This window comes from Gallinula chloropus (genome assembly GCF_964237585.1).
Source record: "Gallinula chloropus genome assembly, chromosome: 11".
Lineage (NCBI taxonomy): Eukaryota > Metazoa > Chordata > Aves > Gruiformes > Rallidae > Gallinula > Gallinula chloropus.
The window spans coordinates 16303354-16375442 of NC_140096.1; positions in this window are offsets into that span (position 1 = coordinate 16303354).

Here is a 72089-nt window from a genome sequence, read left to right on the forward strand (position 1 = left end):
TGGGGTGGTGATAAAGTTCATGCTGTTTCTCTGGAAGGCACTGATGTTTCTACTGTATCAGAAAAGATAAATTTCACAATGTTTGTGAAGTGCTTTGAAGGTGAAATGTGCTATAGAAATGATACATGATCATTATTTATAATGTTACTACAGTGTGCCTCAAGAGATAATGATGGGACTTAATAAGAAATTAATTTTCCCTATTTTTTTTAAATACCATAAAAGTTAATAGAAAATTACAATCCTGCTCTCAAGTCTATCATAATGGTTCAGAAGACCTATAGGAAGAATATATTTTTTCTTTTGGAGAATCTTAAGTGAAACTTTCCTAGAGAATCTTGCAAGTTTAATTTCTGTTAAATTCTGCAGGATTTTTTTTTAATTTTTCCGTATATAGAATGAGAGCTTCAGAATCCAGGAATCTGTTTGTTGCAGTATTTGTGAAATTGTCAATCAATCAAAAAAAAGGCTTCTTATACTCTACAAAAGAAAGATTGGGATCTGCAGTCAGATTTCTAAAAAGAAAAATTAAATTTCATTTTACCTGTGGGCTCTGGCCCATCGAGACCTGTTGCTCTGTGTGTTAAATACATTTATGTGGGCCAGTTAACATAACTTCAGTGAAAAACCTTTGACACCAGTGGACCTGAATGGATTTTTAGTAGTCAGAATTTTAGTTAGCCTCATATGTTTCCTCAACGCAGCTATGCCATGCTCTTCATTTTCCTCTGCCTTCTCCTTTTGTATCACTATCTCTGTTTTTCAATTCCTTGCCTGTATGTTTTCCACTGCTTCTACTTGTTAATAGGAAAATATTTTACTGACAGGCTGTAATATTGCAGCAATATTTTGTTACTTCTGGAAGAAACATTCAGGGAAGTAAAATAACATGTGGAAGTTACTGCAATGAGAACATTGTTTTAGGAAAGTTCCATCTTCAGAACTGATGGCTGATTTTTCTCTGCCAGTCCTCGCTGCTTTAACCAAAACAGCCCCAAATGACATTTGAAATTCAAGGAGCTGGCTGAGTAGAATTAGGAGGAACTATTTTACATTTCTTATGAAGTTAAGAGGGAGTGGTAAGGAGTACTTCATTAATTTCAGTCCTTTGTGAGAAGTCATCAGCCTTGAGACTAGTGGTGCAGCAAAGAGCTGGAGAAGTACAAATACTTGGGGTGCTCTGCGGAGAGTTTCACTGCATATTACTGTCTTGTTTTATGGATTTATGGAGGTCTATTGACACTTTTTTTTTTGCCTCGCTTCAAATTAATTGAACTTTACCCCCTGCTAACTAGCTCCCCAGAGCTGTGGTGCTAGCAGTCAGCTCCCAAAGGCCCGAGATTCAAGGAAAGAAACAAAAATACTCAAAGCAGCTTTCACTTAGATAAGAATAAGCTTTCAGAAATGAGGAATGTATTGTGGAATTTGCAGATTAACTAATCCCAGGATTTGCCAGTCAGTACAAAGAACACTGTCTCAAGAAGGGAAGAGCGAGGGTGTCATGCTGCGTTTCAGAAGGCAGCTTAGCAGGAGCAGGGTCTGAAAACGAAGGGATGTGATGGGAGGAGGCAGAGATCTGGCTGGACTGGGAAAAGTGTGGCTTGTGCCCAGTTTCTTACACAAAACAACTTGACTTGTGATAGAAGGAGACAGTATGATTACAACTTCTAACACCTTCCCCTGAGTTCCGAATGGTGCTTGGGACATGAAGGTGAAGTGCAATGATGGAGTTGAAGTAGTGACTGAGCTGGTGGCAGTTGTGCCTGTGAGCCATATAAAGCAGAGGAGCACTGGATCTGTATGTGTTGAAAAGGATGCTGCATGCCAGAAGGGGCTCATGGCTAGAGATCAGCAAGGGGCTGGAAGCGGTGTGATGAAGGTTTGGAAGGAACTTTGTGCCATGGAGCTCCACACACAGGAGCAGCCTGTGGGGAAGGACCCTCATATGGGGCATACCTTTGCCTCCTTTCTGTGTGTGTGGCAGTTGGAGGAAAGAGCTCCAAATGCGGAGTGAAGCCAGAATATGAAGTATGTTTATTTAAAAATCCCACTAATGTAGGCCTAAATGCAACACATTGGTATGGGTTCTTTATTCTCCAGCATGGGGTCAGTTTTCAGCTGGGACATGCTGAATGAGGAGCTCAGGCTGCAGAGGGGAAGAGTGTGCCCGTAGGACAAGGGCAGACCTGTCATTTCCTAGCCAAGAGACCTTCAGTGGCATTTGCAGAGTGGAAATATTTGGCTTTCAGCAGTAATGCCTTTTCCTATATATGTCCATTTATTTTTTGTTTATTTTGCCAAGTAATCAAGAAGTGCTGGGGGAAGTTCCAACAAAAAATGTTTTCCTAATTTTTGTCAAAAATCTTTCCTCAACAGTCCATTCCTGACCTGTAAAAGCTATTATGTTCCCTCGTCTTTCCGTTCTTTGGACCAGCAGGCAGCCAAGATTGCTGTATATGATTTAAATTCAAGGAATGAAAAACATTTTTTAGAGAAACAGCTTTTTGTTCTGGGCTTGCTTTATTTTTTTACTTGAAGTTATTATTTTGTTTGTAGCATATTCGTACAATTCCATCAGTCTTATTTAATCTCTCATCTGGGTAATTTCTGAAAGTCTCTCACATGCAAATAATGTAACAAGTGCAAGACAAAACTTGACTTGTGCCATTGTTGAAAGGGCTTGTCAGTCAAGAATTCTTGTGCCTTTTTCTGAAAAAGCTGCACTACAACAACAATTTTGTAATTTTCAACAGGGAGAGATTTGTCTTCACAGAAGCAGCTGGGAAACCAGATGGAAAGTCTGCATTTCTTCTTGGTTTTGAATTTATTTTTTCTTTCTTGCTTTAGTTTCTCTGCCATCAGAACTGGTTCCTTTTCTCAGGAAATAGATGTGGCTTATACTTCCTGAGCATGAGGTTTGAATATTTTCCTCTTTCTTATAAATTCCTGTTGCGTTGCAGAGTTGCCAGGTCAGTGTTGAGTTGTTCACCTTTTGGAACAAGTACATCCAATGTATGCTGCGATAGCCAGGTGGTCACAGAGGTTTCATGTGAAAAACAAGTACAAGTCAAATGCTAACTCAAGACTACTGCCTCAGAATTGACCTTGAATCTCCCATTAAAAACAGCGTGTCCCAGACATTTACCTGAAGTAAACTGATTTCTCTTGTCTAACCACTTCGTAGCACAGAAGATGTAATCAGACTAGCTCCATTTACTTCCTTAAGCTCCCTAAAAAAACAGAGGGAACTTGACTTTAAGGGTATCTTCTCTTTTGAGTAGTTTCCACATGGCGTTTTGCAGCTGCCCAACTAGCACACTGTTCTAGATCTCAGCTTGTGATTTAAAGTTTCTTCTTTCTGTTGGTACCAGTTGAGTCCTCAGCATTTCATCTTCTCCCCTTGGACATGTGACAATCTGGAAAACAAAAATGTGTGTGTGTGCTTACCCTTTCTGACAAAGCTAAATGGTACCAGAGTGTGCAACACCAACTGTTAGTGTCTTCCTTGTAGCTTTGGATATTTCTGGCTCTGATATTTCTGGCTTGGATTTTCAGCTTTAGCAAGCTACACATGTAAACGTGCCGTTTCCTGATATGTCTGAGTACCTCTGTGGTCTCTAGCTGACTCCATAGTTGCTCTGTAGGCAAAACAGAGCAATTCTAGCTTCAGAATTTTAAAAGTCAATAGAAGTGTAGAAAATCTAATAGGCTATCGAGTAAATAATTTTAACTCTGCTCTTCCATTCGTGCAATACTGCAAGAACCTGTTATTTTCTTTATTTTAGTGGGCATGTGATGTTTCTGGTTGTCTTTTGTATAAGATGTTTTCCTTGTGGAGATCTTATCATGCAAGTTGTTGTGATTATATAATTTTTCTGATTTCAGTCCAGCATGTGGTTAATTTGAGTGAAGTGTATCGTGTCCTTTGTTCTTCATAGTGTGTGTGGGATAGCTCCTGTAACTTTTAAGATTTAATATTAAGAGCATCCTCACTTCACATTTTGCAGTTCTATTCAGGAGGGATTGTCTTTCAGAAGCTATTCACTCTTCTTTGCCTGAGGTATCAATCTTAGAAGTAAATTAATAAACTTTAATATTTATTGTGTTTCAATAATTAATTACCATAATTTCAATTATCATAACCATACAAAACCACATGTATCTTGGCAAGAAATGCTATCAACTTCTCTGGGCTTTTAATTTGTACTGTTAGGTTGTATCTCGACCCGTATAAATTACTTCAAGAGCTCTTTTTTTTACAAATTGTTCTTTTGACATCATCATGACACTGACACACAATTCACAGATGTGAATTCAACTGTGATCATCAGCAGATGGAGCAGATGTGGTCAGATTGTTGGCTGACTTTTGTCTTCAAAAGGGATTTGAAAGCCAGCTCCACCATTTTTTTGAGCAGTTTCTAATTCCATCAAAAAAACATGCTGTTTGAGTGATTAACGTAGGGTAGAGATACAGACTGGCAAGGCTGTGCTGGGTACTTTGTAAAACTTGTGGTTGTGATAAGCAATGATCACTCTTAGTGGAGATCTTGTGTTTCTGTAGGACACTGTCACCGGTGAACATTTGGTAAGTCTCCAATGGGCAGGTGAGTGGGAGGATGCTTAGACCCATGTGTGGGGCTGTCCTGTAGCTTTTGAGAAACCCCACAGCTGGTTCCTGTTAGACTCTACCCTTAAGGGACCATTAATCTTGGGCATTAACTCCTCACAAGAAAATAAGAGAACTCATGTAAACGCCTTCATGGACACTGCTGTACTGTGAGTCAAGAGTGTGATGGTCTTTTCTTGAAACAGTCTTGGTTGGAAGGGACCCTTTAGATCATCAAGTCCAACCATCACGCTAACCTTCCATCCATCACTAAAACCATGTCCCCTCAGCACTACATCTAACTGTCTTTTAAATATCTCCAGGGATGGAGACTCCACCACTTCCCTGGGCAGCCTTTTCCCAATGCCTAACAATCCTCTCTGTGGAGAAGTTTCTCTTGACATTCAATCTAACCCTGCCTTAGCACAACTTCATGTTGTTTCCTCTTGTCCTGTCACTTGTCACTAGGGAGGTTAGCCTCCTTTCAGGTAGTTATAGAGAGCCATGAGGTCTTTCCTCAGCCTTCTCTTCTCCAGACTAAACAATGCCACTTGCCTCAGTCGCATCTTAAATACCATCTTACCACCAAATAAAGAACTGCTCATCTGCTGCTCGTCGGTCCTGCAGCCTTGCCCACCAAAGCCTGTACCCTCTTCTCTCTCTGAGGCTATTGGTCTTTCAGCTGGATGGCAATATGTCAGGCTGGAAGGGGACTGTGTTGTATTATTTTTCTTTTTTATTTTCCTGTGGAAGATGCTGATGTCTGAACATTTATTTACCCTGACTGATTTAAGAGGATGCAGGGTGTGACATAGGACTTAAGGCTTTCAGTTCCTCTGCTTCAAAGCCAGAGAGTGAAACAGCGGCGATGCTGTTCTGCTAGTCAAGGCGACTTACCAAATCCAGTCTGAAGCTGAAGGGATCGCTGACATGTCTGAGCAGAACAATATGTCTTGGCATTGCTCCTTGACCCTTGTTTAAGAGCCAGATGGTAAATGTTCTCTTGCCAGGGTTCTATGTAGGAAGCAGGCGAGTTCTTTTGCGAAGGAAATGGCAGGCATGTCAGAATCAATAGGCTTGGAAAGCTCACAGTATGTGCCGCCTCCTGACAGCTCGAGGTGAGCTGTAACAAGGCAGTCACAGCGAGAGGTGATTCTGTTCGGCAAGCAGGGCAATTTCTTAATCACATATTACAGGCTTCTGCCTTCTGTTTAATGCTTTCAGGAGCCGCTGAAAAGCAGATTACAGTACTGCCGATTGCTCACCTTCAAATGCCTACAGATAGTCTGCAGGGTCCCATGGCAAAACCACTCCAGCACGGCTTGTCTCTGGCTGTGAGGATACAGCACAGGCTGTGACATGGAGCTGTGACTTCCTGCAAACCTGCTGGCTGCCTCTATTGTTTGTGTGGGTATTGTGGTCAGCGACACAGACAGATGCTTGTCCGTGCCTGCCTGAGCGTGATGACTTCCACATGCGGCCAGTGGCTCTGCTGTGTCAGGAAGTCCGACGGGCAGCATGGCTTACAGGGACTTCCCTCTTGTCTTGTACAAATGGAAGCATGGGAGAGGAGAAATAAAGCAAAGCGTGGAGGCAGGGCTGACATTTAACGTAGCTGGAGGGTGTCTGTGTTGGGAGTTTTCCGTGCTTTCCCTGCTAATATAAACACAATGGATTTATGTTGGCTCCAATTTGATATCCAACCAGCTTCTTGAAAGCAAAGTGCAGAGGCCCATAAAGCAGAAGAATAATGGATGGAAATGGTTTACGTGTTTGAAGAGAAATGGGAGAGTACTTAAATGTGATGAAACATTGTGGAATGATTTACGGGATTGTTTTGGGATGGGAATGCTTTAAATCACTTGGATTCTTACAGGATAATTAAACAGCTTACCAGACGTGGTCTTTTCAAAGCAACTAATATGACTGCAAACCTCTATTACTGGATTTGGAAATATATTTAAACTCAATTTTTACCCATGAAGAAAATTTTTATCAGCTTATTTAAATATGGAAGCAAATGAGGAGATACACTGGGTGCCAGGCTCTTGGCCACACTCACCAGGTTTAGAAGTAGAACACAATCTTGCAAATGGGACTGTGGAATTAATTTTAAAATATGTTCCAACTCATGAAACTAGGCAAAGGGATTTAATTACAGTCAGAGGAGATGAGAGGTGGCTAGATAAATCTTGGAGTCTGGATTAGCGCTTTTGTCTGTTCTTAGTTCATATTAATTTCTGGTGCTGTATTCACTTTAAATAGCTATACACCATGTATTTTAAAGAATTCCCACTGCTTTGCATCATTTCAGCTTCTTTGTTTTGTGATGTATTCTCTTAATGGTTTATGATCGACATCTAAGGCACAAAATAACCCCAGCCATCTCACAGAATTGCTTTACCTTAGATGACTCTGACTTCAAAACAAAACGTTTATAAAAGCATCCACCAAATGGAGAATGCCAAGCATGGAGTATAAAAGACTGTAATACAAAAAAAAAAAGAAAAAAATTCAAAAAGATAAAAATCAATTAATAAACCACTCAATCACAAAAATACATAAAAGAAAATTCTGACATCTTAACATTAAGAGTGCGATAAATGTAGAAACTAAAAACACGGGTGGGTTTAACAGTTGTTTGGAATCTAAGCAAATCTGCATGAATCCAGAAACAAGTTTCCTTGAAACAAGCTCTGGATATACCAAATTTATGTAATATTTCTCATGGAGTCAGATGTCATTGTATGCACTTGACAATGCAACTTCATTTTCAGGGTAAGGTGAAGATCTGTCCCTATTTCTTTCAGAAATCATTATGATGAACTATGTGTGGCCAGCAACAGAAGCACTATCTAGATAAAAGTTCTTTTGTAGTAGCATGAATAAATTTTTTTAAAGTTCAGACTTGCTTGTAAGGTAGGAAGCACACTGATTGAAAAGATTTCTAGTGAATATATTCTTAAAAAATCCCAAGTTTCTTAAGCCCAACAGGTTGTTCATTGATAGCTCATAACCTTAATTTAAACCTACCTCTCTCACACTTTGGCTTTTGCCCCTCTAAATCTGTTGTCCTCACAGGACAAGCAGGCTTTTGGTCCTGTTTTCAAGGTAGTCTTTCTGAAATTTTTCAAAACTGTGTTGCTAAAAGTGCCATTTCCATATTTTCCCAGCTTTCAGCTACTGTAAAACTTTTCCAAAGCAAACACATGAAACAGATGTTTTGATATCAACATCCATAAATCCACTAATTTTTAAAGGTTTGGGGAGATTATTGGAGGGGATTAGTGTTTGTAGCTTGCTGGGAAGGGTAGGTTGTTTGAGCATGCATTTTATTCAGTCCCTGTTTGATATCCTGAAAGATGAGGCATATTCGCATCAACATGGACCTCTGCCAATAACATAATAGCTAGTGTGAGCAACCTTGGTCATATTTAGAAATGATTTTTGCTCCCTTTTTGCATTTTTATCTAAAATGTAAACGCAAAGGCATTATTCTGTAACATCTTTAAAGAAAATACCTAGGAGCCATAGGTTCTTTTATTTATCAGACTGTCTGTCCATGCTGAATGTATTTCAGTTCTGGAGCAGGATGTGGAGAACTGAACAAAATTCTGATGAACATAAGAACTGGATTGGAGTTCTGTAAAACAGTGCAGTCCTTCCCTTGTTCTCTTACAGGAACTCCTACTTTGCTTTTTCTTGTTCTGTGTGTCTACTTAGGACAGTGTGTAACTGGTGTGTTGGCTGGGGTGGGAGTTAATACATAGGTGAAGTTCAGAAGTAATCATGAAAACAGCAAGAGACAGAGAGCAGGGGATAATTCAAGTATTAAGTTGCTTACTACCTAAAGAAATGCTTTGTTAGAACCATGTTTATACCATGGACAGAAATTTAGACTAACCAGCAATTTATATGAATTACTCTATTTTTGTCATAGTAGATATACTGTGCTTTAACTTTTTTCTGAATATGCTCTGTTTGCTTAATGTTGTATGTTTTAATTAATACTTTCATGGCTTGCTAAGGACTTAGGATTCAAGAACGTGCTTGGGTTGTTTTTTAATGGGATATTTCCTGATGGTGCTGTAAATTTGCACATTTTTATGTTGTCACAGTTAAGCAGAAGGCAAGTACAGTATGTTGGGACTAGTGTGTTAATTTTTCAATATTGCTAGTTATATTTCAAACACAGTTACACATCCATAAGCTTATGCTAACATGTATATGCAGACTAATGATGATAATTTCTCCAAGTCAGGAGGAGCTCATGTCCATTTGGTTCCCAGTCTTCTGCCATCTCTTTAACAGAAGGACAAGGTTCTGTTAAAACTAATCCGCCCCATTGGTGTGTAATTACATACATTGGAATACGTTAGAAATCGACCTTCCCTAATAATTCTAAATTTCACAGCATGTCTAAGACTGTGTCATCAAACTTCTTTGCAGTTACTGGTAACACTGGTAACATAGCCCTAGCAGTTTTCAAGGCCAGGTTGGATGGCGTTTTGGGCAACCTGGCCTAGTGAAGATGTCCCTGCCCATGGCAGGGAGGTTGATCTAGATGATCTTTGGGGTCCCTCCCAACCCAAAGCATTCTGTGATTGTATGAACACTGAAACGTAATGAACAGGAATAAGAATGTTATTCTCCGTGTCATATGTTCCTTTTTATTTTCTTCTTTTAGTGCATAAGCTTTAGGTTTAGCATTGCTCATCCAAGGTTTTAAAGCTGGTTGGCTTTAGTGCAGTATTAGTAAAGCGTTAGGATGAGTAATGGGTTTTATATGATAACCTCTAGCCTGGCATTACAGTGTGGTTACAGTGAACAGGTTTTTCAGCTGGGACACAGGTTGTAGTCTTAAATCTTCTCTGCTTCAGTAGCTACTAAAGCTTCTGCCATTTTCTCAAATGATCTGTTTTCAGTGGGCATGTGAAGAACTACTTAGCAAGATAGCCCGCAGTCTGTGACTTCCATTTCATGCTTCAGCGTTCTGCTCTTGCGTGTAACACTGAAAGAGCAGAGAATGCAGCTCGTTACTGCTCGGGTGGGGACAGAGTGTAAGAGTCTCTGTTAAGATTCCATTTAAATTCTATGTGTTCTTAACTAGTTAAGAACATTGCACATGCCAATTGATTGTAAGTGATAAGATGTGCAACGTCGGCGTTATAATTCCATTTTACCTTCTCGTGCTAAAAGGAGTTTAGACAGCAGTACTGTGGTATTTGGGTTTAGAGTCTCTCTGCAACTGTGCATTTGTTGTACGTGTCCCTCTGTTCCTTGTTGCTTATTTGGGCCCTCAAATTTCAAAGCAGTCAGACCAACCGCTCTTGAGCATCTCCATGGGGCGAGTAAATGGTGCTCCCTTCTCCAGCAGTGCTGGTGTATGTTTAATGCACAAGTGTATGTGACAGGCAAGACTCATAGGTACCAGGAAAAAAGGTTTTGTTAGAGTAAATTATGTGGCTGGGAAAAATTATCATTTCTCCCCCAGACACCCACTCTTTATTTCATGTGTCAGATAGAAGCATCAGCCTTCAAAGCAAAGGACAGGTTAAGGACAGTTCTTTGAAGCTTGACTGGATTTGTGTTTCTGGACTTGGGTAACTATCCAGATAAGTACTTTGTGATTTTGAACTTGTAAATCTTTCAAACTGTACTCTGTCTGGGACATGAAGCCAGTTCTCTTGTCTGCCTTTAAATCTCTCTGCTCCTATTACTGTGGCACCAGAAATTATGTTTAATTGCCAGCCATGAAGTATGACTAGCATCATTTTACTTTTCATAGAGTGAATGTTTCTGCTTCATTTTATTCTAAAAATTGCTTTTTCTTAGCCATTCTGCTTAACATTAGAGAATGAGATGATAAAAAGTGATATTAAACATCCTTTGAAATCCTTAAGACTGAGGTATAAGAGACTGTGATGGGAAAACTGGTGTAAATGAATATAGTCATAGTGAATTCACCGCAGTCTCTTCTGTCTGTACTAGAAGTTTACGGCTTTAATGGTAACGAATTACACTTGCAGAAATCTATGTTCTAAGGAGGAAGTAGCAATTTTATTCATATAATAACTTAAAAAGCTCAGTGAGCCACTGTATCTACCCAGTGATACATATTAAACTTGAATATAAGGCACAGGAAGAAAAAAATATGCTACTGTGTCTTTTTCTGTTCTCTGGCTCTGAAACAGTCTCCACTAACTCCATTAAAGGGCAGAAAGGAAAAGAAAACAGCCTTGAGAATGAATGGAATAAAACCAATACTGTTTTAAATGATGCATTTAACAGCAAGACCATTTTATTTTTCCTGTGCTGCAAAACTATGTTACACCTGCTGTCTCTCATCTTGGGACTTTGTTTGAATTCTGTGTTTTTGGTGGTGGACTGAAGAGGCTGTGACATAAAAGACTAATTTGTGAATTTGAGCCTAAGCATCCAGCAGAAATATCATCAAAGTTGGGCATCAAGCAAATACTGAATATTACAACTAACACTGAAAGTGTTTTACAGTACATTAATTTGGTCCGGGAAGTCTTGAGAACTGAGGCCAGGAGCTTCCCAGGGTGCCAGATAGAGAACAGAATATTTTCCATTTCCAACTTACTGAATATTAATCAGTGTAGTAGTAGTAGTAGTACTATACTCTTCACTTAGTTACTTGTGGATCTCGTTTTCTATGGCCTTACACCAAATGGGATGTGGGCTGCACAGAATCCATTACTGATATTTACCATGGATATTGCTAATGTGCTCTTTGAATATTATATATATGATAATGCATCCATCCACCTGCTATGTACAGTTTTGAATCCTCTAGTGGATTTAGGAGCACAGAGGAAGCATGTCCTTGCTATCTCATAAGGTATGATAACTATAATGAGATTATCTCTTTGATATCTATTGTTCTGCATCCATAAATTGAGACTCACACCTAATGCAGAAATGTTTTGTTCCATAAAGCTATTAAACATTACACTGTCTACACCCATGCTAGTAAGAATACCTCTGGTCATAATAAAGGCAGTAGTTCTAATTCTAGGCAGGTGTTTCACAGGATTGTTTAAATATTCATTATGTGTATGCCTAAAATGTCAGTACATACCCTTAAAATTTCACTACTCAGGTTTTCAGGGTCCTAATTAAAGTAACCATATGCGGTAGCTGATATCTTGTCTTCCTATAGTTAGCATATTCCCACATTATAGCTGCAGTAATGTGAATCAGGCAGTAAGAAAGGTGAATGAGTTTTATCGCTATCTGGCAGCGCTTTGTAAACCCTGCGTTATTGCTGGGTGACGCATATGTAGCAGTGCCAGTGTTCTTTCCTTCCTTCCTTCAGTAATTGGTTATTGCTATTAGCTTTTAAGGCCTCTTAAGCTTGGAAAAAAAATATGTATGTAAAATTTAGTTGAAAACAATGCAAAGGAGGGCAAAAAGTATTTTGTTACTGTTAACCATGCACTCTCTCTGCATTGATGCAGAAGGAGACAGAGGTGGTAATAACAGAATGTGTGTGTATGAAGTGTCTCATCTCTGCTAAGCAAAGCACAGGGCTTTGTAGCATCACAAAGGACTGTCACTGTCCTGACTGCAATTTGAAGATATTCCTCTGGGATGACTACATTTCAAAATAAACTCACAGCATTGTAAACTTCAAAAAGAGCCTCAGGGACTTGGTCTGTGACAGAATGAGTCCCATTTGGCAGCCATGAGCAACGTCTGTGGTATTTGAAGACCTGCCATGCCATCTTAAGGGAGCAGTAAAGGCACCAGGGCTTGCATAGGAAAGGGGGGTGAGGTAACGCCTGTAGAACAGTACTGCCATGTTAACAAGCTACTTCAGTAAAACAAACAAACAATATTGCCCAAAAGTCTTCTTGGGAACTCTTAGAAAATATTTGTCTTTTGACTACCTCAGAATGAATTATTCTTCAGCAGTATCTCAGGCAGTCTGTCATGGAGGCAGCTCCCAGGCTATTTGGAGCACGTGGGGCACTGTGCAGTTGTACCTTGCTTAGCTCGGAGGAAGCTACCCCCAAGTCTGGGCAGTTACGTTCAGGTCCTGGGCTAATTCAGCCTTCAGGTAGCTGGCTGCTCTCCTGCAAGGGCTGTTTTCTATAACAGTGAATGGTGGCAACCTTTCTGGGGGGTCTCTAACTTAGTATGAGTCTGGAGTACTTGCACATTGGGGGCTGCTTTGGTCATAGCTAAAACCTGTAAGTCTGCACGGGGACTGGTTGGTGCCATCTGTATTAAACCAATGCCTTTTTATCCTGCTCAGTAAAGAAACGTGTGTTTTCCACATTGACTTACATCTCTGGGTGCTTTCAAATAATAGCCAGACATGCTCTTTCTAAATTTTTAAAATATACAAGAATAAGGTAGCTGAACAAGGATTTCATATCATCTGAAAGGTGTTTAATACTCATCTTCTCAAACTGCTGCTCCTTACTGAGTCCATCCAGTAGATGATCTTTTCTGCATTTGCAGCACCCCTCTATCTTACCTAAATTTCACCCTGAGGAAAAGAGAGCAGAGCAATGTGATTTACCACAGAATGTGTTCAAGCTGGTATACTGTGGCATAGTTCTCTATCTATGGCCATCTAGGTAATTTTCTATGCTGTGCATTAGTATAACTCCAGACATTGCCTACAGCACACCCTTGGTGGTGTACTGGTCATTAATGGTGAGGTTTGTATGTCAGTGGACATAAGTGGCCGCTAGTCTCCTGTGATTTGTTTCTGTGTAGTGTGGATGACATGATGGTGTTTAATAGTCCATCTGGGAGATCTTGGGCAAAAGCAAAAAACCTACTTGTAGCTTAAAAAGGACAATTCTGGAGCTAGCCAAGCTTTGGGAATCTAATCCCGCTGTTGCAGTGTGCTGCAGCATTCCAGCAGGCAGCAGCGTTGGTCCCCGGTGCTGGGAGGGCTGCTAATGGAAGTGTGTGATTCTGATAAGCTGTTCCAGTCCGTTAAGAATCATTCTTGCTATTTAAAGGACTAAATCACATTTTTGGCCCCATCGTGATGTTTCTATTTTTTTTCCCCCATACTTGGCTTCTGATTATTTTGCTCTGAATCCTCCATTGTTTTGTCTGAAAGAATTTTTATACTGTTCACATTCATAGTCAGATAACAGCAAGGCATAGTTAGCTTCTATTAAAGAATAATTATGAAACCTGAGTGAGGCGCACAGCCAATTAAGTGACAGTCTCTCCAGCTGATGACTAGCAAAAAATACCCAGTGGCTTGGGAGGTGTGAACTGCCCATTCATCTCAGTGGAGAAGTCTGTTTGGGAGCACTGATTTAATGTGTTTGTGCCCTTCTCCTTAACCACATTGCTTTTATCATCCCAAGGAATCCTTTGTTTTCTGTGTCTCTGTCTCAGCAGTCCCAGTAACTCTAAGAGCCATCATGTCCCCCATGATCTGTCTGCTATAAATGTTATTAGACAATGAAATCCAAACACATGATAGAGTCATGTATTGGGGTAGATACTGAAAAATAAAAGTAACCCAGCTGACGGATCAACATATTCTGTGATTTCTTGCCAGAATATTTATTCAGTTTTAAGGGAAACATGCAGAATTTCCAGCGCCATATTAGTGTAGCACAGCATCTGATGTCTGTGTGACTTAGTCATTGAATCCCCTTCTATTTACTTTTCCTTTTTGAATGTTTCCCTCTAACCCATAACACTTATGCAACTTTCATGGGCTTTTACTGGTTGTGAGATGTTTTCCCCCTTGTTCAACGTGCCCACATTTGTCTTTTTTTTTACCTAGGGTGTATTTATCTACCAGAGGAACCCTGTTGCAAATGCAAATCAAATCTTGACTTATTCCAGCCACAGGGCTCATGACCTTGTAACTTCCCCAGTGTGTCCAGATAATACACTGATAGTCTGTTGTCAGATGTGATTAATATTACCCTTAAAAACTGCAGTATGAACCCTGCCATGTAATTTACATCCAGCAGATTATATATATATAGAATGTTACCTTATTTTTGGCCAGTCTCCCCACCAAAACCAGCATACTCAGAACAGCTTGTGACCACCACTATACACATAGCAGTCTACACGTATTTCCACTGTACTGTGACTTAGCTGTTAGTGGGGTGGTGATTTGCAGTTGCCCAGTATTTGGGTCTGATTCCATTGTTAGTAAATGGGGAGAAAAGGGCTCCTGATCCTGGCCTTACACATAACACCACGTGATAGCATCTGATCCTGACCTTAAACATGACACCAAATGGGCGTTTCAGAATTTAACCATGGAAAAAAAGCTCACTTCAACAGAGGAAAACAACATGAACAATGAGCAGATCTAATTGAGAAGCCAGAAGACGTCATCAGAAATCCTGTACCAATTGCTATTCCCAGAAGTCAGCAGAGTCACACAGAGAAGTTGTGCCTTTGGAGAGGTGAATCAGTCTCTCCATATGAGTGCTGTTACTTACCCAGGGAGATGACTATTAGGCATCAGAGATGTGGGTAATGCATTTATTAATCATTCATTTAAATATTAGTGCAATTACATATTTTAAGAAGCCGTTTCAGGTAGAATTATCTTGACTTGTCAATGGTAATTTTGCTGTTAAGGCAGGCTGTCATATAAAAGGAGTGATTCCCTCATGCTGCCTGAGGAATTTGCTGTCAGAGCACCCCATGGCTGCCAGCTTTTTTGAACAAGCCACGTCCCAGAAGGGTCAGTCCTGTGGTAATGTGAGCAAAAGGGGATGAGCTTGAGTGTCTCTTCCTGGGGGAGGTCAAAAGACGGAAGAAACCACCTTCTTCCCCATGTTCACAGGATGGCAGGCAGAGGTAGGTGTGTGTGAGTGACACAGAAGCACAAACCTGATTCTTTACCAGAAGAACTCTGAGCAGCGGAATTGCTTGACACTTGGTGATGGCTGATTTATTAACTGGGTTTGACCTGCGTTTATTGAGTTAGCACCAGCAAAATCACATCTGCCAGCTTCTGCCACTGTGGATGAAAGGTAATGCTTTAGTGTGGGTACCTTATCCACAAACATCCTGAATCTTTCAGTTCTGAGATCTGCACGTTCCTCTGTGAACAGCATTATTCCTTATTATAGATGGATTGGTTTTGCCTAATGTTATTTAAATCTATTTATTCATAAATGCAGTATCTAGTTCTATATATAGTGTCTTTTTAAAATACATTTTATATATATGCAGCCTGGTGTAGAATCGCAAAGCTGTTGATAGCAAGCAGTACAAATATTTACAATCCAAATGAGCAGGCAAAACATGTTGTGCTGCTATGCTGACTTACTGTTGGAAGCGTGTCATGCATGGCTGCACAGCAGAGTATTAAAAGCTGAAAAAATGCTAAATGGTGCTGATAAACAAAGAGGTCCCTGAAGGCCAAAGACTCAAACAGATTTAGTCCATAAAAAATACGGTCTGTGTGCAGACCCTCGTACAACTGCAGCTTTAATCTGTTCATCAGCAAGACTGAAATAAATGTTTTCATTTGTGATCCCCCCCCCCCCCCCCAACCCGCAAAATTTTTAGGCTGTGTTCAGCCATATGGAGGCATCTTATTTAAACACATCATTGGCTTCATAGATTCCACATGGGAAGGAAGATGGTACAAAGAAAAGCAGCCAAACTCTGGAACATGTGAGCAGGGTACCCTTTGTGCGCTCCCACGTTAAGCTAACCGCTCACAGGAAGAGCTGCGGCTGGAAAACACGGAGGACTGTGAGGCAGCGGGTCTGCATTTTCGTTCCCTTCTCTCCTAGCAGTAGAACTTGAGCTGTCTTGTTTTCTGTGACTTGCTTTTTTCCTAGCTGCTCTTTGTTTTGTAAGTGTTCCGTAGCAAGGCCTGTTTCGCTCCCTGTGTGTGCATTTGCGCTTTCCCAAGTCACACTGAAAACAGATTTCCACTGGGGCTGCTGGTGCTGCTGGGAGAACTTCTACTGGGAGAAGTGCCTGCACCAACAGCATGTCTTGCAGAAAAACTGCCTTCTGCTGAGGTCCCACTGTCCTGTGGTTCCCAGGCAGAAGGAAAACTCTGCCAGCTGCTACTTGGTGACTACCAGTTGTGACTGAAGTGGAAAATTTAGTTTAGTTTGGAGTACTGCAGACAAAACTACTTATAACAACACCCCACAGAGAAATAGAAACACAGACAATTTGCTAAATGTTCCCAACTTAAGGTGGCCTGTCTGCAAACCAGAGCTGGGAATGTGTGGTTGAGATTTTCCTGCTGCCCCAAGTAAGTGATACAAGTCACCTGTGTGTGTTTACACTAAATCACTGCTTTGCAAACCTCAGAATGGTTCCTTGAGTATTAGCCCTCATCCCCCTGAAGCACTGTAGGATGTAAGGTTAAACATGAAAAGGCAACTAAGTTTCTCTTCATGTTTTGGTGAATGAAAGGGAGAGGCAGCTGGGACTCTTGCCTATTTCATAGCTAGAAAAAAATAAAACCCAAGCAAAACCAAACCTCGTAACTAAGGATGGAATGTTTTGTTGTTGTTGTTGTTGTTCTTTCCCTCAATAATATTAGAAAACTTTTCTAGAACAAGGGAACAAAACTGAAACAAACCAGTCATGTACTGTTACTGAAAATTGAAAACCTCTTTCCTTTGGTCTGGCTGAGGTTGCTGGAGATAGGACAAATGAAAAGCTTTCATCTCAAGACCAAAACACTTTCTGAGCTGTAGTAAGATTTTTTTGTTTGTTTTAGTTTAAAAGAGAACTTGTTGGATGTCATTCCACATTTAGGTATTGAAAAATCAAGTCCACCTCTATTTTCTTGTCTTTATTAGATGATTAATATGTTGTTGCAAAGTACTGAGTGTTCAACTTTCTCATCACCATGGCATTAGGTCTCTGTTGTTTCTAGATGCCAGGAGGCTGTGGTTCTTTGAGCGTAGCTGAGGCTTCCTGGCATCCAGTGTTTTTCATGTGATAACTCTTACATTTTTGCATTATGACCGAGTAACTTTCCTGTATCTCATTTCAAGTGTTTAAATGTTTTATTCAAACTCTAATGTGAAGGCATTTATGTTAAATGAAAATAGATTCCTAGGGTAAAAGGTAAAGAAGAAAAACACAAGCATGGTAGGAGGTGAAATGCTGCATAGCCAGAATGAAATATGGGAGAACAGAGCTCAGAAAGGTCAAGGTAAACACCTTCACCATTAGACGTTGCACATGCTTTTCCTTTCTACCAGAATGTTTTAACTAGAAAAACCTGTATGTTTAAAACAAATCCCTTTAGAAAATACAAGATCCCAATCACTAGAGATAAGTATTAATTAGTGCTTTGTAATAAAAGTTAGAGGTGGGTTGGTTTGTTGTTTTTTTTTTTAAAATGACAACCCCTGGCAGGGTCACCAGGAATCCACCCACTAGTGCTGGAGGTGACTGTCTCATGGGGACAGTGAACCTCAGAGGAGGAGACCACAGAGAAAAGCCAGACTTGGCCAGGATCTTAAAAACCACCTCTGAGTCACCAGGCCAAACTGGCGACCAAAAGTTCACACAAAGGCTGAGAAACTTTCTCAGACTGTCTCTTTATAGCTGAAGATACATTTTTACTTTTATTTCAATATTTTTAGGTGGGGTTGGTGCTTTTTTTGGCAGCATTGCACAAATAGGTGCTTCCTGTTAAGATGTTTATCAGGTTTAATTGCTGCTGGGCCATACAATGATTTAATTAGCAAGTATATTACATGTATTCCAGCTAGTGTCAATGAACCCCGAGCCTATTATTATTGTGTTTATGACTACTAACACATTATGTTGTAATTAGCAATAAACTGTCTTTTACAGAAGGTACAGGTGTGCTGTGCCCGACTTTGCATGAGAAAACCTGAAGTTATATTGCTGGCTAAAGTAATTTGAAGTTCCATATGTTGAACAGGGGAGATGTGTTGTGTTATCAAGCTGTCAGAACTGGTAGGTGGTTTCATTTATTTTCTTTGTGGCAGCTGAAAGTCATGTCTGCGCTGGCTATTACGACTCAGTTTCTGCATCACTCTCATCAACAGCAAGAAAAATTAATACACGAGCCAGTGGAATATATAATGCCTACCTGCAGAATGATGACTCATTGTATTGAAATGAAGGTTGGGCGATGCTTGTCCAAGGTAGGTGGTGAGAGTAGGGTAGCAGTGGGGGAGAATGGAAGTGTTTGTGGTTAAATAAGTGTAACCCTCAGGGTTACTAAGGTTTCACATAAATTTTGTGATAAAACTATGCTCATCTGAGGAATTTGGGTGTATTTAGGGCATTATGCATGGAAAGCCTGTTTGACTAAACTGAAACGTGTATGTGAGAGCCTGATAAATTTGAGTCCCATGTGGCTGGAGGGAAGGAGAAAGCACAGTCCCAGGAAAGTACAGTATACTTTTTTTATAACGCCAAGGTGGATAAATACTGTGATGAATAACATAGTGCCTTGAAGAAGCCAAGAAAATGAGAAAAGTAAGTGAAAGGAGTCCCAAAAGTGGATGGTGATGTTGTGTTTCTTTCAAGATGAAGAAGGAAAAACAGGGTTTGAAATGGCATCAGGTTCAGCAAACGTTTGTTGGAAAGTTGGAATATTTATGTAAAACCAGCTATGATGGTTAAATATTTTCAACAAACATTTCAATAAACCCCTCCATGACCTGTTTGGATGGGGAAACAGAGTCACAGAATAAGTATGAAACTTGTCCATGACTACCAGGGATAGAACCTGAGGGAACAGCATGAGGCTGCGGCAGGGGAGGTTTAGGTTGGATGTTAGGAAGAGGCTCTTTCTTGAGAGTGGTAGTGCACTGGAACAGACTCCCCAGGGAAGTGGTCACAGCTCCGAGCTGGGCTGAGGTCAGGAAGCATCTGGATGATGCCCTCAGTGCCATGCTCTGACCTGGCTGCACCTGTGTGGAGCTAGGAGTTGGAGTGCATGGTCCTTATGGGGCCCTTCTAGCTCAGGTGAGTCTGGGATTCTGTGACTCCCAAAAATCTAAGTGAAAGGGTAGAGAGAGCACAGGTACCATCACTTGCCTTGGGCTTTGTTTTTGAGAGTTTGCTAGCTCCTGGACATCTGTGAACAAAACAATCCAGACTGATAAAAGAGCATGTGAGGCTTTTTTACACATCCCTGCTTATTAGAGATCTTGAAAATCTCATTATCTTTATGACAGAGGAGGGTTTCTTTTATCTTCTTCAGGGGTATGTACTGATGGCCTCAGTTGATGACATGTTAAAATAATGGGATTAAAAAGATGAATTCTCCTGTTCCATTGAACACATATTTCCAAAGCCTGCCCAAGATACTGCTCCATCTGGTTCCACCTGGCATTTGAGACATGTTTCATTTAATGTGGTTAGCATAGATTTACAATTGTCAGGCCAAAAGCAGAAGTGAGACTAAACTGGTGCATAATTCACACCTCTTTCTGTCGTGTGGGCTTTGCCCTTCGGCTCAGTGCTGATTCTGGTGTGGAGAATTTCAACTGTGTATGTGCTATAGATGTGTTGCAGTGTGTTGAGAAATCCAAGCGTTGCTAGAAAGACGTACATAAATCAAAGCAAACTGGAAATTACCTAAGACCACCAAGTAAGCACTGAGGTTATTTTAAATTTCGTGCTTATTTGAAACTCAACATGACTCACTGTATTCAAATAGATTTGCCTCAAAGCCTGCGGTCAGGAATAATATGTTTCTGAGTAAACAAAATTTTAGGATGGCTTAATGATTTCATGGCTCTCCAACTTGGTTTATTTGCTAAAAATAGGTAAAAATTATTAGCTTCTGAGCTCAAGTAGTTTAAACTGCATTCTATGGCCTATCTCCCTTTAATATTAAATTAGAACTGTGTATGTATTCACGCACATATACATATATACATAAAATATTTATTATGTTTACATAGCACTTTGCAGTCAGAAAGATCCAGAAGTACTTAATAATCTTGAGAAATTATGATCCAAACTACATTAAGGCATAATTCCATCAAAATGCAGGCAGGATGCTGGAGTTGATAGGGCAATCATTTGCTCTGACATGGTGCGTCCTGCAGTCTTGTGTTGTAGGCTGCTCTGGGGAGTACACACATAGAATTGGAAATTATGAATTATACTCTGTATGGACCAGTTACATAGGATGCTGACCTTCACCTGGCAATTCCCTCCTTCAGCCACCAGCAAACGCCTGTGGAGTGTAAAGAGATTAATGAGAACTGTCTGTCACCTCTCTCTGAACTACCCAAGAGTTGTTTTATAGAGAGAAACTCTCCTACAGGTTGCATTACTGGCTTTCGATGAAACATCCCCTCATTTTGGTGACTGCCAGAATTAGACCTCTGCTGTGAGTTGGAAGTATTCTGATTAACACAGGTTGCAGTGATGCAGTGAATGTCCTATTGCAGTAGTTCCTGTACAAATTCAGTATGGGAGTTTGTCCGTGTCCTGAAAAGGTTATAGTCCAAGTAGGTTAGATGAGTAAATAAATCAGTGTTTAGAAGGGTTGCATACAGATGATACATTAAATAACTGTTCTTGATACTTACTAGTGGTTTATTTTTGTTTGTTTCTTCCTCCTCCTCCTGTTGCCATCACCTCTCTGTGATTGCAGACTTAACTTTCCCCATGCTTGCTCCAAGAAGTAATGCAAGAGAAATTCAAACTGTTAAGACAGGCATCAGTTACAGTCAGTGTCAACTTGTTCTTTCAGATAATAATCATCTGTTCCAAGTGCTGCAAGTACTTTTGGGTGAGTAGTTTAGCTTCCTCCTTTTCCATGGTGTTTCCTTTGGGTAACAAAAAAAACCAGGGCAGGAATAGCAGAGTACAGATGGACACTTGCACCCTTCCTGAAGGCTTGACCTACCTCCTTGGAGAATGACCTCTCTGTGGTATAACTGAGCCATAGGGGTTTATGCATGACAAGAAACAAATCTAAAAATGAATGGAAACTCTGTCTGTGCTCTGAGGCGCTCTACATTTTCCTGGGGGCAGTTAGATAGCAGGAGCAGTGTTTTATTGCAATTGCTCCCGGTGGGAGTTTTGCAGGAAGGGCTGCATGCTTGATATTCTCAGCATGTCTTGGTTTATCCAACTGTCTGTTGCTTCATTTAGGGAAGGATATTTCTAAATTCAGTTTCATGTACCTTCAGTTTCACTAATGGTGCTAGAGATGACTTGGGAGACCAAGGAAGTGGTCTGGGACTCCCAGTTTTGGATTCAGTTCTTTGTTCTGCCGAATGACCCCTTCTGTCTCTGGGCAAGTCTTCTAACCTCTCTGGCTTGGATTTATCCCACCTAACTTCTGATGAGACATGAAGTAGTCATGCTGTTGCCTAAGGCTTCCTGAATAGTTAATAGGCATTGCGTGGCATTTCCACATAGCCATACCAATCTCTTCCCCCTGAATAAACAAAAAGCTTCCAGTTTCTGTGTTCTTAATGAAGGCATTTCAATTAGTTTGGCTGGTTTTAGGTGGTATGAAACCATTGAACTCCTGGCCTTTTCTACTGTCTATAAAATGAAGAATGCTTCCTTTTTCTTTTCTCTTTTTCCTCCCTCTTCCTTTTCCTCCTTTTTCCTCGTATTCACTCAGGCAAGTATTGTCTGCAACAATACAGGTCTGTACAAATGCAGCCTTGATTTGTGTTCTCTAAGTACAGTAGTGGGTACCTTTAATTGCTGTAATCATGCAAATAATAACAGAAGTGCTCACTGTTTGTTTTACATCAGTTGGATTACATTTCTTCCTTGAAACTAGTGGGCAATCTAGTTTGTTTTTAAAACAAGGGAGGCTGTTAATTATGATTTTGGAACTAAATGCAGTACCTTATTTCCAGACTAAAATGAATGTGTACCTCTGGCAGAACTTCAACTGATACGTCCAACAGAATGATTGGCACAGAAACGTGGTCCTATTCTATGGGTATTGTGTCCTTCCCTGTTTAAGTACTGTCCACTCTCTGTTCAAACTAACCACCTGTTCCTGCTCCAGACTTATTCTTGTAACTGGGTTTAATAAGCACTTCCAAAAGACCTAAGTGCCCAAGAACACGTTGCTTGCCACTCAATGTGTAGAATCATAGGATGCTTTGGGTTGGGAGGGAACTGAAAGATTATCTAGTTCCAACCCCCCTTGCCATGGGCAGGGACATCTTCACTAGCCCAGGTTGCTCAAAGCCTCATCCGACTGGGCCTTGAACCCTGCCAGGGATCCTGGGGCTTCCAGAGCCTCTCTGGGCACCCTATGCCAAGGCCTCAGCATCCTCAGAGTAAAGAATTTCTTCCTAACACCTAACCGAACCCTGCCCTCTGTCAGCTTGAAGTCATTGCCCCTTGCCCTGTGCCTGCACTTTCTGGGTAACAGTCCCCCTCCAATTTTCCTGTAGGAAATGCTTTGCTCTCATGGGAATGCATCAAGCAGGTGAAGCAGGCATCCTGTAGAGATCATAAATTTGCTGGATTTCAAGCCGTTTGGTATTTTCAGGGTGATTCTCAACATGCAAATTAAGAGTTACATCAACTGGAATTGTTCTTCACAGCCCAATTCTGTGCCTGCCCCCACCATTCTAGCTAGAGTTAGTTGAGCTACTCTTGCTTTGTTTTTCAGAGTTCACTTTCTGAAATATCCTGATTTTTTTTTTTTAATTTAACTCCATTTTCTTAGATTTTTCGGTATCAATTTAAGTATTTCTCTAAGAACTCAAAAAACACAATAGAAATTTACAGCACTTAGGTTGACACAAAAAAATATTTCCCTTTCAAACATCAATTTCTCTACACGAAATTATCCCAACTCTGTGATTCTAAGTAATTTGTTATTGCCACCAGATCTTCTCTCCTGGTTTTTGTGGGGAAAATGTAGTGCCATGGCGCTCTGTGGATGCAAGATGCAGAAAATAACTGTTGTACCTGCAGCTTTTGTCTTCAGACAAGGCTGACTTCTAGACTCGCTTGTCAGGAATAAAAATGGTGGCACTTTTTTGTAGACTGAGCCAGAAAGATTCTCTTATTTTAAGACAAAGGAGAATGACAGCTCCTGCTCTCAGAAGGAAAGCTTAATCAAAGCTTAATTCCCACTTATAATTAAGTCTTCAAAATTGATACATGACACATTCAAGCATGGCATTTTTAATTTAATTAATTTTCTGAGGACTAAAAGAGTAACTCTGATTAAAAAAGTACAGTATGCCAAGCAAAACTTCCAGAACCGTACTGAGAACGCTACGGGGATGGTTTATGATGCTGCAAGAGCCATGCAGTGCCTGGAAGGTATGGCAGCCCTATGATAAGAACAAAATACAACCTTATGGATGCAAGGCTGGTTCCCCTCTCTGCATTTTCTGGCAAAGGGAGTTAAGTTGCAGGGCTGAAGGTTGCATGGAGGAGGTCTTCAGTTATTGCATCATGATGAATTATCCCTGCCTGAAAAGAGGTTCAGACTAATGCTGTGTTAGATATCCTCCTTATATAAGGGAGAATGGAACTTGGTGAAAACAATTCCCTATGATGAATTTGTCTGTATTTTCTCACTAACACAGTAAAACATTTTATCCATACAGTTCTTACGCTTGATGCCCTCATCCTACTGTCAGTTACAAAGCAAGTATAGAGTCAATCAAAGGTAGAAATGATATGGCACAAATTACATGCTAGTGTGGACTGCTCAGAGGAGGTGTTGCCTGGATATTTGTCTCCAGAAGTTCTTGTTTGCTCTTAAGCACTTCATGTCCTGTCCCACAGAGAGGTGTGGGTGTTTTGTCAAATCATGAGGGCAGTGCCCAGGGAAGGAGGTGGTGCATTAAAACAGGTTGTAGTTTTGCATTCCTTGTGATGAGCTTTATAAAACTGAGTCCTTGTAAAACAAAAAAGCCAGTCTTTTGAGTTGGAGAACATTGTATGGGGTCATGGTGAAAATATACACATAAAGAATAATCTTTAGCTCACCTATCCTCAGCAAGTTAATTACTAAACTAGACAAGGACCAGGCCTTAGTGTTGCTCTACTGAATTCAATAGAACTAATTCTGTCTTGTCATAAATTAAGTGTACAGAGAAGCTGTTGGGGATCATACAGTTACCAGTTCTACGTGAGTCACCAGCAGCAAATAAATTACTGCATTGGAAAATTGGAAAGAACAGCTAACAGCTTGCTGAGCTAATTCCTTTCTTCTAGATTCTGGCGAAGTTAAAATGCAATTGTGTTTCTTTTGAGAACACTTGCAATGTTTGCGTTTCCTTGAACCATAAGGTTTTCTGTATTATTTAGATGTAGAGACAGTATGTAATATTTATATTTGTTTTCATACTACATTCCAGGAAATGAAGGTACTGTGCCTAGAGCTCAGTAAGAATAATAATTCTTTGATGAAGAGGTATCAGGTACATATTCTCACCAGAATTGTTTCAGGGATGTCTTCTGTGTGCCCCACACGCTGCTTTGAACTGCTTTAGAACTGGGCTGTAGAGATGGATGACAATGCTGATACCAACCAGAATGCTTTCCCAAAGTTTCTCGAAGGTGATTCATGCAGTAAGAAGTATAGTTTGTTCTTAATTAAGATAAATAAGAGCATGTGGATCTCAGTTCATTGGAAAGGAGTGAAGAATTAAGAATTAGAAATAGAATTAACAATTAGAAATCGGTTGCTTCTTGTTCTTGACAAGCCCACGCATCTGTTCCCACACTTGTCTCAGTTTTTCTGATGCCTGGACTTCCACTTCTTGGCTTACAGACAATTGAGCACCTCCAACTTCATCAGCTCCTTTCTGCAAAGGTAATTTGTGTTTTGGTACTACACCCAGTAAACAGCAGCAGAATCTGTTGAACTGCCAGGAAAGAAAAAGCCTTTTCCCTAAGGGCTATTTTCCAGTTGTAGTAGTCCCTTTCAGTTTAAGCCAACCTTTGTATTTTTGGGATCTGTGTGATAAAATAGCTCTCAAGTAAAGCTGGGTGCTGTTTGGGTTCTTGAAACGCTAGAATTGCTTTCAGATGATAATCAGAGAAGAACTGATGAGTTTTACAGAAAAGAATACTTCATCTGGAGTCATACCTTCACGTGACTGTACTCTGATTGAAGCATGTTACTGCTGTCCTTCCCAGCCAAACATTGGTTATAGGGTTGCAAAGTGCCGGATTGTAAGAGCAGCAGTTGATGTCAACTGATGGCCAGAGTTAGGCAGTATCATTGCCAGGGTGGATGCCGCACTGTGCTTGAAGGTTCTGCCATGCTGGTGAGTAAGAGGAGCTGCAGAGACCTGTGGTCAGTCTCTGGCACCACTGTATGTTCTGTAGGGCCATCTGGTAGTACTATGATGGTATTGATATTGTCAGTGATGATTTTTTGGGGGTGGGGGGATATCTCTAATTTCTGTTGCAGGCACTCCTGAGTTGGCTAACTCTTATCTCAGTAAATGTCTCAGGACATCTTTTTTAATCTTATTTTTGAGACATGTGAGCCTAAGGCTTTTACCATCAGAGGCAAACACTTGTTATAACTACTTGAATTTTTGAAAACCGAATGCTGGCTTGGGATCTTTATTCTTGGTTTTGTTCACCTAAATCCTGAATAGCTCATTAGCTTTGTTGATGTTACTGAAATAAAACTGGAGTGATATTTAAACTCTGAACTTTAGTGCTAATCCAAGTGCATGTTTTCATACCTCTGGATTCAGAAACAAGTGCCAGCAGATTTAATTTCTTTTATCACCTGGACCTGAGATTCTTCACTTAGCGGGCCGAGTAGGTAAATACGTTGTCTATAGGGTTTTTTCCCTTACTTTCTAACCATTTTGAACATTGCAGGAAGCTAAGATACTGACCAGACATTGCTCCATTCCGTCTCACCTACTTGGGGTCTCTTCACACGGGACATCTTTTCTTTTCCCATCCTACAGTAATTCTGATTCTTGCTGATGGGATGCATCCGTTTTTCTCCTGTGCAGTAGCTCTGGGCCAAATCAGTTCACGGCTGCATGGAGCATGTTCTCTTGCTGAATGGCTGGAAATGCTCCATGTAGCAGAAAGCAAATTCAGTCTGGATCTAATATCCACGCTACCAGCACAGTGCAGACTTCAAGTATTGTTTAGCCATTCTGAGATTGTAATGAAGACATGGAATGAAAACAGACTGCGTTTCAGTGCTAGTACACTTCAGCAATAGTAGCTTCATTGCATGACATGTGTAGCCCTCATAAAATTGCTCAGACCTTCACAAAAGTTTTGTGCAGATGTCCAGAGGAATTTTGTAAACTCCCAAGGGCTTTAGTTTGGAAGAAGTTTGAAAGGAATGAAGAAATATTTTTCCAAATTTTCTCCTGAAATGTGACCCCTTTTCTTAACTAAAAAATTAACACTAGAACAATGAATAGAGGTTAAAATCAAGTACAATAACAATTAAGTAAAGCCCCATCAAAGAGAAGATAAAATATTAGCTATTAACTGGGATTTGCTATGACAAAATGTATTTGGACAACAAAGATCATGAACTGCTTCTGGCATCTCTAGAAATTACACTGAATGAATCAGCTGCTAATCCAGCGTTTGAGGCTATCTGGTTGTACAGATGACATTTTGAATAAGTGACATTCATGTTTGAGCCACATGGACTGCAGTGGACTCTCCTATGTAATCTTTTTCTAAATATATTGCTCACCTTGCTGTTACCCGCTGTCATTCTGAGTATAGCTCCATTTCACCAAGTTCCAGACAAACAAAATGGTTGTTAAATGTTTTTTTAATTATTATTTCTAAGCGTTTCTGATGACTCTTGAGATTGTGAAAGAAAGGCTTCTGGAATTGCGTTTATGTAACACCACTGGGTCCTAATGCTGGGCAGCTCCATCTTTCTGGTACATAACTGCAGTTATTTGAAATAATATTGTACTTCAACATCTAGAAGGTCAAGGGTGGAGAAGAGGAAATAATTCCATAACAGTAATAACAGCTGAAAACAATAGACTTCATAATGAAGTTTCTATAAGTACCAGTTTAACAGCAGATGCCCTTTCAGTTCACCTCAGTTATGATCTGCTAAATAAAAAGATCATCTGAATATTCTGGATGTTCTAGAAAGTGGAAGATCTTTTTTTTTTTTTTAAATAAAAGGAGCCTACAGAGATAGTGCTGAAATCTCATGGGGAAAATGCTCATTGCAGATTTCCCAGTTTCTGACAAGCAAATCAATTGAAAAAATTCTCTATGCAGTATTTACAAAAATATATGTAAGCAGTAGCAAAGCTACCAATGAAAGACTTCACCCTGCAAGTAGTCGAGGAGGTCAAGGGAGCTACTGCTAGGAATACACACATGTCTAATTCTGATGGTCATCTGGGTCATTGCTCGGTTGTATTTGTGGAAGATTTGTTACTGTCTGCTGTTTTATGTTTTTAGACTTATTTCCTTTGTTTAATCCCTGTCAGGTAGTGAAGAACCTAAACAATGGGACATCTGTTCTCTTCCACTAACTCTTCTATATGGAAGTATGCAAGATAATTACTGGGGTCTAATTATCATTCCTTGTTACAGATTAAAACTATACAGAGGCTAACTATTAATATGTGTACAAATATGCCTTCATCCACGGAAAAAACTCCTTTTCATATCAGCCTCAACCCAAAGTCAACTAGAGCCTTTCTGGCATCTTTAAATAGCAGGTTAACTTAAGTGTTTTAGGACCAGATTTCTGAATAGCTGTTTATATTAAAACAATCTGGTTATATTTTAATCCATGGCAAACTGTTCGTAAGTTCAAATGGGGAAATGGCTTTCAGTGTGCCTTTTGTATGTTTGAGAGGACTGAAGGTTGTGTCTTTGGTTTGAGGAGCAATCGATTCCTAAGTCAAAAAAGCATGCTTCCTGGCAAGCAGTTTCCATAATGCAGCAAAAAACTAGAGAAACTTGTGATGTGGTTAATTATTAATAATGTTGCATAGTAATAATATTTCTTTCATACATATTTTATTAGTATTTTTGTTGAATTATAATGTTTTTCAATAAGCCACTTCTGGTACTTTTTGAATCAAAGTTAAAACCTAAAAGAACATGTTTACTTGAAGTTGTTAAGGTTTATAGAAGGGTTTCTGATCCTTCGAACTTCTGAAACAGAACTTCAGTGAGAAAACCTTAAAGTAGGCTTGAAATATCTTTTAAATTAAATGTCTCTAAGTCACTTGTGTGCTTACTGAACAGCATTTTTATGGATAAAAGATTAGGCAATTAAGGAAAATACCCTGCTTTGTAAATATTGAATTCTTTCATATTCCTAAATTACTGTGCCTCCATTTGTTCCATCTCAAAGAATACATTTGTTTACATAGACAAAAATAAATCTAATATAAACAGATTATAAAAATGAATTTAAATATAATTCAATAGACTATCATTAATACAGTATATAATATGATAACAAATATAAATTTGTTTTGTACAAATGCAGATTAAGTATCAAACTTGTGTGCCCCCCCCTTGACATAGCAGAATAGACTTTGCTTCTATGCTTTCAGTGCTGAAGAAGACTCCTTCCTTTTTAAAACCAGCTGCTATCTCAGTGATTGCCAGGCTTTTCTGGTTCTAACTTGGCTAAATGCGACACCAAACAGCAGAGCAGAGAAACGATTGCAAAGCAGTGTCTGTAAATGCTTTTTTTCCACTGGCCAGGCAGGGCTGTCTCATTTCATACATCATTCACAACTTGCCGCAGTGATTCCACAAAGTCACCCATGGGGGTTAAAACAGTTAATGGAAAAGACAAACTTCCTTTTGGTTTGGGATAATTTTTTCCTCTCCGTTTAGCTCTGTGGTTTGGTCTGCTCTGGGCCTGTCTCTGTTTGCAGAACAGGTGGAGCTTCAGGAGCGTGTTTATGGCAGTTGTACTTGCTGGAAATCTCAGGCTTCTCAGTAGCAAGTGGTTACAGCAAGAGCATCAGCAAGTAGGAGTAGCTTGCTTTCTGCAAAGGGAAAAGAGCCCAGCCGAGGTTTTGGTGAATCTTGTAGGTGACTGGTTTGGACAACTAACTTGCTGTCTGCCTCCACAGCCCCAGACAGCAAATTTCCCATCACAGAACAAGGGGCTGCCTTGGATAGTGGTTTGGCTTTACAGAGTTGCTAAACAGCAGCATCAAGTTACATAGAACATGCCTCCTCATAAAAAACAATGAAACTGTTGTAAACTAAACTCATTATACATCTTACAGGAGGTGCAGCTTTAAATCCACAAATTGCACCCTGCATTCTGGTATGTCTTTCACTCCCTGATCCATAGTCCTACTTCAGCTTTACTAAAAAATTCATTTAGCACTTTCTAGACTGTAGCAGCTTTTAGGATGTATTTTTATTTCACTAATATAAATTAGTTATGAACAAGGACCTGAGTATCTGTCTTACGCCAGAAATGATATACAGCTTTAGGAATTCCAGGTAAGATAATTAATAGATTTCTTACCACCCAGATCTGTGAAAATGCTGTGTACAGCAGGGACTAAAGCAGAATTTTGCTGGATGTAAAGGAAAGTTAAACTCCTTCAAGTTGGAGTGTAAAAGTTAGTGATTCAGAATTTGACCTAAATGATGTCAGCATAAAAGTGAAATAATTTCACTGAAGCTAATGGGCTTTTCTGGAATGTATAGGAATGATCCTCTGATATAGATGAAGTTCATTTACATTTACAGTTATAAAATTGTAAATGAATTCAGTGTTTTTAGGTAGGCAGTTAACTCTGAGGCTTGATTCTGTACTGCAGTGCTACCTTTTTTTTCCAAGGCCTAGTATAAAGTGGCATTATACCTTTGCAGCCTCTGTTCGCTGACGGAACATTGAAAACAATGCCGTTATTAGCATGGAACACCCATGGTCTCTTCAGTTCACTCATTGCAGAACTTTGAACACATCCCTTGTAGCTACTGATAGTAGTTGAGGTGTTGATTGAACTTCATTTATATCAGAGGATCATTCCTAGACGTTCCTGTGAACCCATGGTATCTCTGTGTACTATAGACCGTCCAGTGAAGCAGTCGTGCAGCAGCTAGCACTTGGGTACCAGCAGTGTTTGTTTTACAGTCCCTGTTTCTCAGGCTGGGCCACTACTGTAGATAGTAAATGGCTGATAAATTGTTATAGATTGCTGTAAGGGCTAATGGGATGCTGACAAACATGGACTGTCTTTAACATCCTCTGATTGCGTATTTATAATGGTCAAAACTACACAGCACTCAAATTCTGCATGGTGTGTTGTCGGCTACTAATCCATTAAATCACCTAATGTCATTGCTTTGAATAAGAGATGTTACCATGTGCTGCATGATGTACAGAGAAGGCAAGATTATTTTTTTCCCCTATCAGTTTGACATACTAATATTGGGATTGCTTTTAGTCTTATTTTGGTTGGTCTGGAGAATCTTAGCTGGTTGTAACTTGAAATTCTTGAAATCAAATGTTTAAAATAGTTGATAAGTAATCAGCTTCTCTGGTGAGACCCCACCTGGAGTACTGTGTTCAGCTCTGGGGTCCCCAGTACATGAAAGACATGGAACTGTTGGAAAGGGTCCAGAGGAGGGCCATCAAACTGTCCAGAGGGCTGGAGCACCTCTGCTATGAAGAGAAGACTGAGAGAGTTGGGGTGGTTCAGACTGGAGAAGAGAAGGCTCAGGGGAGACCTTATAGCAGCCTTCCAGTACATGAGGAGTGGCTACAGGAAAGCTGGAGAGGGACTCTTGATCAGAGTGTAGTGATAGGACAAGGTGTAATGGGTTCAAAGTAATAGTTATATCTAGATTAGACATAAGGAAGAAATTATTTCTTGTGAGGGTGGTGAAGCATTGGAACACGTTGCCCACAGGAGCTGTGGATGCCCCCTCCCTGGAATTGTTCAAGTCCAGGTTGGATGGGGCTCTGAGCAACTTTTGTGTAGTGGAGGTTTTGGAACTAGATGATCTTTGAGGTCCGTCCCTTCCAACCCAAACCATTCTTTCAGTCTATGATTCTATGAATGTTGACATCCAACATTCTTTACTTATTTTTCCTTTACCCTGTTAGAAGTTCAAGTAGTGCATCACCCTGATGTTTAGCACTGCAAAGTTAGTCTCTCATTGTTCTGATTTGACAGATACTTATTTGTAAGCCAATAAGATACCAGTGCTAAATTCAGGAGTACTGATGCTAATGTGTCCTTACACAATCCACTGTATATAACATATGTATATATCATAGGATGAAATCTATCTGTTTTGCAGAACAGTCATATTTGTGACTGTATCATTTTATGATTTATGTACATGTGTAAGCCAGGCATAGGATGCTCAAAGTCTGTATGCTGCAGGAATTTTCCAGAAATAGAGGGGGAAAAAAAAATTACTGTAAATTTATGAATTTATTTTGGCAACATATTTTACAGCATTTGATTATTCATATAAATGAGGGAGAATTATTGGGAAAAATCCAATAAAAAAGCTCAATTAAAAACCTAAATTATAAGTTTAATCAGAGTCTTCAGCAGCACAAAACCTGATTTGCATATAGTCTCATTGAAAAATGCTTTGTGTAAGATGAGCATTGCGTTTTTGTGCAGTCTCATCTCTACCACTTATTTCTGCTGCATAAATGATCATCTATCATTTTATCGATGGCCGTTTTTTCCTACAGCTGCAGTTCCTTTAAAAAAAAAAAATCAGTAGCTCTCCATCTTCATCCCGAGCATTCAGTAGATCCCTCTCTCTTTCTATATGAGCAGTATCTGAATCAACAAAAATGAGGAAGTCTGGGGAGTGTTCTAAAGGAAAGCTGTCCCTACGCAGCTATTACCCATTTAGTTCTACTGAATTGCTGGCCTGCTGTCATAAAAACCACATTACTGCATTAATAGTAAGCTTCAGAAAAGCTTTCTTGTTTTGAATAGAAACACATAAATCTCAAAGAACATCAGCTGTAATGCAGACACATTGAGGAGGCACGTTTCCTCAGGCCTAGAAGTGAGACATTCTGAGAAAATGGATGTTATTCACTATGGAGGAAAATTACATTGAAAAACTTGACCTCGCTTGCAAACCAGGATTCAAACCCAAAACTGGCGTTGGCTACGGTCTGCAAATGAACCAGCTTTTAGCACTACAGGAACTTCTCAATGACCAATGAATGCAACCTGCTCCCCTTATAGAATACGTTTGTTTTGAAGATTTACATCCTCTAATTTAGATGTTAGTGGGGTTGTATATGTTGCCTCATGCATTATCCTCAGGCCTCATGTTTAGATCTCAGTTGTGTAAGTGGAAGCTTCTCGAGAAAGAGCTGATGGAGAACCTGTTACACAGATGGCTGTAGATGACCTTTTGGCTATAATTGTGATAGGATAGAATTATTTCTATTTAAGAAAAGCATTTGCCTAATACTAATTTTTAAACAGAACAAGCGTAATGCAATAAGTGAATAAGACATCTGTGTATCGGTGCTTATGTGAGAAGTTGTTTATTTCAGGATGAAAAACTGTTTGCTCCACAGTCCTGGTGCTTTTGTGTGGCAGAACTCACCGTGTTCGTTCTCCAAGGCAAAGTCGTTAAGGAATAGCGATCGCTAACGGCCCCGTTTCTTGTGCAGCCCTATATCCCATCATGCAAACAATTCTGCAACTTCCCCAGGTAAATTTCTGAGCAGGAGAAAATCACTCTCATCTCTTTTCATCTGGCAGCGATGCAGAAGGCTTGGTTGATCAACGCCTGTAATGAGGGCTATAGGAGTGCACAGATATTTGGATCAAAGGGTAATCTCTCTCTTTTATGTAACTGCGGAGCCTCACATATCACTAGATTATTCTCTGCACTTGCTGTAAATAATTCTTCCCATCAGAGCTAAGCAGTTTGCAACCATTGCCTCTAAATTATGAGATGATCTATACCACCTCTGTGCAGTTCCCTGACCTGAAGTTGCTTATTTTCACTCAGCTCCAGCTGCGGATTTATGGCCACTGTATTCCATTTCCTCTCGAGGGGACAACGCATTTTTCATAGCAAACAGAATTTGTTTTTAATGCAACATTTCATCATCACCTGTTATTATTCTACTTAGGGAAGTGTAGTGCCCAGCTGAAAATATGAAGCTATCTCTGTTTATTCATTCAATAGCTTAGAGCTGTAGCATGTGTGGGAGCAGGTGCAGTTTCCTCAGAAGGGGTTTTAAATAGAACCATCATGTCCGTGTTGTGTGTGTGCTCAGTTGTCTCTTTGGGTGGCCTCTGATAGGCACATAAGGCAGAGGATGAAAGCTCAACCTTTTTCTTTAGGCTATAAAGGAACCTACCCAGATGCCATGATACAGCATCTGTAGTCATTTAAAGATGTCTGAAAAGCCCTCATCACCTTAGTATCTGAAGAAGTACTCAAGGTTGTGCCTTACTCTGTGGCCCTGAGATAGAGCTTGCCCCTGTAGCTGCATATCTGTGGAATATAATATCAACACTGTGCTTCAGTTCTGCATCATTGTGATATTACCCCACAAAGGAAAATAATGTCTAGAAATATGGATATAGCAAAGGATTCTGGAAAAGGGGGTTTACTGAAGGCCCATGTGGTGGTGACAGGAAAGCTAGAAATCTGATTTAACCTACCCAAGCAGCAGTATTACAAATCCTTTCAAAACAGCATGAAATGCATAAGGAAAAATAAAGCCCAAAGCTGCTATTGGTGTATGACCTATGGTGTCATACACCAAAAATGATAATATCTGTCCAAGATAACAGGGCTACTATTGTTCTTCAAGGCTGAGCATTCATCAGGGATGAACGAGATGCTTTTCACAGCTAATGTTTCACTTAGCTCATTTAATAGGAGCAGCCTCCTCATTTTATAGGAGCAGATACCCAAGAGAAGATGAGTTCTGGCTATATCAGGTGACTGGGAGAGACAAGGCCTTTTCCAAAGTACCAGAGTACTTTAAAGTTTTCAAGAGCAATAGCACAATCAGAGAGTCATATTCAAGGTTAACGACATGTTCTGCTTGATTCATATGTACCTTTGAAAAGAACTAAAGCGTGAGTAATATAACATGAACTGCTTGCTTGCCAAACATGATTTAAAAAATAAAAAATAGAATAGTAAATGTATTTCTTTTTTAGTTGCAATGCTCAAAAACAAGGCAAAATTGGATTTTTTTAAAGAACTGTTTTCTTGTCTCTCTCACACCTGTACCAGCTTGCTCCTTTACAGGTCATATTATTTAAAACAGTGATGCCAGAATGGGATTTCCTACTGCTTTTATAGTTCTCACTTTCCCACTTCCCTTCACATCCCCATCTCTGTTTGGAGGAAGGTTCCATCCAGTGTTTCATGTAGAGTGGGCAGTTTGATCTCATGAATATCCTTTCCCACAGCATATTACTTTTTCCCAGGATTTAACTACACTGATCTGTTACCACGTTGTTTCTGCTGCCTGTTACACCTGACTCCTGGTGTGTCAGCATCACCCTGCTTCTTACAGGAGGGGGATGTGAGTTGGCCTGGGTGTGTTTTTAGTGGTTTTATTCCCAGACTGTAAAAACTCATGAACGTTACTGCATCTATAAATCCCTCACCAGACAAAACACCTGAACACAGTGTGTGCTCCGTGCAGAAAACTGTGTCCTGCTGATGCCACATTGGGGATGTTGACAACTGATCATTTGTGTGTGTCCTTGTCCTTAGGTGCTGAGAAGTGCTGGGAGCTGCTTGCCTGTGTGTCAGTCAGCTGTCACGGAGACAATGTGAAAGGTAAGCACGCAGAGCACACTGCATTTAACACCTTGGTGATGACACCTTTGTAATGTGCTTTTTCAGAGCCAGTGGTGGCTATGAGAATGAAGACAGCAGCACGGAGCCCTGTGGCTGCCTTGCCTTTGGTTATATTATCTTCTTTTAGTGGTACTTAACAAACACACGTGGCATCGCTTCCATCTCTGCCATGCCCTGGACATCATGCCAGTTTTCAATCGGGTACATTATGATAGTCGCCTGCTGTGGGGAATCACCTCCAAATATGCCTTTCTGCATCAGGTTTTGCTTTGTGGTTTCAGGTGTCATCAGCCTCTTGTGATAGGCACTGTCATAATGAGACAGATAAAGGGCAGAGTGGAGCATTCAAAGGTAATGAAAGGAGTGAAACGGAGAGCACACGCTTTGTGAAAGGAGTACGGCAGTTGCCGTTATGATATAAGGAGCATACTGACAGGCAAAATAGAGATGGATCTCTTAGTGCTTCAGCTGTAGTGGAGCTGAATGCTCATGATTGCTGGCGTTCTGTTAACTTACCTCTTAGTGAGAGTAGAAGCACTTAGTATTCCCGCTCGTGTCTGTTCACAGAAGTGTCAGTGTGTGTATGGAGAGGGGGCTTCTGGAAAACACATACCCAAAAGGTGCAACGTCTCTTCTATGATAATCTGGGTACCGGAATATCGCCAGGATGTGTTTACCACAAAGATACTGAGACAAATACGTGACAGAATTTAAATAGAGGAATAAATTCAGGAGAAATATAAAGACTTGAAAGTGCATTGAAACTAGTGAAATGTTTGAGTTGTAAAGAAAATTAGCATTTGGAAAGTGAGGGGAAGTTTAGCTGAAGTGAAGTGAAACTAGAGATGCTCTTCTCATTCAGTTGGTTAAGGATAAGCAAGAAATGAGCATAAGAGCGTACTCAGCAATGTGCTACTTAGATGAAAAAGGGATAGATAAAATTCTATGGAGAGAGACTGCGTAGCTACTTAAGATATCTTACTCAGTGTTTCAAATCAAGCTTCTGGATGGAATATAAGCTTTTAACTGTGGTCCATGGAATCCTAAATTAAATGCCTGATGTGGACTACTGTCTGCACAAATACTAGACATACAGATTAAACAACTTGGTAAATCATTTCAAATTCAGTATGGCAAATCAATCTAACAGAGCACTGTAGGGTGGTGTACAATTTATACCAGACTCATGAACATCTGACAAGTTTTCAGCCAACCAAGAAAATGCACACACTTCAAGCTTTAATTCTATGTCGCCTCCAAGTGAATTTCAAGTCTTTTGGCTGGAAACCCAGCAGAGTTGAGGCAACGGAGAAAGCAGAAACCAGAGAAAATGGTCAATTGTGAAAGTTAGGAAAAGGATTAAACTCCAAATTGCTCTTTTCTGAAGAGCTACTACCAAGCAGCTGTGAACCTCTCAAAGTCCAGGCTATCAAACTGAAACATATCTGTAGGAAAATACAGGTTTAATGTTGGAGTTCTGGATGTTCTTCCGGTGTAACCAGCTTCCTGATTGGCCAAGGGACCTCTTTAGTCATTCTGAGGCTGTGCTGCTGCATTGACAGCAAAAGGTTTGTACTAATCTTTGCAGTGCAAAACTGTAGGTACTGCCCAAAGGCTTGAAAATTTACTATGATGTTCCTACAACTTCATTCTCAAACATTGTAAGGGATGTAAAGATCACTGAACTCAGGTTGACTTGGTTCTCACTGGAGATACTCAGGAGTCATTGTTGATAAAGGACACCATCCTGGCAGAAGCTGTGCAATACCATTGGGCACAGAAATAGCAGGATCAGGCCATTCTGTATTAGTTTGGAGTTGTGTGAAGTTACACAATCTTGAGGGAAAATTATTAAGGAAAATAGTTGAGATTTGAGGGATGCTATGATGCTGCCATGTGCAATGAAATTTTTAGTTTATTGTATGAAGGATTCCTTGACACTTTGAATCTAAAAAGGTTACCTGTGCACATAGCTGGTAGTAATGCCAGCAGCCACACTGGCCTTTCCTGAAAGCAAGTACAGCTGATAGTAGAGTGTGCAAGCTATCAGTGCACTGGTGGACTCTGCTGAAATCTTCAAATTTTTTTCTTTCTTTAATCTTTGAGCTTCAACTGTGTAATGATAAAAATCAGAAAGTATAAACAGGATTAAACTGTAGCTTGTTATTGTCCAGTTTTGAAAATTAAATTCCTTTTTTATCAGAACATCTAAAAAAAAGTAATTCAGAAATTCTGATGCTGGAATAATTTTGAAAATTTCCTGGGTCAAATAATGGAAAAACTTGGGACAGCTGCTTTTTCCTTTTAGGTCGGTCTCCTTTCTAGCCTCTTTGTATCTTTTCTTTTTTCAGTAGTTTTTTTACTCTAATTAAGGGATTTTGATATACCACGTTTGTTGTTGTGAAGTGATTTCTTTAATAACAGCTGTTGCTGCTGTGGTGTTGTATACCTTATCATATCTTTTCTTTCCATCAGTATGGAATGACGAACCAAACATAATTATGTGTTCAGAATCAAAAGCTCTGGTGAGACAGATTGGAGTCATAGCTTTTGAAGTTAAGTAAAGCTAACAACATTCATGTACGAAGTTCAAATGGCAAATGAAAAACACCCACAGTGAAGCGAAAGGAAGAGACCCATCTTTCATATATAATTGGAATACCTGAATGTGTTAACGCCCAGGCAAGAGGAAATGAAACAAAATACCAAATGTGAGGAATATTACTGATGTCTTCACCCTACCAGATGAACTGATGTGGTCAGGAGGGAAAACTAAGTTGCAGGCAAATTCAATTCACTGTTTCCACATGTATAATTGATGCTGAATCTTGCTGATTGAAGTGGTGGTGTCATGTTTATTTTTTTATGTTCTTTAATAGAATGGCAACTCTGTGGCACAGCATACGTCTGTGAAGTTTGGAGCTAGCAGAGTATGGTAAGCATATGTTGTGGTTTTGCCCCAGCTGAGACTTGAGCACCACACAGTCGCTTGTTTTTTAAAAGGGTGTGTGTGGGGGGGAAGTTGAGGGGAGTGGGGGGAGAGAGGGAAGGGAAAGGGAAAAAAGAAAAGCAAAACCAAGGAACCAAAACCTGGCAGGTTGGGATAAGGATAGTTTACTAGAATGACAGAGAGATAACAATGATAACAGGACTTTATAGCAAAAACCATATGAAACTGGTGATACACAATGCAGTTTCTGGCTAAACTGCACAGCTCAGGCCATACATCCCAGATCCATCCCAAGAAAATGGACTGTCCTCAAAACCATGTGTCCTGGAGCCACCTGCTCCTCCTCCTCCCCCCAGCCCCCTTTTATGCTGAGCATGACATGATTGGCATGGAATACCCCCTTTGGCCACTTCAGGTCACCTATCCTGGCTGTGTCCTCTCCCTTCTCATTAGTAGGAAAATATGAACAACTGAGGAAGTCCTTGACTGCTTGGCAACAACTAGAAACATCAGGGTGCTATCAGCCCTGCTCTCATCCTGACTCCCAGACATGGCATTCCATCCACTACTAGAAAAGAAATTCACTCCATCCCATCTGAAAGCAGGAGAGCATACGTGTAACATTATATACAGACTTCAGAGCTTACTGAGAAACACTGTGCTGTAACTGACTGCAAAGCAATGTGTTTGTTTCTGGATTTGGTGCCTTTATTCCCACACCCTTATAATTTCTATCCCTTCCCAACCTCCATAAAATGGGAATGAGCCTGTGAGGCTTCCTGTCTTACAGAGAGTCATGAGCCACCAAGGCCTATAATTCCAGGAAAACAGTTTTCATCTCCGTGTTTTCAAGTGCCTGGTATTGGCCTTTGGGGAGCTGCCCATTAGACTTGTTGAACCCGCTGCACTGGGTAGCACAAGAGTACAGAGCTGCTCTTTAGGGGAGAGCTTAGACTAAGCCTAACCAATCCAGAGCAGTGAAGGAGAGTGGGAAGGTGCAAGTGAGCCTCCCACAGTGTTTTCCAGCTGGTGTGCTGATGTTGCTGTGCTGAGTACTGGGGATTGTGGGGTTTGCACAAACATGGGGCAGCTCCCCATGCAATTGAGGAAGATTGCACAGGCTGATTTGAAAAGGGCCTCTCCGTGCAGCTGAGAATTTAAATACAAAAGCCAGTTCCTGTTGTCATTGCAGATCTTGCAAGTTTTTCATGGAAACATAAAGGAAGAAGTTCAGTGTCTGCCCAAGAAGTACATTTTTGGGACTGCTCGTGCTACTGCTATTGCCCAGTGTATGATGCCACCTGATTCAAAGCATCTGAAAGGTTTAAACTATACAGAAATTGCAAGAACAAAATGCTAGACAAGACAGTGGCTCTCTAAACGAAGTGGTGAATGTAGTATTTCAATATTCTCAAATATTAATAAAGATTGGAAAGAAAAAGGATAAAAGGGCAAAGAAAACATTCAGTCTGGATAAAACTCACCCCAGAACAGGTAAATAATAGAATACCCATGAGCCATATGAGCTATAAAAACAGGAGACAGGCCAACTGCCTCCTGGGACAAGAGTCTTATATCTTGTCACTCAAAAAGAAAGGAGATTGTCTTTGCCTTTCACTATATTCAGAATACATGCACATGTGATTAGCTGGTGGAGGACATAGATGTGTGGAAGGTCTACCTGAATGTCTCCTTTCTTGTCAGCACAGAATCAGGTTGGAGAATATTTAAAGTCTTTCTTTCTTCATTGAGTTAATGCAAGGAAATTTGTGTCTTACAAGTTGCTTCTGAAGACATGATTTGAGCTTAGACATGTTTAAATTACTTACAACCAAACTGATTTTATCTGTCAATCAGGAATACTTTATAATTGGTAGCTGGTTCATATTTTTTAGCAAATATCAAGTAGAATCAGAACTCTTTCCCTTCAGAGATTAGTTCAATCTGTCTTTGATATTTCTGATTGTGGAACTTTCTGTTAATCAGTATGCAAATTCACACTTTGGCACTCAGTAGCCTGCCACTGAATTTTAATGGGGTCCATCTAAGGCTTCACGATCAAGTACTAAATGAATAAATGTATACAAATATAGAGGAAGATTTTTCCTACGCTGTCATAAGTGCCTGGATTTTACTTAGCCTGTATCCTAGAGTTTCTATGTATTGTGAGTTGTACACAGGTGATGTGGCTGGTTTTACTGCTCCTTGTCCTCTAGAGGAGATGCATATGCTTTACCAACACAGCAGTCATAATATATCATAGCAGCCATCAGCTGCAGACTCTCCCCCATCAAAACACCGTGTCTATCAGTCTGGGCATTGACATTGCATCCTGAATGACCAGACAGGGTCAGCCAGCCTTCCGTGCTTGTTCAAGCCTAAATACAGGATTATTATAAATGCTTGAGAATCATCATGTCTCACATGTATTTTTTCTGCTAGAAAAAGTAATTTCCATCTGATGAGATGGGCAGAGGTTAATCCTTGCAAAGAAGATTCTGGGTAATGTATAAATCTGTCAAAAAAACACATAGGGATATATTTTGTGGGGGGTTCTTTTGTTTAATTTTCGTAATTTAAACCAGATTTTAGACACCAAAGAGTATGTACATGTAGGTGTCCATTTCAAAACAAAAATGATACATGCTTATGTATAGTAACTTCTGAAGATTGGATGTGTACAGACTGCAAAAGTTACATGCTAAACTTGAGCAAGTTAATACTTGGCTTGGCTGAAAAGCTGGTGCTAGGTTATTCAGAATAATTATAGTAAGGGAGAGGCTATATAAGGTGGATTTCAGTCACTTGTGAACAGAAGATGGAAATAGCTGGAGTTGTCTTTAGTTCCTGTAAAGATGGCAATTAATCATTGCTATGATATGATGATACTTTGTTACAGTTGTCAGTAATGAGAAGTGAAATTAAGTTTGTGTTTTCACTCTTTATGATCTGTGATAAGTCCTTAACAAGTGGTCTTGATAGAGAGGGTCCTGAGAATTTTCAGAAATTTTTTCTCCTCCTGAGCAGAGGAAGCCTGCAGCCTCCTTAACTTCCTGGGGTTTTTCTAAGTTTCACAATAAATTGCAGTCAAATTCTTAAGGGTACTGCAATTGTGAATTTATTATTCTGCTCTCAACTGCTGTCCTCCAAAAATGATGATAGCTCCAAATTTTTGTGGTAGACTTAACTAGATTTGAGGGTAGATATTTGTAAGAATCAAACATTTTTTTTGTTAAAGTCAAAATTCTTGCACAGTGCTCATGACTCCCCAAAAGACATTATTCAAGAGAAAAAGCAGTGTGTTTTGAAGATTTGTGATAAAAATGTTGGCTGTATATTTTTGTCTAGTACAATGGGATTATAATTGGAGCCACCTGGTCCTTTCCCCTGACTCCCTAAGACAGAAAGACAGAGTGTTTGTACTTTCCAGATACTCTTCTCATATTTTCCTTCCTGCTGGTCTCTTTCTGGATATGTGCATTTTAAAGAATGAAACTTTGTGTGTGTGGGGGAATGAATGAATTGTCTGGAAGCTATTTGCTCCTTTTTGGATTTATTGTTATGGCCAAAGCACTGAAAATGAGGAGGGAGCAGTTACTAGTATTTACTTCTCTACTGCATTAAAACAGACATGTTATTTAAACAAGCCCAGTGCAGTGGGGATATTCTGGCTTGGTCTGCAGACAGTGTACTAGTCTGCATACCAGAAGACTTTAGAGCTATTTTAGCATGCCTTCAGCTGTGCTGAGTTACCCACTAGTGACCTAGTACTAGGCATTACTTCCAATAGCCAGCCTTGACTTTAGGATGAGCATGTCATAGAATCACAGACTGGTTTGGGTTGGAAGGGACCTTAAAGATCATCCAGTTCCAATCCTGCTCCTATGGGCAGGGACACCTTCACTAGGCCAGGCTTCTGAAGGCCCCATCCACCTTGAGGCCTTGAACTCCTCCAGGGCTTCCCTGGGCAACCTGTGTCAGGAGCTCACCACCCTCATGTTCTATGTATGTACAGAGAGAGAACCACTGTGGGTATTTCTCTCAAATTGTGTCATGAGTCACAGAATTGTAGCAGTTGGAAGAGACCTCCAGAGACCATCAGGTCCAACCCCCAAATAGTAGTTTGGCTGGTGTATGATAAAAAAAGCTCAATAACTCTTGCTCTTGGATATGAGGAAGATTATGGGTTCATTTCCCTTGCTCCTCAATGTCACCCACCTATCATTGGTGGCATTAAAGAGTGACAGCTAGGTCTTCCCAGTTCATTCCTTCCTGTCCACCCATGTTTTGCTACCATAACAGGATTTGTTCCCCACCTTGGCCCAGTCCTGGAGCCTTAAAATTCCCTCCGCCCAAGAGCTGGCGGAATGTAATTTTATTACTAGTTTTTGCAGTCCTTTTTAATGAAACTCATTACGATTATGTGAGATTGAAGGAAAAAAGGAGTTATGGCTTTCTCTTGGAGTTTTACCATTCCTGGCCAGCATAGGGAAGTTTTAAACCATCTGATGATAAAGCCTACAGCATGCCCAGTCACTTGGGAATATGCACAGATCACAGACCACGGATATAATATTCTTTCAATGAGAAGCACCATTAAGTAAGTGGGCTGCTTTATTACCCACTGAAGCTTTAACACTCTGCTTGCTAAGGCTAACAGCAACATTCCCAGTACATTCGGCAGTACAGACCTCTGCAAAGTGACTTTAGGTCCTTGGAAAGGCACATAAAGTAATTCTGGTCTGGGTATTTTTTATTGTACCTGCAGTGATGTAACTTCAAAGTTAGAAAGGAACTGGGGAATGATGGCTGACTGTGCACAATAATAGTTTTAAATTTTTGAGATTTCCTGCTTCTGTTTGAAATGCTGTGAGAAACCCTAAGATGCTGCTTACAGAGTAAGATATTAGTCCCTTTTGTTCATCCTTTGTTCTCTCAAATGCTTTTTTTTATTATTCATTAACCTGTGTGTTCACCCTTTATTTCTTAGTTTTTCTGCAGGGACAGAGCCTTTCACAACAAGATCTTTTTTAGGGAGCAACACAATTTACTCATAGAGAACTAAGTGAAATCTGCTTTTCACATTTTCATATTCAACTTACGGTTGGACTGAATTAGGACTACAGAGGAGAAGGAATACATTTTAATGTTTGTTTTCATTCACAGTAGTCTGATGGGGTAGGTGAAAGTGTCTGAGGTTTGATACCCATAACAGGGTAATGTGCAGAGTACTTGTGGCTGAGACCCCCGTGTTTCAATCCGTGGTTGTTTGGGGAATATCATTTATTTTTGTTTTCTGCTCTGTGGTAGAGTCAGTGTATTGTTATTTGGCTTAATAATAATGCTCAGAATTTTGAACTACCAAAATGTTTGTGTGCATTGTGAGCTACCTAACCATCTTTGTTTACTGAGTGGTGGGTTTACAGTATGTCAGATGTTGCCTGCAGCTTACATATAATTTCTTTCTCTTTAAGTTGGACTCTTCAGAACCACAAAGATCTTTTAGCAGAGCTTCCCTGAGAGCTGTTTGGCCATGGGGATTCTTTCACTGCTCCATATTACATCCTTCAACAGAATTAAAACCCTGTCATTGCAATTTGTCCTACATATATTTGTGTATCTCCTGTATCAGTGTAGACTGGGAGTGGAACACCTTCCTTGTGAGGACAAGCCGAGGGAGCTGAGCCTCTTTAGCTTGGAGGAGACAGAGGGGTGACCTCATTACTGTTTAAAAATATGGAAAGGGTGAGAGTCATGAGGGTGGTTCCAGGCTCTTCTCAGTGATGTCCAGTGACAGGACAAGGGGTAATGGGTGCAAGCTGCAGCAGAGGAAGTTCCATGTGAACATAAGGAGAAACTCAGTCACTGTGAGGGTGACAGAGCCCTGCGACAGGCTGCCCGGAGAGGTGGTGGTCTCCTCCTCTGGAGACATTCAAACCCACCTGGACATGTTATGTGTGATTTAGTCTGGGTGACCTTGCTCTGTCAGGGGGGTTGCACTAGATGATATTTTGAGGTCCCTTCCAACCCCTACCATTCTGTGATTCTTTGATACCTCTTTGCCTCATTATGCTTTGAAATGAGCATTCATTTCCTCCTAAGACTGTGGAAACAAAAGCATGTTTGGCTTTAAGACCAACTGTGGGTTCAGAAGCCAAGTGTATGACAGATTTGGACAAGACCGGAAAAATACAGAGTGCTTTCCTTAGGTGTTTGATCAATTGACACATTAAATTTCTAACCTGTCTCTCCCTGTCCTACAAAATGCCACATTTGAAAGTGTTTGATAAAAAGCAAGCTACTGACTTAGAAACTGGAAGATTCATGTCATTATGCTTGAGTTGCCTTCAAGTTAGTCTCTGCTGGCTGTCTTCAGCTACCTGTTTTACTGTGAATATCCCGTCCTTCGATTGGCTCTCAGAGAAGTGAAATGAGCTGCCCCTGCAACCTGGTTTTGATGTGAACAAAGTAAGAGTCAAATACACTTGCTGGGAGTATTTCCTGTACTCAGGAATATAAGTTAATGTTCCCCACCCCACCAGTTTACCAACTCGACTCCACTTTGATGTCTGTTCCTGTGCATCACATTGTTTACATTATTTGCTGGCAGGTAATGGGATTATTTAGATAAAACAAGCAAATGTGTTTTATGCAAGTTTCCTGCCAGTGTGGCTGTGTATGTATGACAGGTACTAGACATATGATTTCCTTTGGTTGAGATGAAAGGAAAAGCTGTACAAATAGTTTCTCTCACCCTGCAGAAATGGCAACTTTTGTTGAAATAGCTGGGAGGTGAAAATCCGGGTTAGTGTCTGGTTGCTCCTGCAGGTTGCTGTAGACCAAATGTCACCTGGAAGGTTGTTCCTGAGAGGGATCAAGTAGATAGCCTGGAAGTTTAAAAGGCAGAGAGATCCAGCAGGCAGTTTAAGAGCCACCATTTGAGAAATCAGTGGCAAGGCTGTCAGAGGCCCAGAAGATAATGTGTCCCTTATTTGGGAGTAACTTTTTAAAATCCAAAGTTTAAGATGGAAAAATGGAGGAAAGAGATAGGGAGTACTACAGGGGATATACTCAAAGGTCTTGGAGAGGAAAGGAGAAGGCAAGCATGTGGTGATGATTTGTTTTAGATAAGCACTTTGTGCCTAAAGAGTATGTGACTGAACAGTCTGCGATTGGTGACATGAGGAGGGATGGAAGATCCGTTCTACAGGGGTTTATGCTCATTTTTTATATACTTAAAAAGTAATTTCAGGAAAAGGAAACAATGAATCCATTAAAGAGGGGTGAGGTAGAGGGGAAAAATGTGATGCCAAAGCAACAGGTTTTTGCAATATCTTTTGTGTAGGTAAGCCTGTGTCAGCAAAACCTGAAGGTGCTGTGACAGCACTCAGGGCAGTGATACATGAGAGAAGCAGGCCTGACTATTCAGAAATACTTTTTTTTTTTTGTCTAATTCTAATATCATTCACATCAGCATATGTCAGAAACTGCTCCCCAGGAGTGAGAGGAATCTCACAGCTTAAAACCGGTGTGTAATGTGGGATTTTGTCTCCTGGTTGAAAAGAAATGTCCTGACCCAAATCTAAATCCCTGGAAGTGAATTTAAACAAGAAGTACGGCTCACATTTAGCAGTACTACCATGGACGCTGCAGGGGTGTTGACTCCTGGATATACAGTATCCTTTCCATGTTATTGTTGTGATGACCTAAAAGCTGCCACAAAATCGTTACGTGTGGTAGTGGTACTTACTCAGATTATGCCTTATGCAAAGTTTACTGGTATTATTATATGATATGCAGTGAGAACGCAGCCAGAGCGGGAAGGGGGTGTAATAACTGAAGCTGCTGTTCTTCACAATATCATCTCTGACATTCTTAGGGCAGTGGGATTGCATTCATTGGATATGAATGCCAGTGAAAGAGGAAATTACCCCAGACAGATCTGTAGGTTATGGGACAACAGTACATCTGGGAATTAGAGATATTCATAATTTCTAATGCCATCATTATTACCGTGCTATCCTCCCTAATTTCTGCTGCAGGGACTAGTAACAGTTCTTATACTAAGGCTGCCTGCCACTTATTATTATAGAGGGTTCTTGTAACCTTTATCTGAACGTTTTCAAGACCTCAACTGCCTACAGAAGACCTTTGAAATTAAGTGGGGTGGAAGCCCTCAGGGTAATAATTGTTCATAACTAGAATCAGCTGAGAATATTCTGTAAAAGATTTATAGGTTTTCTGTTTGAAAAATGCTGATTTCCCTAAACTGAATCTTTCCTCATCCCAAACTTTGGACAGATGCAGAATAGAAGGTCTGATCAAAGTGAAAGACAGAGACAGCTGTACAGAAAATGGCCAATATCCACAAAGAAAATAAGGCAAAAAAAAACCCTACCTGAGAAAAGACAGGCACTTGAATACTTAAAATCCATCATATAGGAGGCTCAGATTTTAATTACTGCTCTAAATTAATAGTTTGAACTTGTACTTTTAATGGGCTAGATGAGTGCCGTAATATCTGCACTCTGGAGTTTGTAGTTACTCTCCTCTTCATTTAAAATCAGAATTCTGTGACAGGCATTAAGTTTATAGCAGTGTGGAAACTTCCAGACCACTACTGTTCACTTTGCAGGTACAAAAACATTGGCAGGTATGAAAGAGGAAGTCAGGCCTCACAGAGACCCACAGCAGAGCTTGGTTTCACTAATAAATACACTGAATTATGCAGACATGGACCATGTCATGCTAGCAGAACCAATTTAAAACCAGTGTGAGTCTAAAGTTGGTGTTACTGCAGGACCAGAAGGACCACAGCTAGTAATGATTGTAGGATCCTCATCCCCAGTCTGGGTGGTCTATTTTCAGCATAGGTAACATAGTTGCTTCTGTGGCAAGATGTTTTCAAAACATCATAATCTGAAAGATGAAGCTGTTCAGTAACTCAGTCACCAGCAGGGAAAAGTCTGTCAGGTCATAAAAGATGTTACTTTTAAACTCCAGATTATATGGCTTTTAAGATGACTGAGGCTATTCGTTATTGATCACAAAAAGTCCTCTACAAGTACTGGGATAGTTACACTTTAGTAGTGTTTCTCAGTTAATAAATGAAATGGACATTTCTTCTTATGCTTTTGCAGCAGGTAAAATCAGTAATCACCTGCAGTACTCTCACACCCCAGGATGCCTGGGGATAGCAAACACCCATTAGAAAACAGCAGTAACAGGCCATTCTTTTCTGAGCTGGATGGTGCTCTGTAATGAAAATGTTAGTCAATAGAAGCTATTTTACCCCATTGAATTTCTTTTCTATTTGAGAAGTGAATTTAATGGTCATAGAAAGTGCTTAGATGATGCCTCTATGAATTCACATGGTCTTTTTTTCCACTGTAGTGGTACAGCCAGGAGTTTTATAGCTTCTGGCCTGGTGGACCAGCTTCATAAGTAGATTTTTGGTGCAGCTGCCACATCTCATCTGCCCTCAGAAAAAGGCAAAGGGATATTACTGGGAGGAGAGAGGACTCTTGTCTATTGGGAACAGACTTCAATCTTTCAAATTTCTGAACAAGCAGAAGGTAAGCTGAAAAGTAATTAGCTGTGAGTTCTATTTCTATTATTTATTTTATCTTCTGAGTCATGTGTTTGAGTCAGTAATCCAGAGTGGTATTGATGCTTCCAAGTAATTTTTCCATAATGGAAAGACAGATGCTTCCATAAGAGATGGAAGAAATGGCATTTCCTTACTGAAACACTACAGCAACTGAGGCTCAAGAGCCACATATTTCTTCCATTATGAAAACTCGCTTCCCCAAGTGCATTCTATTTAATCCCACTCCTTATTTCTTAGCTTTTATTATTTTCAATGCAGATTACACAAAATTACATGTAAGACCCCTTAAAATTCTTTTCCAATCAGATCCTGCTTCCTCTGAAGAGCACTCACTGAAACAACTGTCTGAAAGCAAAATAAATGAGGAAAACCTAGGTGAAGTGTGACTAGAAACATTTGTAAACCAACTGGTATTTGTAGTGCTGGTGGTCTCAGGATAAGCAGAAGGAGCAGGTTATCATAGCGATTATCTCTCTGCTGGTTATCACCAGAGTGTACATGTGTTACCAGCAAACATGCCTATATTTAACTCATGTCATATGATATGAAAAAAATCTTAAACCAAACATCGAGCACAGTTTTCTTCACACTTGGGCATCCCTGAAGTGTGGCCAATTACACTGGTAACACCTTAAGTAGCAACAACATAGTTCCTTGACTTGGTTGCTTTCCTTTGCCTGTACCCTCTCACTGTTGCTTGTTTTTTGAAACCAGGAAGCTGTAAGGGAAGATCTTCACATACAAACACCCTTTGCGCTGTCTGCCAGGTGATTTCCTCATTATCCTTTCAGTAAAGGTCTCTCTTGCTATTATCTTTTAAATGGTTCACTGCAGGCATTCTAATATTTAAAATCCCTCTCCTTTGTTTCTTTTGGAGGGCAGAGTTTTTTTGCTTTTCAGAAAATAATAATACTGCTTCCTTGACATAAGAGAACTGCCTTTAAAGGCCAGAGCTTTTTTTTTTTTGCAGTTGGAATAAGTGTAGATAGAAGAATTCCAACTGGGAAAAAAGACATGAAGACAGAATATTAAAATATATAATTGGAATTAGAAACTTTTCATGGTGTAATAATATGGTAATATTAGCTAATTCTCTAGCTGAGCTAACATAAATTGGACCTGGGTGCCAGTTAGGTGCTGGCAAAACTTAGATGCTTGCAGTTCTAGCATTTACTGCTTAAACATGGAGGCACTGGAAGCTGGAAATTCCCAGGCACCAGTGCTTAATGTATGCCTATGGCTTCAGTTTGAGATGTGCCCTGTTCCAGCACTGGCCCTGCAATGCCAGTCAGTGGTCCCAGAGCAGATGCAGATGTGGCTGCCATGGCTATGGACGCTGAGGTTGTCAGCTATAGGTGTCTGGTGCAGAGGAAAAACTGAAGCCCTATACACTTTATACAACACAAGATAGGATTTAGGTAACTTGGGCAGTGGCCCTGTTTCCAGGGATGTACTTGGGTTAAGTGATAGGATTAGCTAAGGACAGGGGACAATAAAGCCCTCTTGTGAATTGGGCAAGGCTGAACATCATTGGCACGTGAGCACTGTGACGTGCAAGTAGAAGCCTGACCACTGGGGTTTTTTAGGTCAGGGAATGGTCTCAGAAATGTGTTAAGTATTTATCTGAGAGCATGAATTTGCTCATAAAACCATCTGTCTATAACTCTGTATCTATAAATTCTACAGCTTTAAAACTGTAGGTTAAAGGCTTGTTTATAGGAATGTCTTTCCTCTTTGTAACTTACCTTTTTGTTGATACAGTGGCATAAATCAAGTGAACTAGGTATTTACAGTTACAAGCAGGTTTTAAAAAAATCATATCGATGATACTTTTTTAGGAAACTGTAAAGGCCTAGGACTAAATTACAGTTTTCATGCTTTTTACTTGGAAAATTGATTAGAAAAGTACTTTATGGTGTTCTATGATTTGCTTTCTCTTTCATCTAATAACTTTTAACCTGGTTACTCAGAAAAATAGAAAACATGAATCATGTGTTATCAAGATTGCATTGCAGGCACAACTAATAACTTTTAAAATCTTAGGTTTTACTATAGATGTGTTTCCAATGGAAATTCTTCTACTCTTCCAACGTAATTACGTGTTCTGCTATTTTCTGTTGGCTTTTCTTTTTCATCCTGGAAAAAATGAAATGCAGATTATATATATGTGTATATATATATTGGAAAGTAATCTTGTGCTCCCATCTCCTAGTTCATTTAGCAACAGTGCAGCATATGAAGAAATTTCTTTCTCTGTCTAGATTTATCAAGCCAGATCATATTGTTAAGAACCTTTTTTTTTTTTTAGGTTTTATTTCTTTTAAAGTTCTTTCTCTAGATAAAAAACTTCCAGTGCAGTACTGCATTTGAGTTGTCCTAGCAGCTAAAATGTAGACTACAGGCAGATTATAGCTGATGTAAGTCTTTCTTTTTTAGCTGCACAGAAGTGATAGGTTAGGATATTTTAACCAGGCATCAAGCAAAGAATGTTTTGGATGGGGAAAGAAAGATGAATCATTGTCAACCTATTATTTTTGTATGTATAAGCTATTTGTCTAGGAAGACTGTTCATCTTAACCCATTAGTTTAAAAGAAGGTTATTCTGTTAAAGAATCAATAAAGTTTGCTTTAAAATGCAGAGGTCTACAGGGAATATGTAGTCAAGATTAAGAGTGTCACTTCTTAAACCCCTGCTTAATACTAGGCACCTTTAAGGTGTTGGCTCTTCTAGCTCTGGCTGGCTTTAGCAGCAGCAGCACTTGTTTCTTATGACGTACAAGAACTAAGGCGTCCCTGATGTGATTGCATTGGGACCAAAGTGTGTGTGCATAAAATGGGTACATTTTCCAAGGCAAAACCCATCCTCTTCCCATTTTCTTGGTGTGTATCGTGATGGAGCTGACACTATTAGCTACTGAAGGAGACTGCTCTCTGCAGAAAATTTTCCCAGAGTCCTAAGCACACCAACAAGCCTTGAATGCTTGGAGCAGCCTCATGTGAGAGCACCACCTGCAGACTCTCTGCTCTTCTCCCAGTTCAGGAGCTGCATTTAAACTGTGGCCAGGGCTCATGCTTGTTTCCTGAGCTGTGTCATAGCTAGCCCTGATTTCATCCACCCCATTTGAGTGGGAAAAATGGATCTTGTAGAGAATCCAGTAGAGGGTATTACCAAACTCTCATTGCCCAAATAGAGGGGAAAAGAAAGCTTATAATGAAGTCAAGTGGGACCAAGTGAAGAAGAGAGATGCAGAGTAAAACCTACAACTGCAGTCTAGAACTAGCTACAAAGAGAAGGCTAGGGAGATGTAGAGAAGGCTTACTGCAGTGGAAGCATTTATAGGACAAGCAACTGTCTGTTCTCATAGAGTCATTGGACAACTGTTTAGTGAAATCTGTGATAATTCCTGAAATCAAAAACAGAGACCCAAGACAAGCCCACTTTGAGACCTCTCCTAGTAGTTGTTTTACCAACGTATGCCATTTTTTCTTATTTCCGGTTAGTCAGAAGCTTACACTGAGTTCTTATTAGCTGTGCTTCAAAAGAAAGTGTGCACAACAGTTTCATCCATCTTTTAATGCATTGAATGTAGGGTATCTGGGAAAGTGGGAAATATGAGTTTGAGGAAGCATAAGAAAGCATCATATGTGGATCTTCTGATTACAGATAGGTCCATCACAAAATGGTCTTTAAAAGGAACCACATGCTTTCTAAGCTTTTGACTTGTGTCTACAAGTTATGAACCCAGGGTTTTCATGGAACTCTGAAAGATCTTTAGCATTGTGTGGGTTCTGGCACATCAATATTAAACTTTCAGAAACTGGACTCATAATTATTGACCTTTGTTGTTGCTCTGGAAGGCTTTCAGCCTTTAGAAACCTCAAAGATTTTTAATACATGCTTAAATATTCACGTACTTAATTTTCACATCTTGGTTCTGATGCAGCTACATTTAACAAGCTCTTGACAGAGGAAAATTCAAATATATCCAAAATGTGGTATTTTGTGGCACTGTTCCACCTACAAAGAGCACTCTGGTTCCATTTTATCAGTTTTGCCAAAGAGAGTTATTTATAATGGTAGCTCATGAATAATAGCCAAATTAGATTGTGAAGCCGGGAGAGTTTGGCCCTCAGAGTGGTTTGAGCTTAGGGCACACTGATAGCTGATATCATGTAATCTTTCCTATGGAATTCTTTTTGTCTTATCAATGTGTTACTTAAGTTTTCTTCTCCAGCATTACATCTCATTGTCAGGAGCCTCCATAACATAGGGAGGTGTACCACTGAAGACGACTTAGCTTTAGAAGAATAGATATTGATTCTCTGGATAAATATTTAGCATGGATATTTCAAGAGTGATAATTGTTGTGTGTGCTAGATTCTGAACTGGTTAATACGCTCACGGTTCTCTTTTTTCCCCCCAATGTCAGCTCTAAGTGTGTTTCTATTCTGTTGTATAGAAAAGCAGTTGGTCTGTCTGAAGAGTTTTTTTGATGATAATTTACATTCATTGCTACTGGAACCATAAATTAGAGAAGAGAATCATTTATATATCCTTTTTTACAACCTGTTTGTGATACTGAAAGACAAGCTTTACAGCTTCCTCTAGATTCCATTTGCAAGACGTAATTGGCTGTTATCAACAGCCTGAAATATTGCCTTTGTTAGACAGGAAACTGTATCCAAACAGTACTCTTGATATTCTGTGGAAAGGTAATTGAAAACTGTCTCAGTCTTTAAGTTTGCTAGTGTTTTGTTTAGTGATTATAGAATTACTGTTCTTTTGAAGATTGCAAGCTTAATTACATATTTTTCATGATTATGAATTGCCTCTTGCAAATTTTCACAATCCACTGTATTCTAGACTTTTAAATTTGATTTGCCAGTGCTTTTTTCCTCTCCTGATACTGCAGGTTTATTAGAAATTGCAAAAGACAAAATGAATATTCAGGATAGGGTCAAGGGGCAATAATATTGTTATTCCACCACAGTTACAGAACAGCGTGTTGCCCTTGACAAGAGATAATTATGACAGGTATGTTCAATCCATCAAAAGAAACAACAATATGGATTTTTAAGGTCAGTGATTTCCACAGGTATGTGATGACCTTAGAATGCAGTAGGAGATCTGATGGTCTTCCAAGGTAAGCCCCTCAGCTGTGTAGAAAAGAAAAATGGTTCCTGAAAAACAGTATTATGTATGGAAAGTCTGCACTGAGCTAGTTACACTGGTAGGCATTGTTCTGAGCATAGGAACAGCTTATAATAACATTTTCCTCATCTTTTATTATTATTATACTGTAGGAAAAAAATTTCAAAAATCTTAAATTTTGCTGACTTTTGCTCCCTCTTCCAATGGCACAGTGCTTCCTCTTCTAAAGAGAGAAGAATAAAGGTTTTCCATCTTCCTGGATGTCTATGTTTGTACTCAGGGTGCTAGGAAAGTCCCCGTCCCTGTCTGATCTCATAACTGTACAGTAGCTAAATTCTAAATTGCTTAAGTATTAATAATTAATAAGTTCTTCCAGCAGTTTTCATAGTATTTCACTGAATGTTGAAATGTTTACTTGAAATCCAGCTTTGCAAAGTCTTCCAGGTCCACATATTTTATCAAAGTGAATTTATCTGTAGAAGATTAGAGAGAGTTTAATACAAATAATTGTGTTAGTATCTAACTGAGTTAATTTCCCAGAGGATTTATCAAGAGTAGATCACACCAAAATTAATTACAAAGTCTTCTATAACTTATTTAGCAAAGCCTCTATTTGCAAATAACAATTGGGGAGCTATCAATAATAGGACAACTTGAAGTCATTGAAAAAACTAATTAAAAAATTGTTTACATTTAGTGAAACAGCAGTTGAGATCAAAATTACCTTCCCAAGTGATAATTCATTGTCAAGCTTTTTTCTTTCATACACTAGCTAATGCATGCAGTGAATGATTCAAGCTAATTCTAGCTGCTTTTGAAATTCATCAGTAGCTGTAACCAGGGTAACCTCTAATTCCGATCTTAGTTCACTATGAAGTTTTAGGCTGTTTTTATCAGATGTTATGGTGAACTCTTCATTTATACATCACACATGCATTAAATCAATGAACGCTCTGTCTAAAGAACTGTCACTTTCCTGCAGCATTACGGTGGTACTGTCTCTAGGTTGTAAGTGTTGGGATTTTTGAGGTGTGGGCATTGTTTCTAGCGAGCTCTTCATTACATGCAAGCAGTGTTTTCCAATGTATTTAGTAATGGCTGACTGAAAGCAAAATCTTTTCATGTGAAATCTTAGTATGTGAAAGTCAATGCCAGAAGTTGTTCTATTTACAATGGAAACTGAGGCACACTAATTGATCAGTTTAGAAATCTTTGCCTTATTTCTACATGCCCTTGCTAACAGTCCTTCCCCTGCTTTCCTGTAGGTCTCCTCAGATACTGGAAGGCTGCTATAAGGTCTCCCCAGAGCCTTCTCTTCTCCAGGCTGAGCAACTCTTTCAGCCTGTTTGTTGGAGAGGTGCTCCAGCTCTCTGATCATTTTCGTGACTTTCCTCTGGACCCTCTCTGAGGTCCATGTCATTGCTGTGTTGAGGGCTCCAGAGTTGGACACAGTACTCCAAGTGGGGTCTCACACAAACGTAGAATGAGTGTGTGTTGATGATTAATCTCCTAGCAAGCAAGGCTTGCATAGACACAGAGAAACTATCAGAAAGTATCCTTCGTATAATGACGTGGTCTTTTGGAGAAGTAGCAGCCTTCTGTCTTTCATCCCTTAGTGGGAAGACTTCCTCATCAGCATCTTGGTAATTAGATGGATGTCAGTATGATTTAAGATGGAAAGAATGTATTTTTTTCACAGTATGGATCATTACCTTGTGTTTTCAATATTATTTTTAGCTAAATGAAAAAAGTACTTGTGATTATCCAGAGTTGTTATACTGCTCCTGCATGATGGATATGCTTTATAGAACACACTTAATTTTCTTTTTAACTGCATATTGCACTTCCTGTGGTGTCAGTTATATTGAATGATAAAGTTAGATTCACTTTGGGATTTAATCTTTCTTATTAAAATTGTCAGCCTCACAAAAGGGAATGAAAATTCCATCAGCAAAAGTGGAACCTGTACTGGTCCCAACTGCATTTTATGTGTGTCCTACTCTGGTATATTCTGCATATTGTTGAGCACACTCTACATAGTCGTGCATGTAAAATCCCTTAAATATCAAGAGAGACTCCTCCTGCCAGGACTATTCATTGAATTCTATGTAATAGTCAGTTAAATAGAGCAGGAAGAGAGAAACAGTTACTCTGACAATTACAGAAAGTATATATTGCATTATTAACTTTCTCTCCACATTCCTCATCAGCTGTTTCCATTTCTTTTAATTCATGGTAAATGGTTTTTTCCTCTTTTTTAATTTTTTCTCCACCCTTCCCCAAAGAATAGCCCAACTAATTTCACCTGTAGCCTGAATATGCTATTTAGTATAGGTAAGACTTGCAAAATTGATTTAAGTTGTATGCATTTAAAAGCTTTCACTCTTGGTGGTGCTGTCAAAGTGAAGAATGCAGCTCACTTGTAGACTAATGAGTAAGACTGGGGTAACTGAGTCTTTCACTTTCATAGACTCAAGGTCTAGAACTTCCAGTTGTGACTTTTCCAGGAGGGCTGAGGTGCTGATTCGAGATCAGCATTATGCTGGAACACAGGGAAAACTGTGGAGATCCACAGTCAACCCTCTGCAGGAACAGTTGAATATATACATGGCTGGAAAATGGCCTTACTACTTAGGTGGTGATTGCTTACTCTCTCTCAGGAGATGAAATGCCATGCTGCTCACCAATATCAGAATCCCTTCCTAACAGCAGAATCCATTTACTACTGTGCAAATATTGGATGTTTATTCTAGACCACACACAGATGTGAGTGCCATCAGAGTAATACTGCAGTAACCCCAATTAATTTCAGAAGGCTTATTCCAGATTTATCCTACTCAGAGATAAAAAGGTGTGTATTTATCTTTGAACTGCATGACACGGGGTATAATGATGAGATGCGCTGAGCTCCGTTTTCAGAATATTTTAGATTGGGGTAGCCAGTGGGAAGATGTTGGTCTACACGAGATTGACAAGCTAGATGGTGAATTATTACTTTAGTTGAGCAAAATATGAATGCTAACAAATCCATTTTGTTCTATCATAACTTCTGAAAATAAAGGAAAATTTAACACCTATGGGTGTCTTTAATTTTTTTTTTTTTCTATTGTAATTGATTAGTGAGCACTGAGGAGACTGGCTTAGTCCTTTTTTGTAGGAAAGGAAAATTAAATTCTAAGTGGTTGGGCAGTTTTCTGGTCTATTAAGTTTTAGTTGATAGGAGTTGGGTTCTTTCAAACAGAAGATTTTACTTTCCTTAAAAAAATGGAAGGCCCACAAATATGCTCTCTATTGGTCTTCATCTGTAAGTGTTTGACAGAAAAGGTCAGTGGAGACATCTGGTCCATACCTCTGTACTGAAGTTTATGGGGCGTGTTTTTCACTTATGTAATAGTACTTTACCAGTACAGCCCTTGCTGATGCAAAGGCAACGTGGTCCAGCTACAGAGGAAGCACAGGCTTAACCCCGAAGCACTGTTGTGATACACAGTGATACAACTTCTGAATTAAAAGTAAAATTTCTGGAGAAAATTGTCAGAGTATAGGGGAAAAGAGATTCATTCCTTTTCCCTGTACCTCTTTGTATTCACCTGGCAGCTAGAAGGAACCTGAGCGGCAGCTTGTTTCTCTATGGTCTTCTCCATGCCCCTCTTGTGACATGGGAATAGCTTTGCAATCTGACTTTATTTCTTGCATGGGAGGGATTCATTGCCCACAGCACAGTGTAGCTGAGATACTCTGCAGCATACAGTTCCTTCCCCTGGATTTTTCCTGCAGAAGTCCATCTTGCCTCTTGTATTAGTGCAGAAAAACGTGGTTTAAAATCAAACAATGAAAAAACTCTTTGAAGTTTATGTAGGCAAATATCCTTACCTCACTGTGCTGAAAGGTTTATTTTTTTAAGAATGTTGATGAAATTGTGATTTCACTCATTCCTTTTATTTGTTTTTTGGGGTGGTTTGGTTTTTTTTGTTCTGGTTTTTGAATCTGGAATTTTTATTTTCACCTCTCTTACTCTGAACTTCATCATGCTTCATTACTTGCATTTAGACTGTGGAACAGGTTTCTGTTCCGTTTTAGACTCAGCAAAGTGCTGCACAGTTATGGAGCGATAGAACTGTACATTGTCTCATTTTCATAATAGTTATGTGGACTTTGAAAGATAATTTTATTATTTCAAAAAGTATAAGTTATATAGAATTGGTGCCGCTTTCTGTGTGGATGATATTTTATGATCGTTGAAAAATCAGCAGTTTTAGAAAAGGAAAATAAAACTGCTACGCAATAAAGTAGCCCTCTTCATCTTTTTTTATTCTACCAATTTTATTATTGAATGGTTGGAAATCCAACTGATGGTTAGATATTTCTTCTGAAACCTTCTTTGGTGTTCAGGGAAATTTAGGAATGAAGAACATTTTAAATTTTAATTAAAAAGTGTGGCTTTGTGCTGCAGTCAGTATGCTTGATTAGGAAACAGTCAGCCATGCCGAGAGGATGATATATGTTGGTGGGGTTTTCGTTCTTTAACGTGAATCCAGTTATCAGAAGATTGATGTAGTTCTAAGGCCTAATTTGAAGGTAAAATTGTGTTACTGAATGCTTTTGTAGTTTCCTATTTTAATCCATAGGGTTGAGTCTTCTCTCTAAATAATGTGTCATTGCTCTGCTATGCCAGAGTATTCCAAATGCTGGAACAAATTTTGACTTACGGGGAAGGGGGGAAAAACCACAACCCAAAACACCACCGTCCTCTTGCATTTAATGTATTCTAGACTTGTCCATTATTCCAGATGTCTTTATCTTTCATTTACACAAGGATATGGGTTTTAAGAACTGGGACATGTTCAACAAATACGTTCTGCACTTGGAATATACTCTGGAGCAGAACACACACCCCCCCTTCAGTTTTAAGACAAACTCATTGCTGTTTAGTAAAGTAAACATAATATGAAATAGAGCTCTTGACATCTGTTCTACCAAAAACATATCCTCATCTATCAGAACTTCAATTAGCTATTTCAATTACACTGATGATCTGCATAAGCTCAAAAAGCTCCATGAGAGCATTGAAAGTTTATACTAAAACAATCCTTTTAATAGGTTTTTCAAGCTTGAATCTTTTCTTTTTTTTTTTTTGTGAAGGGTAGCTAGTTACAATTGTTATACAACATCTGTGCAGATCACAGGAATATTTTTGGGTGTTAAAGCTGAACATATGTAGGCTCTAAAACATGTAGACTGCAAGTCTCATGGAAGGTCTGAGGGTGTCTGCTCTGCTTGACATATTCTGTGTTTTGTATATCATCACTTTAAAATGTGGAATGATGTTCAGTGATCTGGAGATCTCATAGGTACTGTCTGGTACTGTACAAGGAGATGATGGCTATTTATTGTCTAAACAAATTGGTTGAATTTTTTTAATGATCAAAATATTGGTCTTATATTTTGGCCTCAACAAGCTGATTCAGTATGTTCTGCAGTTTGACTTACTGCTGGGGGGTTGGATTTTGCTTGGTTGTTACAAGGAAAACCTGAATATTTCTTCCCTGTAGACTGTTTTGAATGCATTTTCATTCTGGGGAGTGGGAATTGTCATTTTAACTACCAGCCTTTAAATGCTTTTTGGATGCTTTGTGTGCAGTGACACTCAGCTTTCACACTGGGCTAGCAAAAGCCTTTACCAGGATTAGAAATCAGGGAGATGGACAACAAAATTTTCTTAAACTTCTGCTTAAAAATGAAACAAAGACTAGCCATCCCAGTAGTGTCAGACTAATCTGCTCAGTCATGCAGGGATTTTCTTTAAGTGCTCAGCATCCAGTAGCAGAGTGTAATAACCCTGAGGGTATTTTGCATTCTCTGTGGTGGTGGATAGTGTCAGAGTGATCGTATCCTTGTGTTAAGGTTTGTGAGAGACCCAGCAAAACACGGGGAATTAAAGTTGGCAAGGAATTCCTACATTTGAATGCTCTTCAGTTGCATTCCTCTTGATCTGGTGAAGTTTTACAAAAATGCAGTTCTTGAGGTTTTTTTGTTTCTTTCCACATGAATATATCCCTGACTTTAATCTGATACTTTTTTCTGAAACAGGAGTTTTTCCACACAGTTTTATGTGGAAGAACAGAAGAGGATGCTTGAGGTAAAGCTCTTTCAGTTCTTTTACGAATTAATCAGAAAACCTCTCAAATTAAAATTGGCATATGATTAATTGGGAGTTGACTTACTAAGAAGGAGATGAGAAAGTCAGGAGTGGTGCTAGGAAGCATTCGATGCAAATCATGGGAGGGGAGTGTCAGAAGAAATAAACCATCAGTGCCTCAAAGAAGGTTGTTCTGCTGTAGGACGTGCTCCAGCAGCCTGTTCGAGTTGGTTTGAATGAACTGATAAAGAGAACAGCTATAATTTGTAAGTAGTTTGAGACTAATAGGAACAGCCATCCTTAAGCATGGCCATTATGTGCAGTTGCACATAGTATCTTGCAAATGGCAGGCCTTCACACCAAAATAAATGTCAAGGATGTGCACGTCCTCCATCAATCTGAGTACCAAATACATTAGTTTAATTTCATCATCTTGTATTAAGGGATGTGTGGTCCCTGATGGACTAGAGAAGAAAATAAAAATGTATGATCTTTGAAAATGACACAGAGAACAAGGTATCACTTAGTTTTAGAACTTCTGTGTCCTGCAGACGCTCTATTATAAAGAGTTACAGCAGTAATCAGGGTAAAAGTGAACCTCAGCTTTTGTAAAACTTGGGTGAATTTGGCCCCACAGTGCATTTGTTCTTTTCAGACTCTTCTAGCCCAACTCAGAGTTCTAACACAAAGGAAGCATTGCTAATATTTTCATGGTAGTATTTTAACAAAGCCTACGCACACACATCATCTGCCTGTCATTTTCTGTCTCTGTGACCTGAATGCATATTGTTTCCTATATCTTGCTACTTCATGAAAAGATGAATTGTATTTATCTCTACCCAATTTCTTGATCTGTCAGATGGCAGCAGAACCATTCAAAAACCTTCCCTGTAGTGTAATACTCGCTCATTTACGTGGGCCATAACTGTCTTAATGTTACTAATAGCATGAATAAAACAAAGCATCTTTACTATTCCTATTCCATCTGAAATATCTAGGCAAAATCGCTGAGACTGTAAGGGAAGCAAATGATTGACTGCTTGGTTCTGGTTATTTAAATTAAAATTTTCAAGTGGAAGTAGCGAAGATTGTTGATATATTATCCAGAATTTAGAGGAAATCAATATGAGCCATAATGACCTCCCCCCACTGCTCTTTAGCTTGCGTTAGTCACATCTTGGGAGAGCACTGTGGCCATCAATCAAGCAAACAAATTGCGTTATTTTCATATTGTGAACTTAATGGCAGCTCTTGCATAATCTTTCCAAGCTAGTTCTGAAATTCTACGTGAAAAACACAAGAGAAAAAAGCTTTTGAAAGGGTGGTAAGCTTTAAAGAATACACGAGTAATTTTAGACCTAAGATAAACTTTGGAAAGCCCATTTTTTGTTCTTTTCAAGGATAAAATGATTTCAATATGTGTTGAACCAGGACACCACATATAATGCAAAGAGCTTTGTAATAGCAGCCATACAAGAGCAGACTAAGTAGATCTACCTTCCACGCTCTGAAATACCTGAGATAAATTACTGAATTGCTTAATACATTGAATTTTGAGTAACTTGAAGGCAATAAAATTATTAGCAGCATATTTAACACAAATAAAATGCAGATCTGTTTTACACAGTGTAAATTAAGTTAGAGACTACAGTTGTAAGTGGGTAAAAGACAAGTAGACAAATTTATGGATACCAAGTCCATCAGTGATCATTAAACACAATAGTTTGCATACTGTCCTTACTTCATGATGACCTTAAGGCACTGCTTTCTCAGGATGGAGACTATACTTTGAAGAAGGATCATCTTATATTTATCTTTCTTTCTTATGTTCTTTCACAAAACATGAGTCATGTATTGTTAGAAAGAAGATAAAAATAGAAGAGTGTTTGGTTTCTGCTTTATGCTTTTTAAGTCAACTAAGGCACACAGTTTGCAGCAGGTAACTCATTAACTTTGTCTCACTATGTTACTAGATACCTTAAATCATGAATTTAAGAAATTGTGACAAAAATAACTGTCTTTCCAGATCACTCTTCTTGCAGGTGAAATGAGGGTAAAGAATGACAAAACAAGGAAAAAAAGATGCTAAATGAGTTGCAGATCTTTCATCTGTTCTCTTCTCCATCTGTGATCACAGAATCACAGAACGGCAGTGGCTGGAAGGGGCCTCTGGAGATCATCTAGTCCAACCGCCCTGCTAAAGGAGGATCACCTTGCTCAAGCTGCACAGGATTGTGTCCAGGTGGGTCTTGACTATCTGCAGAGAAGGAGCTGCCACAACCTCTCTGTGCAGCCAGTCCCAGTGCTCTGTCACCCTTAAAGTGAAGTTTTTCCTCATACTGAGATGACTCATGAGTAACATTTTTCACCATGACTCCCAGGTCCTTCTCTGCAGAGCTGCTTCCTAGCAGGTCAGCCCCTAACCTGTAGTGGTGCCTGCAGTTATTCCACCTCTGAAACCTTCTTTTCCTCCACATGTTTAGAGATGACTCCCAGAACGAGCTTTTCCATCACCTTTCCAGGGACAGATATGAGGCTGACTGGACAGTAGTTTCCTGGGTCCTACTTGCCCTTTGTGAAGATGAGTGTGACACTGGCTTTTCTCTAGTCCTCAGGCACTTCTCCTTTTCTTCTGTCTCTTGTTGGGACAAGGTAGGTCCCTTGAACACATTACTATTGAGGTAGCTTTCACTTATCTCAGAAGTCATGATCAAATTGATACTTTTTTGTTTATTAAGAGTATGATCACTGTGTTTTCTCATCCTTGGATGACATTTCAAGGAGATAAGCATTTCACGAGAATCTGAGAAAAATGTTAGTAATTTTTCTCATTTGCATGGTGGTCTGTAATTTGAAAATGCAAGCTTTCTGAGCTAAATGCTTCCATAAAGTTCCATGAACTAGGTAGATGATTTAGATTTTTCCCCAACCAAATTTTAATCCATTAATTAGAAAGCATCTGGAAGCTAGCTCATGAAATTTCTGTTGACAGAAGGCTGAAGGAGTCCATGTTTGGTTTTGTAAAGTAGAGATGACAGTGGATCCATTTGTGCTCAGCCTGCATGGCATGCTTCAGAATTAAGCAGATAATAATGGGAAGCCATACTGAATTGATTATGATTTAGTGTCATTAATCTGATCTATGTGTGTGTTTATTTCATTACTGTTTGGTTCACAAATCAAATTTTAGTGTTCTTCCAGAAGCACTTGCACTCCTTAGTTACTATCAGTCAAAATGATGACCCCAAGCAGCTAGGGAAAAGGTGAGATTTTTGGGGTGAGTGGAATATATCAGTGCACTGCAGAGAGCATTTGGTGCTGATGGCCTCTGCAGGATTTTTAGTCTTAATGTCAGACTGTTGAAGTGAAGCACTTCATGGTAGAGAGCTTTAGTGAACCATAGTTAGTATTTGTGGCCATCTCTGCTGGTTGCTGTGGATAATACCTCTTGGTTCTTTGCATGCTATTATAAAACTGACCTCTCCATGACTCACACTAGAAGTGGGGAAAAAAAACCCCAAAATAATTCAGAAAATAGACTCAGTCAGTTTCTGAATAGCTCTCTGTCCTGGAGGATGAAAGAACAGTTCTCCCTGTTCACTGCATCTAGCTCTACAGCACAGTGCTTTGACCTGATAGATAGCAAAATATAAACACATTACAAATGAAATATGATACACTCTCCTTTTAAGCATCATTTGGTATACCAGTATGTGAAATATCTAGGGACTCAGATAATTAAACTCGGTTTCCTGTCTCCAGAAGTAGAGTTAACCAAGTGGGCACTGAGGTAGCATGTGAGCATCTCAAATGACCTTAATTTGAACTCCAAATGCATGGCAGGTTCAGAACATTTCAAGATAAACTAGTCAACCAAAACCGCTCCTCTACAGTGCAAGTGAACAGTCTGCAGACATTAAAAGTATATCAGGCACTCCACACTCCAGTGCTAATTCAGGAAGTTAGGTCAAGTGAGAAACAATTCTACTTTTGAATGTGGTTCAGAATGAAGATAAATATTTTGTACAGCTCTGTTTGAAATACTAAACTTTAAGAACTCAGTCATGAAGAGAGTTAATACCGTGAATCAAGAGCAGATGAGGAGTTTTTCATGGACTTAAATCCTCTGAGCTTTAACCGTAACTTAATTCTGTGAGTTCAGCTTCACATCAGGCTGTTCTGCTTTTGCTCGGAAGAACACGCACCCCTGTAAGTTACAGGACCAATTCAGGTACCGAAACAAAGTCTCACTATGAGTTCCTGCACTCCAAAGGAAATGTGAGCTTGGTCATTGGTTTCTGTGTGGGCTGGCTCAGTCTCTGTGCAATGGGCTGATACGACCGTTTAGCTGTCAGATTCTGACAGGTGTTCTACAGAATATATGCAAATCCCCCATGAACCTATCAGGTGAAAAAATACAGTGGCACTACGTTGCTATCAGATTTACAGCTTTCTCCAAATGCGAGCAAATTCAGCAAGACTTTTCCATTGACCTCAACTGACTTTGAACTAAATGCAGCAAGTTATGTCACTCAGAAAGGCATGTACTGCTCTGCCTGCAAGCCCAGGTTGTTATACCCTGATAGGGTTTCCATTCCATTCAGCACTTTTATCCTTTCCTTCCCACCTAGCTCAGTCATTCTAGAAGAAAAGAATTTTCTCCTGGATTCTGTAACCTTCTTTCTCCTTTCCCATAGAGCTTTTCTCAAGTGACAAGTAGTTAAAATGTAAGTCACCTTTACTATCAAAGAATTATGTGTCTTTTCATAGTTACCTGGGCCATGCATTATCATAGAAGTGTGATACCAGGTATTTGATATTCACACAAAAGAAAGCACATTGACATACCTAGGGTTGGATTGAGTGTTATCTCATTAGCATTAAACAGCTATAATGGGAGAAAGATGAAAATAACTACAGAAACATGGAGAACAACAAAGATGAAAAGGAAGATGTAAGAATTGGATGAAAACATGGCTCCTTATTTATAGGGTGAACTTAAAAGGTACACTTCGCAACCCGCCTGGCTTATAATGTATTCAGAAATGGAAATTAATCAGCAGTTATTTATGTCTGTGCAAATCTGACACAGGGATCTGATATGATAGTTAGCAACGGGCAAACTTTGAGACTGAGCTGCAGGTCTTCCATAGCGATGCCTTTTCCCACTAATTCAACTCCATAGCCGCAGTATCTGAGCTGTTCCCCTTGTTCTTTTTTCCCCCTTGCCTTTGATGTATGAACACAGTCTTTACTCTGGCTGCTCAAAGTCTAAAGATATTATTCCTTTATATTTGGATCTTTTCAAAAGTTTTTGCACTTGATGTGCTTTGCTCGTACAAAATGTGCCTCACATTGATCATTTCTGGTATTTTCCTCTTCTAAGATTAAAAAAAAAATGAAAGATTCAAAGGCAAAATGGTCCAATCAAAACCCAGTTCAGTCAGGCAGATCTGTTATATTGCAGTGGTTTGTCAGCCAGTTTGTGTCTGTCTTCAACTTGATTCAGCTTCTGCTATGAACTAGAAACTTGTTTAAACACTGGTCAATGTGATGCTGTTATCTCAGGCATTCTCACAACTATTTTAAAATATGCAGGTTCTTTATCACTTCCAGGGTTTTATAGATTGGAAGGAGTTAAGATATTTCTCCCAGATTGGGAAAAATGATGGTGTGAAAGTTGAAAGACTGATTATTGTTCTTACATTTACTTATCTCAATACAGTCTCAGAGTTGCTTCAGGAACGGCGTTTCTCTCTTCACGTTGGATTAGTTTTTAATTCTGAAGAGTCAGTACCAAAAATATCTCCTGCTGATTTCTCATGGATATTAATTTGCAGAACTGTGGCAGAGATATTAATCCAGTGGGATCACTTAGAAATTTCATCTGGAGTTACTGCCATTTTGCTTTGACTTCTTCCTGTTCTCAGTCATATTCTGATATATAGCCTCACTCTGAGAGGGAAGGCTAAGTATATAAATCAGGGGGTCACTGGTCAGGTGTTATATGATTGGAATATTACCAAGCAAAAGATTGGTCTCTCTCTAAAACAAGCCGTGTATGGTACCATATTTTATTTATCAGTCTCTGCCAGTCTGATCCAGCTGTCATTAAGAACACTACTAATCCTTCCACTGGCATTAAGATGATTTGGGACAGAACTCAAGAGAGTAATCTCCATAATTTTTCTGGATTTGAGCACGTGATTTATGTGATAACGCGATAATTTAAACTTCTAGTTTACATTGGTACAACTGTTATTTTAGGGCAAGCTTGTTGTGTATTCCACTATAATTAAAAATAACTCAGTTCCTTCATTTTAGTTAATTGGTGGGATCTGCTTAAAGAGGTAGAAAATTAGTAGATGATGTTAGGGATATGAAAACTTGTGTCATGATGTCAAAACCTTTACATCTTTTACTTAATCTGTATAAAAGTTGTTTGGAATATCTAAGTTTTCAGTTGATGATGTTTGCCTCGTAACACTGAGTGATTTAAACACAATATTGTAAAGAAACAATGACTCAGAAAAATATTGATCAGAGAAATTTATTTGTATAGTATTACCTCTGACTTGTCATATTTATTTCCTTGAACCTATTTGCTGTGATTCTAATGTATTTGTTTTCTTAGCCATATTCATGTTGTGATTTTCCTCTTAGTGAAAGAATATAACTAATTCAGATGCATGCTTAATATGTATAGCTAAATCAATTAAAAGGACATTATAAATATGTGCAAGTCACACAGATTTATTTTGAAGTGATGAGAAAGAGGGTAGGAAATCTGAGGTGTAGTGTGAAAGGGAGAAATAGTTTTGTGGGGACTGACTTGTCTATTCCAGGTAAACTATATGTGACAGTTCAGACTGGCTACTGTTCAAGAAGTTGCGTCTAGACTTAGTTTGCAATAATGCAGTTGTCCTGGGTTTGGCGAGGTAGAGATAATTGTCATCAGAAGCTGGGACAGGACACAGCCAGAATAGGTGACCCAAACTAACCAAGGGGGTATTCCATGTCATATGATGTCATGGACAGTATAAAAAGGTGCTAGTTGGTGAGGGGCAATGCAGTTCTGGTACGGTCTGGTTTCCTGACAGGTCTAAGCATATGGTTTGAGATGAATAGTTCATCAAGAAAAAGCCTTTTGTATCACCAGTTTTGTATATTCAAAGTCCTGCTGTTGTTATTTCCCCCTCCCTGTGCTGTCTCAGTAAACAGTCCCTATCCCTACCCACAAGATTTGCTTTTGCCTTCCCATTCTCTTCTCCATCCCACCTGGGGAGGGGTGAGAGTGTGTCTGTGTGGTGCTCAGCTGCTGGCTGGGGCTGAACCACAACAGCAGTATTTGTTACTATTTTTCCTTGTTGTAGCTGTTGTGCAGTACATGTGTTGAGTAATTCACTGACCTAGAAATCATCCAGATGATGCTCGATGCAATTTGATGACAGAGACTGAGAAAAGTGTGATATGGGAGAACTCGAGGAGCAAAAGATGAAACTGATAGAGGTTGAGTGTGTTGATATCTTACAAGTGTTTGGATGCATTGCAGTCAGGAAATCCCAGGCGTGACTTTCACAGATGGCTTCTAGTTTGAGGTGTTCAAGGCTTGTACAAACTTTTTAGTCTTGAGCTGAGACATCCAAGGTGCTAAAAGGCTTTAGATCTCTTTCACTCATCTTCAAAGAACAGCTATAAATCCTGTTAACTGTTTGGTAAATTTAAACTTAGTTCATACCTGCTATTTGAGTACCTAGATGTTTAACATACCTAGATGGTACTAGATGTTAGAGTAAAGGTAAAACATTCTTGAGTTTTTAAAGAAGGTCATTAGGGGTCAAGTTGTAAGACTGATCTTAGACATAGAAGTTTTCTAGGAATGGTGTTAAGAGAAACAGAAATTATTGTATTATTTGATTATTTTTTAAGTATAAAAATGTTTTTCACACACCGTTTTTTTTAAAAGTCCACATGAGGGATTAAGATGATACAGAGCTGACAGAAAAATATTGATACTTCCAGAAACAGTGCACGTTCTGCTACCTCTGTGGCTGTAACAATTCTGTGAAGGAAATACTAGAATTTTTCTTCAAGACAGTATGAATCATGGATCCTTGACAGTCTCTTATGTTCTGCAGCCACTGAATATTCTGCCTTTATAAATAGGAAAGCTAGGCTGGAAAGAATTGTCATGTTGCCTTTTTACCACCTTTATTCAGAGGAATAACATGGTTACGCTGAGAATACTTCCAGATGTAAGAAAGGTGAAGTATTCCTCCTTGGCTGAGAAACGACAGCTTTGAATATCAGAGGATGTCTGGAATATTAATGAGATCAGGATTTCGTGCTCAGTATCTCAATCTTGGATTCACTGCTCAAGCAGTGATAGTAAACACTGTGTTTGTTTAGTTTGAAGATGCATACCAGTCTTAGTTTTCTTGACTGGTGTTGTGTTCTATCCCAAGGACACAAGCTTGGATCCACAGAAAAAGCCTTTGTGAAGGATTTATTTTCCTTTTTGAGTTCTACTTTATTTCTCTCTTTCATTCAACATTTATCGCCCTATAAATGTCTTGTGTTGGAGATCATGAACCACCATCAGGTGAGTCAGCCAGTGGTCTTCTGAAGTGTATACCAGATAAATTCCACTGAAAGAAGAGCGTTAGTAATTTTTGAGTATGTTCCTTCATGCCAAATAAGAATTATTTAAACAGGGAAGATGGTTTGGTTTTGATATTTGACTGCCTCATGGGTTTTTAAGTGTTAGGTCATTTTGCTCTTTTGGATCACTGAATATTTATAACATCTAAATATAAAGCAAAAAAACTTGCTTCCAAATATATGTCTATATGTGTGTCTGTATTTGTGTGTATACAGTAGCCTATGCTGGTGTCACATAAACAGACTATTCAGCTATAATATTATGCAGTTGAATGATAATTGCAATGCCAAGAATTAGGAGTTATTTAAAAGGTGAATGAGTAATGGTGAAATGGCTTAGAAGAGCATCTTAAATTCATAATGGTCATTCACATAAATAACACTTTACCATTTCCCATCTGTCATCCTCTGTGAAGATTTGTGGTACCCTTTGATCAGATGACTTGTCCTTGAAGTACAGTTAGCATTCTAGTGTGAAATATCAACTGTTCTGCTGACAGAATGAGTTCAGTCAGTAAGCATCAGACACTCTATATGGCACTCATCATGGGAACCGAGAATAGAATAATTTCAGCCCTTGGGCAGAGAAACCTGCACTAATAACTGTTGTATTAGGATTATGAAAGCCTTAATATTTTAAAATTAATTAATTCTCTTGGCACAAATGTTATTTTGTTTTATTAAGCAAAGCAATGAACTGTGGTTGCCAGATAATCTTGCCTAGTCACCGCATGGCTTAAAAAGCTCCTTTATTCATTTCCCCCCCCTTATTTTTTTATACAGGTATCTTTGGCAAGTAATTCCTGACTTCAGTTCTAAACATACAGTTATCTCCAGCTTTATATTTTTTATATAGTTAGGTCTGCATTATAAAGAGAAGAGCTGACTAATAATGCTGATTGTTAGTGTGGCAAATGATTTGAAATGAAATAAAATGAACATAAAAATTATATATCTCCTAACTGAATATCTCAATAAATTAGATGATATTTGTTCAGATTTGAATCCTGATTTTTGATGATCTGATAGTTGAAGGAAATGAATATTCCCCACACATCAGAGAACATTTTCCAACAAACTATCCAGTCCTACCTACTATGTGAGCATAAATTTGGTTGAATTTATTAACTCAGGCTGAACAATTGTCATTGTGATGTGTCAGGCCCCAGCCGAGCTGTGGGGCAGCTGAACTCTGCGAATTACCTCATAGCATTTATGCTTTGGTCAATCGCAAATTCCTTCTGGCTCAAAACCTGAGCTCCCTTTGAGTGAAAATAAAGCTTTGTGCAGTGTGCTCCTGATTTTTTGCTTCCTGGGTAGAAATAACAGTAGCTCCAGCAGATATTTGGGGCCAGAAAATGCTTCCGCTACCTCCAGTGTAACCTTACCCTTAAAGTTTGTTCAGTCCCTTTACTTTTTATCTAAGAGATTTTAGACTGCTGGCAATTAGAGCTGACTAAGGAGCTGACCTTGAAGAAGCCTGTGCTGCTGTTTGTATGGAAGAGGGAATACTTCGAACACAAAGAATTTGAGTATTTGAATACAAAGTAAGGATGATTGTGTTTTGAGATTCAGTTACTCCCATAATTGAATCGAAAGACTTTCACATATACCCCTTTCTTGACTATGTAGAATACTTTGTATGAATGCAGGTGGTGTCAAAGCATAAACACTTTAATAGGAGCATTTGAGACTGAATGCAGGGAACTGTGGAATACTGAAGATTTATGCCCATCGCTGTTCAATCAAACATAAAATAAGAATAAATTTTCTCGAGGTAACAGTGCTTAAATAACTATTCTGATACATGTCATGCACTTCTATAAGCTCCAGGTTTTCTTTTCATGATGAAAAACTAAAAATTGAATGATGACCTTGTGAATAAGCAAATTAAAACATAACAAACGAATGCAGATCAAAATGCACCCTTCAGTTTAGTCATTCAGTAGACCTTCGTTGTTATGCTGATACTGGTACATATGTTATGTTGCAAAGTCTAAATAAGGGAGGATGCATTTAGCATCATAGAATCATAGAATAGTTTACATTGGAAAAGACCTTCAGAAGATCGTTCAGTCCCTTCTTTTCTATCAAGTATGAAATAGGCTTACATATCATGAATATATTAAATTTTCCCACTTTAGGTTCAGCTGAGGGTGACAGAGCACTGGGACAGGCTGCCCAGGGAGGTTGTGGAATGTCCTTCTCTGGAGAGATTCAAGACCTGCCTGGATGCTGGCCTATGAAACCTGCTCAAGGTGATCCTGCTCTGGCAGGGGTTTGAGCTGGATGATGACCAGAAATCCCTACCAAAGCCCTAACATTCTGTGGTTATTTAATGAATGATTTGAACTCTGAGTTTTGCCACCAACAAACAGATCCCTCTTTTCTTTAGACAGCTGTATGACTCAGAGCAGATTTTATAAAAAGTATTTTTTATGATAGGCTCATAAACTTATATTAAGAAAATAATCTATTGATTTTATGCACTGTAAGTGGAGCTGCTTTACTTTTTTGCTCCATTTCTAGAAAATGAAAAAAACGTTTAAAAGTTTACTTGGTAGGGAACTGGTACACTATTTCCACCAGACTTACGATGATTTTAACAACAGATATATCTACATCATTTGGATATCTGGAGTCCATCCAATTGTTCTCAGAATTCCTCAATGGCATGAGACATTCTGCTGATACTGATTTTCAATTTTTTCCTCTTTCTTCCACAGTAGTGTTTGAAGTGAAGAACAAGAAAAAGATCTGACAGTTTCCCACAGAAATAAATTGCCTGCTTTGCTAGTGGGCTCTTCCCTAAAAGTCTCTAGAGAGGAAGAGGGATATGCTAACTAGCATGATTATGCTTAGCCCCCTGTCATGCTAATCACAATTATCATTATGTCTTTGAAAGGATGCTTACAGGGCTGAAAGGACATGCCAATCCCCACTCAGGTACAATAGCTGCAAAATTAACAATGGCTAGAAATTATTTCCTTAAATCATAACATATTCATTATTCATGTTATTCATCAGTGAGATGGACTTCAATAACAATTTATTGTTGGAATCATTTTCTGTGGAGGCAAGATACAATTTTGGTCACTCTTTTGCACACAATGTCTTTTTTTAGTGATCACTGATAGTCAGATTGTTGAAACTTCAGTACCTCATAGTCTAAACCAGTCCACAACTGGGGAAACTTTCAGCAGTGAAGTAAGACTTCTGTTTTATAAGAAACTTTCCAAATCATTAAAAGACAGCAGAGGGTTGTTTTTCCTCTTGTATGATGCTAATTCCATTGAAGTAATGCTGGTTATTTTAATACTGTGAATACTTTAATAAGAGTTAAGTGGTTGAGAATTTAGAGCCTGGATTATGTGTTGTTTTTTTATTTATATTTCATAAACATAAGCTAATCTTCTTAATACAACAATTATAATAATATATGGGTCTGATTGTGCATTAATTCAGGCAAAGTGCCCATTGGCTTGGTAGTATGGGTTCAGCCATCATAAGATGAATACCTGTACAGCTTTTGAGACAAAAGCTACATTATATTTTCCTGGTGTGAACTAAACTCAAAAAAGAATGAAAATTCTCAATGTTAAGCTTCTAAAACTTTGCTGCAAGAGAGTGACTTTAAGTTAAGGTGGTACCCTGTTGTGCCTTGATCTTGGTTGTGAATATCTCTCTGTGTGTTGGTGCAAACTAAAGTTAAATTGAAGCTCATCTAAGAGTTGGGAAGGAGAAAAGAATCCCCAAACTTTTTTGGGGACCTGAAAGTAGAAAGGTCTACACTGGCTGTGGTTTCCAGAATCAGAACATTTCCTTTGCATGTCTATCTCAGTGGTAGATGGAGCTGAAAACCAGCAGTTTGTCTTCAGGATAAGAGTTTATTAATAAACATACTTTCTTCTCTATTGCCTAGTATGACACCTCAAAGAATCTCTAATAAAACTGCTATCCTTTACTTACTCTCCTGTATCTTATCACTTCCCCAGGTCTAGTATTTTACAAGAGTCAGCCTATTTTGCCTAAGACTCTACAGCGAGTTTACTGTTAGCATCTAATTGTGCCTTTTCTTTTCAAAACCATTTGCCTTTAGCAGGGGGTGAAAAGACAACTGTTTATCCTACAAGGTAATGAGCCAAAGCTCTGTGACAGATTCTGCTGTGCAAACTGCAAGACTGACAGATCAAGTCAAGCAGAAACGTAAGAATTTGTG